A 72,089-nucleotide genomic window follows, 5' to 3' on the forward strand; every position below is an offset into this window, starting at 1 on the left:
GATGTTTTCCAACAACAACAACAAAGACTAGTCATGCTGGTTCTTTACCACTTAATTCATCTTTCCCTCTTGTTGCAATTCTCTCCCCACCTTTATATGTACTCTGTTCTGATATCGACATATTCTATACTATATTTGAGTAAAGGGTTTAGCAGTATTGTGGAGGCTCATACTTCAAGGAGCTTGGAGAAATGTTATTGAAGGAGAGATTTTCCCTTAGCTGAAGTAGCTGTCAGACATGATACAGCCAGTATTTAAGCAGGCTTGCCTTAATAAGCTAGAGAGTCAAATCTCCAATGGTACTAAGAAGTGCCGTTGAGGGAGAAAAAAAATAGTGCATTTTTAAATTGCCGCTACACAACAATTTTTTTTCAACACAAAGGAGACATGTGCTCCATAAAGTCTCCAAGTGGGTTTTACATTCTATATAAATTTGATGTAAATAATATTATAAGTTTTAGTTGGTATAGTGGTCTCAAATGTGGGGTGGGTAAGATTCACATTGGTTTCTGGAAAAGTGCTTTTTTTCCCCAAAGACATGCTAAAAAAATGAATCACCTTTTACCACCTTTTCATTTACTCTTCCAAGGAATACAATTTATAGCAGGGAAATCTTCCGAATGGTAAAAATTAAGATTGCATAATTAAGACCATAGAAATATTGAGGACAAAAAGGTTCTACTGCATTAAAGAAAAAGGCATGATACTTGGAAATTTTTTTCAGGCTGGACTTCACCAAAATTGCTGGGACAACATTGTTTTGGGTTGTGTCTCATTCAACCTATAACCAGGCACAAACAGCAAGGATTTAGCTGAGGAAAGTTAGAGGCATCTATGAGTCAACCAGTCATTTACAAATGGACACTCTCTGAATTATGTTTGAAATTATGTCTTTTGTGTTCATCTTTACCATTCAGGTAGTTGCTATTTCTAACCACATAAGTGAAAAAAAAAACAGAATAACAAAAGCCTTAATAAAAGCTAAGGAAGATTTCCCAGTATGTAGTTGAGGACTCATACTGTCTTGCAACAGTTTTGCATATTACTTTGTTTGACCTGATCATTTCTTTTTTTTCTTGGTGTATTAGTTTTTTAAAATATATGTATATTATTTTTGTTTATGTACAGTTGTCTCCAGTTTTCTGCAACAATTTTCCCCCTCCACCCCAACCACCTCAATCCTTTCCCCCTTTGACTTTGTCCATGGGTTTTTTATACATATTCCTTGATGACTCTTTCCATTCTTTCCCCAGTTATCCCCCTCCCTCCTCTCCTCTGGTTACTGTCAGTCTGTTATTTATTTCACTGTCTCTGGTTATATTTTGCTTTTTTCATTAGGTTCCACTTATAGGTGAGATCACATGGTATTTATCTTTTACTGCTTGGCTTATTTCACTTAGCATAATGCTCTCCAGTTCTACCCATGCTGTCCCAAAGGGTAGGATTTCCTTCTTTCTTTCTACTGCATAGTATTCCATTGTGTTAATGTACCACAGTTTTTTTGATTCACTCATTTACTGATGGGCACCTAAGTTGCTTCCAGCACTTGGTTATTGCAAATTGCACTGCTATGACATAATCATTTCTTTTAAGGCTGCTGTCATAATACATCAAGTAAAGTTCTTGTCTGAGGGAAGCAAATGGAACTAATACAGGTCTTTAGCCAAAGGTAGCTATTGTTGAAAACCATTTGCATCCAGAAACTAACAAAAGATTGTAAACTGATGCCATAATTTTTGTTTCTGCCTCCTACTACTTATTAAATAATTTTTGAAAGTTCTTTGAAGAGCTACTGCCATGCAGTGAGTTCTATTAATAGTTTGATGCTGCTTTGATGATATCATTATTATTATTTCCCTGACCTAGAACACTTTGTAGAAATTTCACTGGTAAGCCTTAAAGGAATCTGAGAAAGTTATAGGCAATCTCTAAATTATTGGAAGACTGGCTGTTCTTTTACCTTTACAAAGATGGTGGAATATTTAAGAAGCCTCTAATTGACATAAGGGACAATGTTGTCTCAACATAAACGTGTCTCCATTTGGTTTCCTCTTAATATTACTACCAAGGGTGAGTGGATTACAAAGAATTACTTGAGTTTGTAAAGAGATATTGGAGAGGGAAAAATTGAAGTAACATTATTAATATCAAGAGGTTTCAGATAAAAACTTGTAGCCAAAATAGTACATATCAAGGAAGCTGAATGAGTATAACTTTTGGCTTAAACAACTCCAGGAAATGGAATTAGAACCACATTGTTTCTACCACACATTGTACTAAAATACATTAAGAGCCTGATTAGAATTATTGAGCCTACGTAACATGATCCATAAACTGTGTTAAATCTCTGTTTGCAAGAACTTTGCATGATAAGTTTTCAATTAATCTTTATATTGTCTACAAACTAATTTGAAATAAAAACTTAAAAAAATAGATAAATCTTATTCCACCACCGATCACTGGAGGAATAGGCTACAGAAAACATGAGAATGGTAGCCACAGAGAATAAGTGAGAGGAAAGAATAGTTTACCTTCATACAATTGTGATTGCTTGAAATTTGTATAAGGCACTTCTGACATATTAGAGTAAGAATCTTTCATTTTCATACTTTTTAAAAAATGTTTTCCCAAAGAATCCCTTTATAATCCAAACTATTCTCCTAAGATTATTATTTTTTCATTCTTCACTCTCTGCTCATGATCAACAAGTTCTTTTTTGAGTATATTTTATTGATTATGTTATTGCAGTTTTTCCATTTTTTTCTCCCATTTATCCCCCCTGCCATCAAAGTTCCCCCCACCAGCATTCCCTCTCCTTAGTTCATGTCCATGGCTCATACATATAAGTTGTTGGGCTTCTCCATTTCCTATACTATTTTTAACCTCACTCTGTCTATTTTGTACCTACAAAATATGCTATTATGCTTCTTAGTCTTTGTACCTTACCCTCCATTCTCTCCTCCCTGTCTCCATTGATAACCCTCCACATGATCTTCATTTCTGTGATTCTGTTCTTATTCCAGCGGTTTGCTTAGTTTGTTTTTGCTTTTATTTTGGGTATCAGTTGCTGATAGTTTTTGTCATTACGCTGTTCCTATTTTTTTATCTTTCTTTCTTTCTTTCTTTCTTTCTTTCTTTCTTTCTTTCTTTCTTTCTTTTTTAGGTAAGTCCCTTTAACATTTCATACAATAAGGGCTTGGTGAGGATGAACTCTTTTAACTTGACCTTACCTGTGAAGCACTTTATCTGCCCTTCCATTCCAAATGATAGCTTTGCTGGATAGAGTAATCTTGGATGTAGGTCCTTGCTTTCCACAATGTTGAACACTTCTTTCCAGCCCCTTCTTGACTGTAAGGATTCTTTTGAAAAATCAGTAGACAGCCTTATGGGACCTCCTTCATAGGTAACTCTCTCCTTTTCTCTTGCTGCTTTTAAGATTCTCTCCTGCCCTAGGGTATGTGGCTCAGTGAATTGAGTGCCAGCCTGTGAACCAAAGGGTCACCAGTTCTATTCCCAGTCTAGGGCACATGCCTGCATTGCAGAGCAGGTCCCCAGTGAGGGACACTCAAGAGGCAACCACACATTGTGTTTCTTTCCCTCTCTTCACCTCTTTCTAAAAATAAAATCTTCAAAATGAGATTCTCTTCTTATCTTCAATCTTGGGTAATTTAATTATGATGTGTCATGGTGTGTTTCTCCTTGGATCCGATTTCTTTGGGACTCTCTAAGCTTCGTGGACATCCTAGAAGTCTATTTCCTTCACCAGATTGGGGAAGTTTTTCTTCACTATTTTTTCAAATAAGTTTTCAGTGTCTTACTCTTTTTCTTCTCATGGCACCCATATGAAACACATGTTGGAATGTTTAAAGGTGCCTGAGAGGTTCCTAAACCTCTCTTCATGTTTTCTTTCTTTTTTTTTTTGAATTATTGTTTCTTTATTCTATTTTGGTCAAATATTTATTTTTGTCCTTCTGTTCCAAATCATTGATTTTAGCCTTGGTTTCCTTTCCTTCACTATTGATTCCCTATATATTTTTCTTTACTTCATTTTGCATAGCCTTCACTTTTTCCTCTATCTTGTATCCATACTCAATCATTTCTGTGAGTATCTTGATTATCAGTGTTTTGAATTCTGCATCTGATAGGTTCGCTAACTCCTTGTTGCTTAGTTGTTGTTGTTTTTTTTTTTTCCTGGAGTTTTGATCTGTTCTTTCATATGGGCCACATTTCTTTGTCTCAGTGTACCTGTTACATTGTAAGGCGTGGAGCCTTAGGTATTCACCAGGGCAGGGCAACCAATGTCATTGTGTTGTGGAGATGTATGTGTGTGGGGGGGGGGTCAGAGAGGGAACAATGCTGCTTGCTTGGGTATTGCCCCTCTTTCAGTCACTTACGCTGCTACACACAAGTGAATTGGGCCCTTCTGGTACTGATTCTCAGGTTTTTGGGATTCTGTACATTCTAAGATGTCATGGGTCTCTCCAGTGAACTCTCCCATGAGGCTGGGGAATTCTCCCACTGCTGTAACCATCCCCCAAGTGTTTACAGCCAGAGGTTTTGAGCCTTAAGTTTCCTACTCTGGAACCCTGGGTTGCACAGCCTGTCTTGCTATCCAGTTGTGCCTCTCAGCTTATCCACACAAGATTGTAGGACCATCCAGTAGACCAGTTGCCTCCATGCTCACCTGGTTCATCTTGTTGACACATGTTCTCTCTACCCTGGCTGCCCATCTTCATTCCTCCTTGTTTTTGTCTTTCTTTTGGTTGTGCAAGGAAGCAAAGTATGTTTATCTATGCCTCCATCTTGGCTGAATGTGTGAGCAACAGGTTCTACCTATATATTTGTCCTTATGCTTTGCTAAAGGCTCAGAATTATCTTTCATAATTGGTGTATCTCAGAATGTATTACCTAAGATATAAAAACCTAATTTTAAACCAATGAAGTTTTGTAGCAACAACTATCATGGGGTTTGTGAAATAAACAATGACACCTACTAGAATGTGTGACTTAGAATTACACATATCTTAATTGTACTCAGGAGAAGAAACAATTTATTAACAAAAATGCAATGTCAAGTAAGGTGAAGGGATAAATACAACAAGATTAACAGACTACTTCAAATTACATATTAAGCAATAATAGTAACCAAAAATATATCAACACCCAATATTTATTTAACATTATGCAAAATAGAAGTTATACTTTCTGTCTGACCCAATCTGCTGATAAGGGATACCTGTGGAACTAAGAAGGGGTGTTACCCATAAATTATAGCCAGTAGTTAGTTAAATGAAAGATTGATGAAGCATGTGTGTCCTGACTAGCACTGGGGAAAAATTAGATGAATTAACCTTATGTCATTGTTCTAATTTATAATACTCAGCAAATAACCATACTGACATTTATAGGTCTGTTCTCATGGAGTTTTAGTTTTGGTACCAGATATTTGACAATTATATATGCATCATAAATGCCTTCACTCAGTTTGTGTGTTGTCCTTACATCTATTTCACTAGTCTATTTTAATGAAAGTAAGTTAGTAATCTTAATGTTGTGTAAATAATAAATATTTTATTTTGTGATTAATCCTTTTATATTTTGTTTTTACATTTTTAATAAAGAAATGCTTTACCTACACTAAAGTGATAGTCAATAAATTTTATACGGATAATGCTAAAGTTTTCTTTTACTATCACAACACTTAATTCATCTCTAGTTGTTTTATTAATATTTTTTGAAAGATAGGAGTTCAACTTTATTTGTTCTATATGGATAAATATATTTTCTATCTCTATTTATTGAATAATGCATTCTCTCATCACAGATCAACCCTGAAATCACTGACAAATGTGAAAATTTCCAATATGAATGATATACCTAATATTTAACCATCTGATTATAAGTAAATTGAAAACTTTGCCACAGTGGTGTAAAACTGGATTCACTTTCTGTAGATGAGATGCTTTCAATAAAAGAGAATATTTAAAAGTTCATTCAGGTGAAAAAGGAAAGGTTCTGTAAATAGTTTCTACCCCATCATTTACTGGGCAGGCCTGTGCTTCATAATGTAATATCAAGTGAAAAAGAAAAAGAGGAAAATTGTGACAACTATAATTGAGTAACAATAAAAATATAAAAAAATAAATGATCAAGACTGAATTATCTTTGTGTTTGTGCCACTAAACCACAGACCATCTATAAGCTATTTGGAAGAAGCTGAAAAATATATTTTATTTTGTTGAATGCTGTCAGATGGCCATGTCATGAAACCTTCTACAAAATTCACTGAACATGTTTTTTTTTATTCCCATGGGAATTAAAGAAAAAAAACTCTGAAGGGCCAAACTTTTTGGACTCCAATTGTCCATACTTTCTTATTGAAGTGACAAGGTATCTGACCACAGTGAACTTGAAACTTCAGAGGAAAAGCAAAACACTGCTGATACACTCAAGGAGACATAGGTATTTGACCTCAAAATGACTTTGAATTTAGCAGATATTATTTGAAGGATACATGCATTTCAGTTTGTAGAATGGTATCAAACTCATGTTATAAATGCTGGGCTATTTGTGGAAAGAAAATTATAATTTATGAAAGAGTCAGGAGTTTTAATGAATAAAAATCATGCTTCCAATTTCTGAAGCTAAGAAAAAAAAGTCAAGAGGGAGAAGAAAGGCCCTGGCTGGTGTGGCTCAGTGGATTGAGCACTGGCCTGTGAACCAAAGGGTCACCGTGTTGATTCCCAGATCAGAGCACACGCCTGGGTTACGGGCCATGTTCCCAGCTGGGGATGTGTATGGGGGTGTGCATTGATCCTTCATTCTTTCTCTCCCCCTCCCTTCTCCTCTGTCTAAAGGAGTAGATTTAATTATTTGTGGTGTAGCACAAATAATTAAAATATTTTTAAAAGAATATATTTAAAAATATTTTTAAATAATTAAAATATTTTTGAAATTTAATTATTTGTGGTGTAGCACAAATAATTAAAATATTTTTAAAAGAGGGAGATGAAAGATATGTATAGTATGTACTTACAATACATGATATATAATATGTTCATGTTTTTTAAAGATTTATTTATTTATTTTTCAGAGAGGGGAGGGAGGGAGAAAGAGAGAGGGAGAGAAACATCAATGTGCGGTTGCTGGGGACCATGGCCTGCAACCCAGGCATGTGCCCTGACTGGGAATTGAACCTGCGGCACTTTGGTTTGCAGCCTGCACTCAATCCACTGAGCTATGCCAGTCAGGGCATGTGTTTATGTTTTAATATACTAAAGCCACCTATAAATCAACCAAAAAAAGATAAAAAAAATCAATAGAAGAAGTCACAAAGTATACAAAAGGGCAATTCACAATGAAAAAATACAGTTGTGAAAATAAACACAAAAGAACCCTGGCTGAATGGGAAAGTTGCTTGTAGCATTGTCTGGTACACCAAAGGTTAAAAGTTTGATGTTTTGTCAGAGCACATACCTAGGTTGTGGGTTCAATCCCCAGATAGAGCACATACAGGAAACAACCAATTGATCTCTCTCACTCTCTTCCTCTTTCTCTGAAATCAATAAAACAGACCCTCTGCTGAGGATTTAAATAAATAAGTAAACACTAAAATATATTTAATGTAACTACTAAGAATTGAAGTTAAATATTTCAGAACATGAATAGTCAGCAAATTTGAGAAAGAAGAACAAAGCTGGAGGTACCACATTACCCATTATCAAATTATGCTACATAACTATAGTAATCAAAACAGCATGAGCCTGGCATAAAAAAGACACATGAACCAATGAAACAAAATAGAAAGCCCAGAAATAAATAAACGTGTACCTATATGGTCAACTACTATATGACAAAGGAGGTAATAATATAAATGGAGTAAAAACAGTCTATATCATAGAAGGTATTGGGAAAATTGAACAGATACATGCAAAAATTGAAACTAGGTCAAATCTTTATACCATATATAAGAATAAAGTCAAAATGGATTAAAGACTTAAATATATAATTTGAAAGCATATTTTTTAAACTTGTGGTAAGATCAGGTGCACTTTATTTTTTTTACTCTTTTTTATTGTTGTGCAAGTACAGTTGTCTCCATTTTCCCACCACCACTTCCCCTCACCCCACCTACCCCTGTCTCCCACCCTCAATCTTACCCTTCTTTGTCTTTGTCCATGGGTTCTTTATACATGTTTCTTGATGTCCCTTCCCATTATTTCCCCCATTGTCCCACTTCCCCTTCCCCTCTGGTTATTGTTGGTTTGTGCTTTATTTCAATGTATCTGGTTATGCTTTTCTTGCTTGTTTGTTTTGTTGATTAGGAGGACTTGAATAGACATTTCTCCAATGACGACATACAGAGGGTGCAGAAACATATGAAAGGATACTCAACATCACTGGTCATCAGAGAGATGAAAATTAAAACCACAATGAAATACCACTTCACTCAGGTCAGAATGGACATCATAACCAAATCAACAAATGACAAATGCTGGAGAGGATGTGGAGAAAAGGGTACCCTAGTACATTGTTGGTTGGAGGGCAGAGTGGTGGAGCAATTGTGTAAAATAGTATGGAATTTCCTCAAAAGCCTAAAAATGGAACTATATTTTGACCCAGCAATTCCACTGCTGGGATTTTACCCTAAGTATCCTGAAACACAAAGTCAAATGAAATTATGCACCCTAATATTCACAGCAGCAAAATTTACAATAGCCAAGTTCTGGAAATGACCTAAGTGCCTATCAGTAAATGATTGGTTCAAAAAAAGTGTGATACATTTACACAATGGAATACTACACAGCTGAAAGCATAAAATTTCTAAAACAAAACATAGTAATATCTCTGGCATTGCTCTTAGTTAATATTTTTGGATATGTCTCCTTGAGCAAGGGAGATAAAACTAAACACATGATATTAAAAGAATAAATACACAGAGGTGACTTTATCAAACTAGAAAGTTGTGTAAAATGTTTTATTTATTTATTTTTAGAGAGGGGGAGAAAGAGAAGGAGAGAAGCATCAATGTGTGGTTGACTCTTGAGCACCCCCTACTGGGGACCTGGCCCAAAATTCAGGCATGTGCTCTGGCTGGGAATTGAACAAGAAACCATTTGGTTCACAGTCTGACGCTTAATCCACTGAACCACACCAGCTAGGGCCAAACTAGAATGCTTTTTGCATCGTAAAGGAAAATATCAACAAAACAAAAAGGCATCCTACTGTATGGAAGAAGAAATTCACAAATGATACATCCAATAAGGGCTTAATATCTGAGATTTGTAAATAACTCATGAAACCCAACACCAAAAAAATTCAATTAAGAAATGGGCAGAGGAATTGAATAGCAAATTCTCCAAACAAGCATACAAATGGCCAAAATATGAAGAGGCTTAATGTCACTAATCAGAAATGCAAATTAAAACCACAATAAGTTATCATCTCATGCCTGTTAGAATGGCTGTTATCAAAGTAAATTGTGACACTATAAAATCCTACTGGAAGACATAGTCAGAAAAATTTCAGATATTCCACCTAGCAAGATTTTTAAATTTATTTTTGTTTTTTAAAAATTTTATTTATTTGTTTTATTTTATTTTTTAAATTTTTAATTGTTGCTCAGTTATGGTTTTCTGCCTTCCCCCCATCACTTCCCACCAACTCAACCTTCCCTGCCTCCCCCCCCCCGTTTCCACCCCCCTTGCTATTGTTCATATGTCCTTTATAATTGTTCCTGTAAACCCTTCACACTTTTCCCCCATTATCCCTTCCCCTCTTCCTTCTGATCACTGTCAGCCTGTTCTCAATTTCAATGTCTTTGGCTATACTTTGCTTGTTTGTTCGTTTTGTTGATTAGGTGTCTGTTAATGGTGAAATCTTGTTTATTCTTTCCTTTACATCACTTGCCCTAGGAAATATATCTAAAAAATCTGTCTTTCATTGCCTGGCTTATTTCACTGAGCATAATGCTCTCCAGTTCTACCCTATGCAACAGCATGAATGAGCCTGGAGGGCATTATACTAAGTGAAATAAGCCAGGCAATGAAAGACAGGTTTTTTAGATATATCCCCTAGGGCAAGTGATGTAAAGGAAAGAATAAATAAATGGGACTATATCAAACAAAAAAAAAAAAACGTTGTATGACTGTAAAAAATAAAACATCAGCAAAAGGAAAAGGGAACTGATTGTAAGGGAGAACATATTTGCCAATGATACCTAAGACAAGGGTTCAGTCTGAAAAATATATAAGGAACTCATACCATTCAATACCAGGAAGACAAACGATCCAATTTAAAAATGGGCAATGGATCTGAACAGATACTTCTCCAAGGAGGACATACAGAGGGCCCAGAGACATAGGAAAAGACACTCAACATCACTAGCCATCAGAGAGACACAAATTAAAATTACAATGAGATATCACCTCATATTTGTAAGAATGGCCATAATTAATGAATCAACAAACAACAAGTGCAGGGTAGGTTGTGGAGAGAAGGGGACCTCAGTGCACTGTTGGTGAGAATGCAGATTGGTGTAACGACTGTGGAAAACAGTATGGAATTTCCTTAAAAAAACTAAAAATGGAAATGCTTTTTGACTCAGGGATTCCACTGCTAAGAATGTACACTAAGTATTTTGAATCACCAATTTAAAAGAACTTATACAACCCTATGTTCATAGCAGTGCTATTTATAATAGCCAAGTCTTGGAAGCAGCCAAGTAGCCATCAGTAAATGAGTGAATCAAAAAACTATGGTACATATACACAATGGAATGCTACATAGCAGAAAGGAAGAAGGAGCTCCTACCCTTTGTGACTGCATGGATATAACTGGAGAATATTATTCTAAATGAAATAAGCCATTTAGTGAAAGAAAAATACCATATGATTTCACCTATGAGAGGAATCTAATGAACAAAATAAACAAACAAATTAGAACCATATGCATGGAAACATGGAACCAACCTAAAGTCCCAGAGGGGAGAGGGGAGGGGTATAATGGTGGAAAGCAGAAGGGAGACAAAGAGCAAGTATGAATATCCCATGAACATGGGCAACAGTGTGAGAATTGACTGGGGGAACAGGGGTTGGCCTGGGCAAAAGAGATCAAAGGGGGTAAATTGGGACAACTGTAATAGAATAATAATAAAATTATTTCAAAAATAAATAAATAATTTCAATAAAGTAGAGAAACAGCAAGTGCTGGAGAGGGTGCAGAGAAAGAGGAACCCTAGTTCACTGTTGGTGGGATTACAGACTGGTGCAACCACTATGGAAGACAGCACTGAGGTTCCTCAAAAAAATTGTGATAGAACTATTTTATGATCCAGCAAATCTACTTCTAGGGTTATATTCAACAAAATCCAAAACACTAATTTTAAAAAGGATATGTACAGCTATGTTCATTGCATCATTATTTACAATAGCCAAAATATGGAAACAACCCCAGTGCCTATTAATAGATAATTGGATAAAGAAATAGAATATTGCTTGACTATTGAAAAATGAAATCTTACCATTTGTGACAACATGGATTGAACTAGAGGGTATTGTGCTAAGTGAAATAAGTAAGGCAGAGAAAAACAAATATCATATGATTTTAATTATATGTGAAATCTAAAGAACAAAATATATGAAAATGGAAACAGAAACAGACATAATAACAGAGAAAATCTGAGTTTCAAGTTTGGTAGGGGTAGGGTAGAAGGGTAAAAAGTTGAAAGGAATAATAAGTTATAAAATAGTAACAGGGAAACACAGTACACCATAGGGAATATAGTGTGTATTATAATAACTATGTATGGTGCCATATGGGTATTAGAATTATCAGTGGGATCACTCTGATATTATACAATTGTCTAACCAGTGTCCTGTATATGCAGTATACTAGAAATAAATATAAAATTTAAAAACAACAAGAAAAATTCAGAACATGAAGTGCCATTTTCCCATGATGTTAGCTAAAATTAGGAAGGCTGACAAAATTTAGTGTAGCTGAGGGTGTGAAGAAATAGGAATTCTAATGAATCATTGTTAGGAGTATAAATTAGTATAAAATTTAAATAAGGCAGTTTCGGCAATACTTACAATGTGCATGCATTCTGACCCAGTAAACCTATTGAAGACAATTATCTGCTCCTTGGGGCTCTAACATTACTAAGTATCTTAAGAATGAGACACTAACTGTCCTTTTTCCTGGATTATCTTTCCAAGGATGTTTAAATAGTGGAAGGCAAAGATAATGTCTTCCACAAGTGCGGACAAACAGGTTTTCTAAAAACATTGGCAAATATAGTACCTTACTCCATAGCAAAGAACAGGCATGATCATTGTCCATTATAAAAAGTTCAGGTTCTCTAACCTCAGGGTTTCTCACCTGCAATGCAACTCTCTGTATTATCTGGCACTTTTGAGTCACTGTGAGAACTGAGACTTGGGATAGTGGCACACACATGTGTGAACACACATAAATGCTGATACTCTGGCTACTGTTAATGTTGTAAATGGAAAACTGTTCTCTGTTGCTAATCCAGGAGTCTCATGTTTTCTACTGCCATCCATGAACCTGGGATAGACTAACATATTTGTTTTGCAAATAATGTAAAAATCTCTCCCCCTTCACTCTTATTGATAGACATTACATTGAATATTTATCCTAATACTGTATAATACTGTATAATACTAGCACAGGAATGAAAATGTATTTGAATAAACATATTCATGGCAGGAATCTTTATATTGCTGAAAAATGAAAGCAACCTAAATGCTCATGGAAAGAAAGCTCATTAAATCGTTATATGCTATAAATGAAATAGTATGAAGACATAAAAATGAATACATAACCCTATAGATATTTAAAACAAAAGCTATCCATGACATTGTTAAGTATAAAATCAGGTTATATAACACTATAGTATATTTCATATTTGTTAGTATATATATATATATATATATATATATATATATATATACACACACACACACACACACACACACACACAGGTATGAGCAATATGTTACCAAAAGTTAATTCTGAATAATAGGATTTGAAAGGACTTTACTTTTTTCTGCTTATTTATACTTTTTTCGCTTTTATAAAATGATCATGTGTTATCTGGGTAAAAAATTGTTCATGCTAAAGATATCCTGCAGGTGTCTTCAAGAATTCATATCTCAGGAAGTATCTGAGTTATCACACATCTGATCCATTAGTGGAGCTCATTTAAAAGAGGAACTGATTGAGGTGAAAGCAAACTATATCCATCACCTAGACATAATATCTGTTAAATTTTGGAGAGGAGTCTGTAATTGCATAAATATTTCTAAAATTTCTGGTTATGTGGTCAAACTCTGGGCTATGTTTTGGTCCATCTGGTTATATGAAAGCATATTTTTCCTTATCGAACTTCTGAAGTTACTATTAAAACCTTCAGTGATGGAAAGAAGTTAGTACTAAAAGTAAATTCACCCTCTGTTCCAGAATAAGTCCACTCTTCATAATACTATTCTTGTTGACTTGTAACTATGAACTTTGTATGAATACAGATTTTTAACATAATTTTGAACTGATTTTGTATCAGTTCTGCTAAAGTTCACATTTTAAAGTATAGAAGGCTATACTATACCATGTTCATTATATGTAGAATATGTAGATGTGCCATTTCTCCCCCATTCAAAATCCCAAAATTCTCTTAAATAGTAACTATTTAAACACATTGTACTCTGTCATTACCAAAATCCTTAGTTTTTCATATCTAAAATGCTATTTCATGCATCCTTATTTATTTGTTTTCCTTTTAAAAATTAATTTATTGTTGGTACTACTTATTTATTCTTATGTTGTTAAAAAAGTGTCTAAAGTGTTAATGTTTATAATTCAGTTCAGCATCATCCCTTCCAAGAAACTTCCCAAATCACAGGCTGTGATCTTCCTTCTTCTCTGATCCCATAATATCCATCATATATTTCTGTTCATTTGTTCAAAATTTATTGAGAATTTACCATGTGTGAGACAAGGTGCTAGATAATCAGGATATGAGTGAGCAACATTATGTCTGACTCCTGTCTAAATGGAGCTTACAGTTCATTTTGTCAGTTACCACATTAAATGAAACCCACCATTTTGTGTTTCTACACTCTCTAAATGTAAGTTCCTTAATACTAAGGCTTATGTACATTTGAATTATTACTTTTAGTGCCCAAAAATGTCCTGAAATATAATAGACACACAATGAATATTTATTGAGTTGAACATTTTTATCACATCAAATTTAAAAATAATTTTTCCAGTGGAGACAACTGTACTTGAACAATAATAAAAAAATAAAAATTATGTTTTTCCAAATTTTTACTGCCATGACCTTGTCCTTTTCTAATATATGTATATTTGCTTTCTGCTACTGGTCTTTATATCACAAGTATAAAATAACATATCCCATTGAGATGGTTGGAGTGTGGGAGATGTTAGAGGAAAAGAAAGTATAACTCAGATAGATAAAGAGGTTGTGCCAAAATAATTTCCAAGATATTTTTCTATTTACTCTGCTTGCATTCTCACCACATTAACTCCCTCCTGTCTTGTATTCTCAAATTATGTCTTCTCTCACATAGCTGAGTCTAAGAAAATGGAGTGTGTGCATGATGGTGGGGGAGAGAAAGAGAGAGATCTCTCTAAATTTTGATGCAGATGAGCCTCACATATGAGTGAACATTAGGTATTATTCATAATGTACCTGAGATGCAGAGAGTGATGCATGCACCCAAATGGTTGGATAAAATTCGGTCAATGTTATAATAAATTTAGCATTTCTACTTCACTTTTGTTGCCCTTAAAACTCAGTTTTAATGCATCAAACTTTCTTTTTAGGTCCCAAGCTACTGACTTTCACATTATCACACATAAGCACACGTGGACTCTTGGAATAGTACAAAATATTTTATCTAGTAGCATCATGTGCAGTAAAAAGCAAGCAAGTAATGAATAGTTTTCACTACATGTTACAGTGGCTAAAACACAAATTTCTGACTTGACCTACTTGCTAACAATTATCTGGATACAGTTGTTCAGATAATTTAAGAAAAAATAGCCTAAGTGTATCTTTATTTAACCCCTCTATCCACTACCCATTTCTTGCCCCTTGATGGTTCTCTCAAAAGTTCTTCTCTCCCTCTTCTCCCTCTCCTCTCCCTACACTCACAGATGCACACAGAGACACAAACTTTCATAGTCTACAAAAATTTGTCCAGGCAAGATGATAGTGTGGCTTTTTTAATTGCCTTCACCAGCTTATTATTTAGATAATGAGAAAAAAAAAACAAATCTTGTTGATTTTAAAATATAGTTATTGCCCATTATACTTTAGTGTTAATCATGTTTTTACTTTTCTCTTGTGCTTAAAGGGAAAACAATTCATATTCCAAAATGTAGCTACCTACAAGGTTATCTTTGCCAAGACAGGTAAATATCTTTAAATTCTATTTTTGCACTAATTAGTTCTTATAGAAAATACAGGTGACTTAGTCTCTATAATGGGAATAAAGTAATTTTTATATGTCCTATAGCTATGCATTTTAAAGGTCTAAATAAAAATAAAATACCCATAACTAAATTGTATTTGAATCTTACAATTATTAGAACTTTAATCAAATCACTTGACTGTTTTTTTCTCTTTGTCGATATTGTAAAAGCCCTTTTTAAGAAATATTTCAGACTGTTTTCCAGTAATATAAAGAAAAGATGAATCAGGTACTTGTCTTCTGGAAGTTGTACAACTATCCATGTGTATGTTTTGTTTTTATTTCATACAAAAATAACTCATTTTCCATGAATATACTACTTAAATGCGGGTAAATTTGCTATTTTAAGATTGTCATCAATTCTGAGAAAAAGTAGCACATGTTACCTTCCTCGTTCTATTAGAATTTAATTTCATTCAAGGTCCTTTCTCTCCTGAATTTGGCACTGGAGTTCTAAATGAATGCTATCAAAAGCACTATTAAGTAGGATTGTATCCAGTTCACCAAGGTTCATGCTAGGTACCATTTTAGAGATCTTCTACATTGAAAATGCACTTCTTCAGTTACAATTCCCAGATAAAATAAAATGACCTAGAATGCATGGTCTAGTGGGCTTACTCCTGATAATACAGTGTTAAATGATCAAATCCATCCTTACAGCAAAGTAGATCTGATAAAAAAATTAATACATCATACAGAAGAAAGAAGTAAATGAAAACAAAAGACCAAGGACCTAGTAAAATGTGATCTCTCAAACATTTCACAATCTACAGAACTGCATTACCCCCTTCCTGTTGATGGGTGTAATTATGTGGGGACTTGTTGAATTTATCTTTTTTTCCTATCTGCATCTGCACTGTCTTCACCAATATATTACAAGGTATATTTATTCAAGCTGACCCTTTGCTACCTTGAGGGCTTTCAGCTTTCTGAAGTATTGTTCTAACTACTGGTTTTAAATGAATTTTGAGTTCTTCACCAGTTATAGGTAGGCTCTGAGTGGATTCATATTCTGGTTTTTAAATGATATTTCTATTGATAAATTAATTTCAGCAATTCGATGTAAATGTTATGAATCATTATTATTTTTTAATCTTCACCTTAGGGGCATTTTTTTCCATTGCTTTTAGAGAGAGAAAGGAAGGAAGAAAGAGCAGGAGAGAGAGAGAAACATTATTGTGAGAATGAAACCTTGATTGGTTGCCTCTCACATGCACCCTGACTGGGTATCAAACCCACAACCTAGGTATGTTCTCCAACCAGGAATCGAACCCACAACCTTTTGGCGAATGTGATGACACTCCAACCAATCAAGCCACACTGGCTAGGGGTGAATCTTTATGAAAAAAAAAAGAAAGTAGCACAAATTAATTGTAGAAAATAAAATCTGAAAGAAAAAAAATAACAAACATAAAATTATTAAAATACCAATATGAAGACATAAATGCAGTTGATATTTTTTTCTATATAACTATGGGTGTATAAATACCAACATTATTTAAATTATGTTTCATAGTTTGCTTTACTTAAAACTAATTTATGTATATTTCTAAATCATTGCATATGATCTTTGGAGGGAGAAGACTGGCCTGGCTGGGCACAGTGATGATCTGCATGTTAATACAGCTGATGCCAGGCAGTAAAGAAAAATCCTCAGAAAATGATTATTTAGCTCCAACACTGCAATGCATAGCTGCAGGGACTTGAATGGAAAAGAACAACCATCTTTCTAACAAAGGCCAGTTTACTGAAATTGACTTGGGATGACTCTGTACCAAGTTTGCACAATGCAGCAAAATCCAAATTGCTTTTGAGAGGCATGCACTTACTCTTGGTAAAATTGATCTTAAAACTCCCCTTTTAATGCTGCCAATATCCCATTGTTTGGATGCATCATAATTTATTTAAACAATTCCTAATCTTTGGATACTTAAGCTGATTCCAAATTTTTGCTATTAAAATAAGGTTGCAGGAACCTACTTTTTAAAATTATTTTATTATTGTTCAATTATAGTTGTCTGAATTTTCTCTCCTCCTCCTCCCGTCCCCTCCAAACACACCTCCTTCCCTTGCTTCCATCCTCTCCCTTGGTTTTGTCAATGTGTCCTTTATAGTAGTTCCTGAAAATCCTTCTCCCCTCTGTTCCCCCCTTCTCCCCTCTGGCTATTGTTAGATTGTTCTTAATTTCAATACCTCTGATTATATTTTGTTTGCTTTTTTTCTTTTGTTGATTATGTTCCAGTTGAAGGTGAGATCATATGGCATTTGTTCCTCACCACCTGGCTTGTTTCACTTAGCATAATGCTCTCCAGTTCCATTCATGTTGTCAGGAAGGGTAGGGGCTGCTTCTTTCTCTCTGCTGCATACAATTCCATTGTGTAAATATACCATAGTTTTTGGACCCACTCACTTACTGATGGGCTCTTAGGCTGTGTCCAGCACTTGGTTATTGTAAATTGTGCTGCTATGAACATTGGGGTGCATAGTGAACCTCCTTTTAAATGTGTCATTCTTTATATCACTGATTATTTCTTCACAATAATGTCCAATCTGTGAATTTACTAGGTCATAGTATATGATGTTGTTTAAGACACTTCACATATATTGCCATGTTTTCCTCAAGATGTTTGATGATTTATACTTTATTATCAATGTATGTGTCAATTTCACAATATTCTTTCCAGAACTAACTACATATTAAAAATCACTTTGTAGTTTAATAGGAGAAAAACTGTATGTTGTTATTTAACAGGATTTTGGATTATTTGGAGGGTAAATATTTTTCATAGATTAATTTAAATGTTTATAAGTTGTCTGTTTATGCAGCTTCTAAATTTTCTTCTAAAATGTCTGATGTTTTCTAATTGACATGCATATGGTATTCATATAATAAAGATATTAACATTTTTCTGTTCTTTAATTATTTAATTATTTCCCCCAAGTTCCCATTTTTATTTTGTCATTCATTATCTTTCTAAGTTGTGTTTAGTCATATCTACCAATTGTTAAATTTTTTCTTACATGGTTTTTGCTATAGAAATCATCCTTAGAAAGTCCTTAACAAAATAATTGTATAATATTCATCTACAAAATTTCATTATTTAGCATATATATGTAAATATATATATATGTATATACACAGACACACAAGCATACATTTATAAATGAGATTAGACCATAGTGTGTTTGTGATAAGGGTTATATTTGCCAAAGTTATGTATCAGAAATATGCTTGCAGTTAAAATAAACTTGAGTTTATATTGCAAAAAAAATTACTTTATTATTTGTGTACTTACTGTTTAGGTACAGTTGTTTCCATTTTCACCCTACTGCCCCCCATGCCCCACCCATTCCTGCCTCCCACCCTGGAACCTATCTCCTTTGGCTTTGTCCATGTGTCCTTTATACATGCTCCTTGATGGCCCTTTCTCTATTATCTCTCTCTACCCTCCTCTCTGGTAACTGTCAGTTTGTTCTTTATTTCATTGTCTCTGGTGGTTGTATTTTGCTTGCTTGTTTGTTTTGTTGATTAAGTTCCACTTACAGGTGAGATAAAAAAAAACTGTGACGAATTTACACAGTGGAATACTATGCAGCAGAAAGAAAAAATGAGCTCCTCCTCTTTGCAGCAGCATGGATGGAACCAGAAAAACATGCTAAGTGAAATAATCCAGGCAGTGAAGGAGAAATACCATATTTTTAAGTTGTAGTTAGTTTTATTTTTTTTATCCCCCCATACCTTCCTTTTCTTCCACCCACTGCCCTCCCTCCCTCCAATCACCACCCTCTTGTCCATGTTCATGAGTTCTTTCTCTCTTTTATTTTATTTTTCTTCAATTCCTCCACCCCCCAGGCCATAAAATAAACTGTTAAGTAATATAAATTTAAAAAGTTGGAAATTTATAGTTCCTTGAATGTTTAAAGCAAATCAGCCATAAAAAACATGTGGTCAAGAGATATTTTTCAGGTAATTGCTTTACTTTTCATTTCCAACTTTCTTTTGTTATAGTTATTTGTCAATTTTGAGCTTTCTATTTTGAAATCAATTTTAACAATTTACATTTTATTATAGAAATAGGCCCATTTCATTCAGATGATCAAATTTATTAGTATGGGTCTTGACATAGTGTTGATCTTATTTATTAAAACATAATTGAAAGAGAGCTCTGCCTGCTGTGGTTCAGTGGATTGAGTGCCAGCCTGTGAAACAAAGGGTCACTGGTTAGAATTCCAGTCAGGGCACATGTCTTTGTTGTGGGCAAGGTCCCCAGTAATGGACATAAGAGGCAACCACAAATTGATGTTTCTCTCCTTCTCTTCTCCTCTCTATAAATATAAATAAGTAAAATAATTTAAAAATAAAATAAAATAATGGAGAGAGAGAGTTTTGTCTCATTTTATTAGTCTTTTCCTAGACTACTGAGAGATTTTGAGGTAGATGATGTAAAAGAAGGACAGTGGAAGAGGATAGTTTGAAGTGAATGAGCTAAGTGCTTTTATAAGTTAGATCGACATGAAAGACTATGAAGTAAAAATGGTTTTAAAATTATTCATTTTGATAACTACTGCACTTGGGAGGGGAAAACCTTTGAGTGTTGTCTTTATTAAACTAGATTTCAACAGGCTATTTGCAATAAGGTACTTTATGGAAATTTATATAAATTATTATCAATTGGTTGGATTATTAATTGTATTCTTATGGCCAAAGAGCAATGCTTACCATAACCAAGGTCCTCAATAGAAAAAGAATGTAATTGATGGTATAATTTTTTTAACATTAATGCTATTGAAAATAATGACATCTTTTGATAAAATACCTTATCTTAACAACTAACTTGCATTGAGTATCACATTTTTAAAAATATGAAATACACGCAAAATAACACTGAAAAACTGTAAAATGAGCTTAATTTCTTAGTAATCCAGGACCAAAATATTAATCATTAACCTGTTATTATTTTTTGAATTTTTTATTGTTGTTAAAGTACAGTTGTCTCCATTTTCCCCATACCACTCCCCCCACCCCAGCCATCCCCACTTCCCACCCTTGATCCTACCCCTTTTGGCTTTGTCCTTTACATTTTCCTGACAACCCTTCCTCTTTTACCCCCCCAATCTCCTCCCACATCCCCTCTGGTTATTGTAAGTTTGTTCTTAATTTCAATGTCTCTGGTTATACTTTACTTGTTTGTTTGTTTTTCTGATTAGTTTCCACCTACAGGTAAGATCATATGGTACTTGTCTTTCACTGCCTGACTTATTTCACTTAGCATAATGGCCTCCAGATTCATTCATGCTGTCTCAAAGGGTAGGATTACCTTCTTTCCACTGTGTAGTATAACATTGTGTAAATGTACGACATTAATTTTTGGCCCACTCATTCACTGATGGGCATTTAGGTTGCTTCCAGAACTTGGCTATTGTAAACTGTGCCACTATGAACATTGGGTGAATAGGTTCTTTTGAATTGGTATTTCAGGATCCTTAGTGTGTAATCCCAACAGTGGCATTGCTGGGTCTAAAGGAAGTTCCATTTTTAGTTTTCTGATGAAATTCTATAGTGTTTTCCACAGTGGCTGCACCAGTCTTCATTCCCACCAACAGTGTAGTAGGGTTCACTTTTCTCCACAACCTCTCCAACACTTGTTTATTGATTTGTTTATGATGGTCATTCTTACTGGTGTGAAGTGTATCTCATTGTGGTTTTCATTTGCATTTCTCAGATGGATAGTGATGCTGAGCATCTTTTCATATGTCTCTGACCCTCTTTATCTCCTACTTGGAGAAGTGCCTGTTTAAGTCCTTCACCCATTTTTTTTAATTGGGTTTCTTGTCTTCCTGGAGTGGAGTCGTGTGAGTTCTTTATATATTTTGGAGATCAAACTCTTGTCCAAATCTTCCAAATCTAATGTTTGCTTACACTGATTCTGAACTGGTATTTCCCATCTCTAAGGAATCTAAAATCCAACTACATTTAGAAGGTCAAGCATTTGCAAGAATCTATGGAACTGCCCTACTCTAGGCCAAGAATGGTATATAGAAACCCATCCACTAAGCAAATATTTGCCAAGCACCCATGATATTCCAGACATTATACTAGCACTGCAAACAAAAGAGATAAACAGCCATTCCTGGCATGGTTCAATTGGTTGGAGTGTCCTCCTGTAACTGAAAGGTTGCTGGTTCAATTCCCAGTCAAGGCACATACTTAGAGTGTGGGTTCCATTCCTGGTGTTGGCATGTACAATCCCCAGTCAGGATGCCTACAGGAAGCAACCCAGTCAAGGCAACCATTTGTGCTTCTCTCGCATCACCATTTCTTATTCTACCTTCCTTTCTCCTTTCCTATCTCTGTGAAAGCAATGAAAAACACATCCTCAGGTAAGGATAAAAGAAGAAGACAAAGAAATCAGCTAAACAGAGAAGATCCCCAATCTTCTGAAACTCATACTCTTTAAAAAAGTTTTTTTAAATGTATTTTTAGACAGAAGGTCAGGGAAGGAGAAAGAGAGAGAGAGAAACATCAGTGTATGGTTGCCACTCAAGCATCCCCTACTGTAGACCTGGGCCACAACCCAGGCATGTGCCCTAGACTGGGAATCAAACCAGTGACCCTTTGGTTTGTGGAGGCTGGTGTTCAATCCACTGAGCCACAGAAGCCAGGGCTGAAATTTACATTCTGATTTAACAACAACAACAAAAAACAGAAAATGTTTATTTTGATTATTTTTTTTCTGAGAAGGGCTTTCTAGAACATCAGTTTAAAGATGTAGAGAATGATAATATGATCAGCCAGAATTTTTTTAAAAAGGACAGTTTCAAAGATCTGAGACAGTTTGAACAAAGGCTTCTTTTTGGAAAAGTAAGTAAGAGGAGCAAGTATAAAGTAAGCTTGTTTCATCACAGAAGAACAATGAAATAAGTTGAAATATAGTATAAGAAATAAGAAAAATATGCATACACTTGAAACTAATGTAGTAAGATATGTAAAGTGTAACTGAAAAATGAAAACAATTTTAAAAATAAAAATAAACTTCTAGTAAAAATAAATGAAGTAAGTGCTCACTTTGGCAGCACATATACTAAACTTGGAGCCATACAGAGAAGATTAGCATGGTCCCCATGCCAAGATGACATGCAAATTCATGAAGAATTCCACATTTTTGATAATGGGACAGAAGATGAAGGGTCATAAAGGAACATGTATAAATGATCTATGAAAAAAACAAAGGGGGTAGGATTAAGGGTGGGAGGTGCAGGTTGGTGTGGTGGGGAGATCATTGGGAGGAAAATGGAGACAACTGTACTTGAACAACCATAAAAACATAAAGGGAATAAAGTAATAAAAACATGCACCAATTTCCTAAAACTAATTCATGTTATAGAATTAAACCTGGCCATATATATAATTAAATGATAAGTTTGGAGTTTAACCAGTAACCAGTTGGGGGTCATTTAATAATTTTATTTATAGTAATTATTGAGCCCCTGTTTTGTGCCAGTCATTATACTAGGGATACAAACAAAACATACTAATTCCCTGTTCCCTATCCTGGAATAAAAATGAAGTGTATTGGGCATAACAATGGAAGTACAGGGGTCTATAAGGGTACATATTAGAGATTTCAACTAGTTTTAAGGGTAAGGGAGGCAAACCTTTTTAAGAAAGTAATATTTTATTTGAGGTTTGAAGAATGTGTTAGGAAGGTAAGGAGACTGGGGAAAGACTGTTTCAAGATGATGGAATAACATATGTGAAGGCCTAAACTAAGAGAAACAGCATGGCACACTTCAGGAATGGTTAAGAAAATAAAAGTACTGGAGGAGGTAAGGAAAAAAGAGACATTTTTAATGGAGTACAGAATTATGAGAGTAACATGAAGTGTTGATTTAGATACCTTTTCCCCTGTTAATGAGTTTTAGATAATGTGATTGGAATACATCCATAGCTACCTCTCTTATATTACACTTCAGTGTCCTTGATCCTGATTCCCAACCCTTGATATCAATATACATTAACCTATTCTAAACTTAGAAATTGAGGGGGAATTCAAGTTATTGTCAAAATGTATTAATTCATCAACAAATTCAAGAATGTCTACTCTAACACAGGCACTCTTCTAAGTATTAAAGATATAGTTGAGAATAAGACAACAAGGCCCCACTTTCACTGGACTTATATTATAGTGAGAAGAGACAGACATTGAAAACAAGATAATTATAGGTGGACATAAATTCTATGAAAAAGAACTAATATGATAAAGAGTGATTGTCAGCAATGGGTAGGATTTAATAAGCCTAAGAGTGCCATTAGACTGAGTAATCAAGGAAGGCCTCTCTATAATGACAATATTTGAGTTGTGGGCTGGGTAAAAAGAAGCACATTATCCAAAGTCAGAATACATAATATTCTCGGCAACAAGAAAAGGCCCCTAGGAGAGAATGCATTTTGTGTGTCTGAGGGGCAGAAAAGTCAAATTGGCTGGGGTTTAGTGAGCAAAGGGTAAAAGTATAGGAGGAGATGAGGTTGGAAAGGTATGCAGGGACCAGATCTTCTAAGGTTCATTTTAAGTATAGGTGGTCCTGTTTTAAGTATGATGCAAAGCCAGAACAGCTCAATTCTTCTTTTTTAATTTTTTAAGTTACAGTTGATGTTCAATATTATTTCATATTACTTTCAGGGGTAAAAATAGTGGTTAGAACTATCCTTAAATTTCCAGTCTACATCTATCTAAAAATTGTCATCCACTCTTACCTGGAAGTTTTTGTATTAATAGAAATACAAGGAAGCATTAATAGGAAGCATAAGTCTGAGTATCTACATCCAACAAAACCAAGGTCTCTAGGAACAACAAAGAGACCAATAATAGCCAGTTTGAGGTCAATTTAAAATAATGACATGTGTACTTGGGTCTGGAATGAGCTTATGCTGACTTCGTGTAAATTCACAGAGCTATTAGAGAGCAACTGCACATACACGTAATCCACACATTTGGATCCATGTTTTGAAGGGCTCAACAGACTCCATTTCAGGTAGTCCTTTAGATACAGGGTTGTCTAACCTGTGGTTCGTGAGCCACATGCAGTTCAGAATGGCTGTGGATGTGGCCCAACACAAAAATCATAAATTTACTTAAAACATTAAGAGTTTTATTTGTGTGATTATGTGTCACAATCTATTTAATGTGTGGCCCAAGACAACTCTTCTTCCATTGTAGTGCAGATGCCATAAGGTTATACACCCCTGCTATAATAATCATCAGCAAAGTCATAAGGGCATTTGATTGTCTAACAAATGATGTAATTTCACAATGGTCAGGAATCACTCTTTAAATTGTTTTCAGAATTTTGGTTACAGAGTTTTAACTGCTCAACTTCTGGCCTTTAGAAAGAGAGGATTGTTTATATGCAGCATTATGCAGCATAGCAAAGTAAAATAATACTAAAAATAATCATTACATAAAAACTTACCATATTTTTTGGACTATAAGATGCATTTCCCCCTCTCCAAATTTGGGAGGAAAATGGGGGTGAGTCTTATAATCCTAATGTAGCTTACCTGGCTCACTGGTGGTGGGGGGGGGCGGCAGCCTATTTATTTATGTTATTAAATATTTTACCACGTTTTTTCCTTCATTTTTTTTCCTATTTCCTTCCACTAAAATCTAGGCGTGTCTTATGGTCTGGTGCATCTTACAGTCCCCAAAATTCAGTACTTTACTTCTGATGCAAGGAAACAAATCTTCCCCTTTAGAGAAAATTATTTTGTGACAATGAGCGTATGTAGTAAATAATTTTCTTTTTTTTTTAATTTTAACATTTTAATACAGACCAGCATGTCTAGTGCATTTCAACTCCTTCACTGCCAAAGAGAGGGAAGGGACTGCTTCAGTTTCTTGGCCTTCTCTTTGTCTGTGATGACCAAGGTATAAAGATATTTGCTTCATCAGACTTTAAACTTCACACTGTCTTATTTTTTTCTTGATCTTACAGATTTGGTGTCCTTGCCTGGTTCTGCACAGGAAGTCCTTGATTTCTTCAATTTTGTGAAGTGTGGCTAAAAGGTACAGAGTAAATAATATCCTTTTCTGAGAATAATAATAGATTAACTAAACCAATGCAAAATAGGCAAAAAATCAGAAATTCCTGCAATTGGAATTGTCCTTGCTCTCACTTTCTTCAGAAAGTTAACTTCTGTTTAGCCAGTCATTTAAATTTGTCTGTTCTTACTTGTCTTGATCCTTTCTCTTAAAAATTATTCTTCCTGTGACCATCAAACCTTTGCATTTTGTCAGTCTAAATTAGTGTATTGTTAATACTTCCTCTGAAAGATGGCATAAAAGAAGACCGCTACTAAATATATGACAGGAGTTATATAAATCGGGGATAGTGATAGTATTCTCTAACACAACTAAGTTTCATCCATTACCTGGTTACTGGTTAGCAAGCACTTTCCAAACACGTCATTTGGTAGGCTTTGGGACTGTTTAAACCAGAGATTATTAGTTTTGCTGATAATATGTGCACATATTGAGTGCTCAACAAACATTTGAGTGTGTCATCACAAGCATGCCTGATCAAATAATTAAGCAAGTGAGGTTTACCAGTGTTAACTTGTCCAAATTTTCACAATTACTAAGCAGTGGAGCTATAATTTGAGCTCAAGTCTAATTCCAAAACACATGCTATCTCTATCACTACTTGTTAAATAAATGAAGAAATGAATGAAAAATAATTCAATAAAAGAAGTCTTCCATTAGAAATAAAGCATTTTCTTAGATAATGTTCAGGGCTATATTGGCTAAACTTAACCATTTAATTTATCATGAAATATATAACTACAAGTCTTGAATTATAAAAAGTTATTGTTTATAACTAGATTTCTGTCAAAAATTAATGTATATGTTTCTCATTTTTATATCCTATCATTGTTCAATAATTATTTAATTTCAGAAGAACAAAAGATGTGCCAAAAAGGTACTAAGAAATCAGAAAATATTTTTAAAATATGCCTTCAGCCACTAATACAAAAGATAGGGAAACTTTTTCCCTTAATTTTACATTTCAAATTATGCAGACATTTCTCAAATATATACTTGTAATGCACATCTTTGAATATAATGTATTTAATTAGACTGGCAATTGAAACTTTGCAAGTTTAATTAGCTCTGAGTGTCTTTAAATACATGTTTTTATGTTCTGTCAGGAGTTCAAGGAATTTGGGGTAAATAAGAGAGAAGATATGATCATAAAGACAGTAACACAAAACAAGCTTATCTGGTGGGGTTTGGATAGGGTTTCATTAGAGCTAATGTCCTTCACAGCAGGAGTCTGTCCAGGAGCAAAGGTGAAGGAGTCTCTACTCAGAAGGAGGAGAAGAAAACTATTTGAAGGAGAAGGGGATAAGAGAGATGGCTTAGATATCTAGGTGATGTCATTCCAGAGCAAGGCTGGCAATCTCTGTCTGGGGGCTCCAAAGGGCCATAGCAGCTTGGGGTCTTATAAGAATAAAGCTTTATCTTATCAATGACCAGCTAATATGGGGTGAGGTTTCACAGCATATGTAAAGCAGGGAGGCCATAAATGGCTGAAAATATGCTTTGAGGGTCTATTTTTAAAGTAATTAGATATGTACAAATTGAGTTTAGTGCCAGCAGGCTTTTGAGTTCTTTATCTCCATGTCTCCTGTTCTATTTTACTCACTTGTTTGTTTTGTTGATTATATTCCAGTTATAGGTGAGATCATATGGTACTTGTCTTTCACCACCTGGCTTATTTCATTTAGCATAAAGCTATCAAGTTCCATCCATGCTGTTCTGAAGGGCAGGAGATCCTTCTTTCTTTCTGTTGCATAGTTTTCCATTGTGTAAATGCACCAAAGATTTTTTTATACACTCATTTGTTGATGGGCCCTTAGTCTGTTTCCAGCACTTGCCTATTGCAAATAATGCTGCTATGAACATTGATGTGCATAAGGTCTTCTGAATTGGTGTTTCAGAATACTGAGGGTATAATCCCAGCAGAGGAATTGCCAAGTCAAAAGGTAGTTCCATTTTTAGCTTTCTGTGGAAATTCCATACTGTTTTCCACAGTTGCTGCACCAGTCTGCATTCCCACCAACATTGCACTAGGGTTCCCTTTTCTCCACATCCTCTCCAACACTTGTTTGTTGATTTGTTTACGATAGCCATTCTGACCAATGTGAAGTGGTAACTCATTGTGGTGTTATTTTGCATCTTTCTGATGGCTAGTGATGCTGAGCATTTTATTAAATTGAATTGTTTATCTTCCTGCAGTGGAGTCATGTAAGTTCTTTTTTATATTTTGGAGATCAAATTCTTGTTCAAGAAATCATTGATAAATATATTTCCCCCTACAGATGGTTCACTTTTCATTTTGCTAATATCTTCATTAGCCATCTAGAAGTGTTGGTTTGTTTTTTTTTATGAAGTTCCATTTGTTTATCGTTTCCTTAATACGCCTTCTTCTAGGGATAGAGCAGTAAAAATTTTGCTGGGTGGAATATATGAAAATTTCTTTCCTATGTTCTCCTCTAGGACTTTTATGGTGTCATGACTTATTTTTAAGTATTTTATCCATTTTGAGTTTATTTTTGTGTATGGTGTAAGCTATTGGAGGAATTTCATTTTTTTTTTTTGCATGTAACTGGCAAGGTCTCCCAGCACCAGTTTTTGAAGATATTTTTACTCCATTTTGTGCCCCTGTCTCTTTTGTCAAATATTAATTGACCATAGAGACATGGGTTTCTTTCTGGACCCTCTATTATGTTCCATTTTTCTATGTGGTTTTTCTTATGCCATTACAAGACTGTTTTTTTTTCTACGTATGTATCTCTTTTAAAATTTTATTTTAAAAATATTTTCCATAATGTATTATTTTTTTAAAATTTTATTTATTTAATTTTTAGACAGAGAGGAAGGGAAGTAGAGAGCAAGAGAAACATCAATGTGTGGTTGCCTCTCAAACACTCCCTACTGGGGACCTGGTTGGCAACCCAGGCATGTGCCCTGATTGGGAACTGAACCAGTGACCCATTGGTATGCAGGCCTGAGCTGAATCCACTGACCTACATGAGCCAGGGCTGATTTTTTAAATTGTTGTTCAACTTCAGTTACTCCATTTTGCCCCCACCACTCTCCTTCACCTCACCCACCTAAACTCCCTCACTCAATCCTACCCACCCTTTGGCTTTGTCCATGAGTCCTTTGTACATGTACCTTAATGATCCAAGAGGCCTTGTAATATAGTTTGATGTCAGATATTGTGATCCCTCCTACCGGTTCTTTTTTTTTTTTCTCAGAATTGTTGAGGATAGTCGGGGTCATTTATGGTTCCATATACATTTTCAAAATATTTGTTCTATATCTGTAAAATATGTCATTGGTATTCCAATAGGGATTGTGTTGAATCTATAAATTACTTTTGATAATATGGACATTTTAATGATGTTAATTCTTCCAATCCATGAATACGGTATATGCTTCCATTTATTTGAGTCTTCCTTAATTTCTTCAGAGTTGTGTAGTTTTCTGACTATAGTTCTTTTACTTCCTTGGCTGGGTTTATTCCTAGGTACTTTATTTTTCTTGTTGGTATAGCAAATGGGAATTTTTCCCTAATTTTTGCTTCTGATGTTTTATTGTTGGTATATGAAAATGCCTTTATTTCTGAATATTGACTTTGTGTCCCTCTGTTTTGTTAAATTCACTTACTAAGTAGAGTATTTTTTTTTTTTTGGTGGAGCCTGCAGGGTTTTCTATGTACACTATCATGTATTTTGCAAACAATGATAGTTTTGCTTCCCCCTTTCCAATTTGGATGCTTTTTATTTCTTGTTCTTGTTAGATCACTGTGGCTAGAAATTCCAATAGTATTTTGAAGTGGTAAAAACAGACACCCTTCTCTTGTTCCTGATCTTAGTGGGAAAGCTTTTCATTTTTACCCATTGAATAAGATGTTGGCTGTATGTTTTTCATTTATGGCCTTTATTATGCTGAGGTATGCCCCTTTTATTCCCATAGACTGTCTTTATCTTGTTTGAGGATTAGGATGATGATGGCTTCATCAAGAGAGTCTGGGAGTCTTCTACCTTCTTGTGTTTTTTGGAGTAGTTTCAGAAGTATAGGGGTTAGCTCTTCCGTAAATGTTTTGTAAAATTCTCATGTGAAACCATCCAGTCCAGAGCTTTTGTGTGCCAAGAGTTGTTTGTTTGTTTTTTTAATTACTGCTTCAATTTCACTAGCTGTTATGGTCTGTTTGGACTTTATTGTTTTTCTTGATGCAGTTTTTGAAGACTATGTTTCTAGAAATTTGTCCATGTCATCAGGTTTTCAAGTTTCTTAGCATATGGTTGTGCATAGTAATTTCCTACAATCCTTTGTGTTTCTGTGGTATCAGCTTTAATTTTGCCTCTTTCATTTCTGATTTTATTTACTTGGGTTCTCTTTCTTTTTTCTTGATGAGTCTTTTTAAAGCCTTGTCAATTCTGTTTATCTTTTCAAAGAATCAGCTTCTGAATTTATAAATCCTTTGTATTGTTCCTTTATTCTCTATGTCATTTAATTCTGCTTTGATCTCGATTATTGCCTTCCTTCCACTTGTACTACACTTTGTTTCTTGTTGTTACTCCAGTTTTTGTACATGTAGAGTTAGATTGTTTATTTGAAATGTTTCTATCTTTTTTAGGTAGGCATGTATAGCAATGAACTTCCCTCTCAGGACTGCCTTTGTTCTATCCCATAAGTTTTGAACTGTTGTGTATTCATTTTCATTTATTTTCAGAAACTTTTTGATTTCTTCCTTGATCTCATCATCAACCCATTCATTATTAATTGTATGCTATACAATCGTCATGATTTTGAGTGTTTTTTTTTTTTCCTTGAGGTCAGTTTGTAGTTTCAGGCCTTGTGGTCTGAGAAAAAGCTTGATATGATTTCTATTTCCTTGAATTTGTTGAGGCATGTTTTGTGTCTTATCATGTGGTCTATCTTTGAAAATGTTCCATGTGCATTTAGAAAGAATGTATATTTTGTTTCTTTGGGGTGAAAGTTTTTACATATGTCCATTAAGTGTATTTGATGTAGTGTGTCTTTCAGTGCCACAGTATCCTTGTGTATATTCTATTTGAAAGATCTAACCATTGTTGACAGTGGGGTGTTAAAATCCCTTAGTATAAGTGTATTGCTGTCTACGGCTTTCTTGAAATCTTCCAATATTTTCCTTATATATTTTTTGTGCTCCTATATTGGGTGCATATGTGTTTACAATGGTTATGTTTTTTTTTCCCCTTTTTTTTCCCTTCCTTCAAGGAGAGGATGGGCAGAGGTCTGTGTTCTCAGATAGATGCCTTGCTACAACCTGCCAATATGAGGATGTGTCCACCTGACTTGGGTGCTCAGAAGGCTGGTGTGTTCAGAGAGTCTTAAAGAAGCTGCCTAGCTCTGTCCTAGCTCCTTCTGATGGAATTTTAAAAATCCTCTCCTCTAAGCTGCACTTGGATCCGTGCAATGTCTGGGAGCTCACTTCCTCTTGATCCAGCCTGGCCTAGTCAGCTTCCTATTAGAAACTTGTGGTTGATCACTCAGAATAGCCAGTGCCCACATGTCACTGTGCTGAGCTGCACTTTTCTTGTGCATCTTTACCACCCAAATCCCTACCCTCAGACCACCACTACTAGTGACAAAGAAAGCTCTTCCTGGTCTGTGGCAGTGCAACTAATTAGAGGCATCGTGGTGAGTTGTCATGTGGACACATGTATTCTATGCAGAGGACCTCCTTGTGTTTTCAGTCTCATCCTTCCAAGTTTTGGGGTGTTCTAGGAAAGATATTCCATAATTGTAGGGCTAGCAGTTGTTTGCTGTTTCTCTTCCCTCAACTGGAAAAATTAAAAATTAAACATTGATGATCCTATGTGGATCCCACCCCTAAATACAGGTAGGGGCAAAAGTAGGTTTACTGTTGTTTGTATGAAAAATAATACAGTAATTCATAAATAATAATGCAAGAATTAACTCTGTATTTTGTGTACTCACAGCTGTAAGCCTACTTGTGCTCCACCCTGAACATACAGAAAGACTGATTATGCATGACCCCAGCATCTACCCTGTGGAGGAAGTAGTAATAAGCTTCCTGCCCTTGCCTCCTGCTCACCTTCATTCATTCTTGGGATGGTGGTTGGGGTGGGGAATCCTGTCCCACAGGGGATGTGGCTCCTAGAAGCAAACACTGTATTTTTCTTTATCCTCCTTTCCGCCTCCCCCCATCTTTGGAACAAACACCCACATTTTATTTTCCAGAAGTTTCTTCCAGGCAAGTGTGTTTGCTTATGTTTTCTTCATTGATTCTTCATCTGAGTATTATGAAGTATCCCTCTGTGTCTCTGTTTATGACCTTTGTTTTGAAGTATAATCTGAGTGATATAAGTATTGTTACACCAACTTTTTTTCCTGTCTATTTGCTTGGAATATCTTTTTACAACCTTTCATTTTCAGTTTATGTTGGCTTTTTTTTCTGAGATGGGTCTCTTGTAGGCAGCATATGTGTGGGTCATGTTTTCTTATCTATTCAGCTACCTTATGTCTTTTGATTGGAGCATTTGATCCATTAAATTAAGGTTATTATTGATAGGTACTTCTTCATTGTAATTTTTCCCTTTGAATTTGTGTTCTTTTCTCTCCCTTTTTCTTCATCTTCTTAAAGCAATCCTTCCAGCATATCTTGCAAAGATGATATGGTGCAGATGTATTCTCTTAGCCTTTTGTCTGGGAAATTCCTTATTTCACCTTCCATTTGAACATGAAACTTGCTCGGCAGAGTAGTCATTCTTGCAGGTTTTGTTTTTCATTGCTTGCCATATTTCTTGACATTCCCCCTTGCTTGCAGTGTTTCTGTTGTCAAGTCAGCTGCTAGCCTTTTTGGAGCTACCTGGTATTCCACTATATTTCTCTTTCTGCTTTTAAGGTTCTCTCATTGCCTTTAAAATTTTGCATTTTATTTTTATCACAAATAGCCCTTTTTATTTATGACCATTAAATGAATTTTAAACAGATTCTTGGATTGGGGGCTTGTATCCACCAGATCTTTGAACTTCATTTGCTGTCTCATCCCCAGAAGCTTTTATAGAACCACTACCTTCACCATGAAGCTCCATGAGTTTTCCCAGTTCAAACTTGGGCTTCTTCTGCACTTTGACTTTTCTAACAAAGACATCATGAAGCAGATAAATAGATTGACAAGTTTTTTATATGTCTTTTCTAATGCTATATGGAGTCAATTTCTTGTCCATTTCTTTCAAATCATTTGCCTGTGCCTCTTGAGTCATGATTTCTATCATCTTCTTCCATATTTGGAGGACCTGATGATGCTGAGCATAAGAAGTCTTCTGAATCTGATTGTTGTGGATTTTTTTAATAAACCCAACACAGAATAGATGAAGGAAATATCCATCAGTAGTCTTGACATCAACATGAGCTCCAATCATGGTCTGACATTTTTTGACCATAGAGCACGTTTTGTCATGAGTAAGATCTATGCCTTGAAATTAGTCAGTAGGATTTGACCTGAACGTCCTCAGTAATTAGCTTGAATTTTCTAAATGTAACTTCATCATTCTGCAGATCAGTTGGGCTCACTTCAAATACATGACCCTTCAAATGCATGACCATTGTGATTTTTATTCCTTGAGTTCTCATGACTATTGTTTTTTCAATATTTCTTATATTGAACATAGCTGGTGCTTTCACATCATACCAATATTTCTTAGAAAATGGATCAACCGCTTTCTTTGCTCCCTTTTTGCCGCCCTTCTCAAGGTGCTTGTTCTTGTCCACTTCCATGGTGCTGCTCAGAGAGCCAAAAGGGTAAAATTTGGCATTTTAATTAAGATTTATCTTGAAGTAGTATAATAAATGGAGAGAACAAAATTTAAAACATAAATAAAACATGAAAGTGTGATGGGAACAATGGGATAAGAAAAGAAAAGTGTATACTATGAGGTTTGAAGTAAAATTGGAAAGGTATTGGACCAATGGGAGAAAAATTGCAGTAAAATCATGTCAGGGTTGATAGCAATGACAGATGAATGAAGTTTAATAAAGTTGGAATGGGAATAGAAGTATTGTACAAAAATGAAAAGTGAATATAAGATGTCTAACATAAAGAAACAAATGATTTTGGTAGTGTGGGGGAAGCAAACTAATTAGAGTAAGGAGTAAAGCCAAGGTTGAGAGAGGAGAAAAAACTTTCCTCACTTGACAGATAACGATCAGGGCAAGGGTGAAATGGAGTAAGACAGGAGGAGAGTTTTCTATGTGACTTAAAGTACAAACAAATATTGAACAAGTCGGAGTTTTGTTGGAGAAATAATGCAATGAATGTGGTATTTTGTCCACCTTGCCACTGTTTATCAAAGGTGGAAAAGAAATAAGACTCTTATAACAGGGGGAAAATAATATGAGCCAACTTAAGAAAAAAAATGCACTTATGTGAGGTTAAGTGGAGGAGAAATAGTGAGAGTAAGGGATAGAAACTTGTTCAACTACTTGAGGAAATAAAGTTAACTCTAACAGTAATAAAGCTCAGGAAGATGGCTAAATGGATTTAGACCAGAAAATGGTACTGTGTGGGATTTGGGATAACAATATGATAAGAAATATATAATCTGAATAAAAATAATACAAGTAAAAGACCAAGAGTAGTTAGTTATTTGAAATGAGGGTGAAGTGAAAGAAGAAAAATTAAAATGCAATATGAAAGGGAAAATAACAAAACAAAAGAAAACAACACCTCCTAAAGAAATGAAAAGAAGAAAGAGAATCAAAAAAACATGAAAGTTCTCATGAAGAACAAGGTGATATTTGTCTCAGAGCTTGATGTTTACCTTTTGACTTCTTTCTGGATCTATCTATGGTTTTGTCTTAGTACCAGGTCTTGCTCTCTTACTCTTCAAAAAGAAAAAAAAAAAAAAAAAAGCCTCCTGCTGTTGTAATCCTAGCCAGCCAGTTTTGCAGATCTTTCCAGCTCCTTCATGAGATGGATGGGTTGGGCTCTATTTTTCCTTTCCAGTGGTTCAGCTAGGAAGTGGGCTCAGTCTGGGCTAAAATAATCATTGGTGCCCAGTTTCCAACTCATGCACTCAGAGCACTGTGCAGCCCGCATTGTAGACTCTGCACAATTGGGCTGGACTGGCAATGATAGACCACCTTGCACCCCTTTGATCAGTCTGTGAGGTGCACTGGGTGGGGGCAAATTGCACTCACAATCCTCCCTCCTTGATGACAAGACAGCTACATGTGAGAGGTCCTTGCCCAGTGAACTGTAGTTTCCCTTTTGCAAAAAGTCACTTTGGGCATCACTGCTGCTCCCAGCCACTGCCTGGCTTTCCAAACACTGTACCTCTCTGGCAAGCCCAAAATCTATCTCAGACATGGCCTGTCATGGCTCACCTCTTCTCCCTGCTCCACATGCCACCAGTATCCACCCCCCCCCACTAACTGTCTGGCACTGTCCACAAGGGGAGAAAAAAATGGGATAACTGTAATAGCATAATCAATAAAAAATGCTTTAAAAATAAAAAATAAAAAGCTTGATGTCTCTAATTAGTTAAAAACAAGTTTTTTAAAACTAAGTGCTGACACATTGCTTTCAAATATAAACACAAATAAATTGACAATAAGATACTCATAACCATATTATCAACACATAGAAAAGAACCAAATAAATAACTAGAATTTTTAGCCAAATGATTTTATAAAAGGAATTCACACAAGTTACTGATTTTCAAACCAAAATTATGTTGGGAACCGCCCTGACTGGTATCAGAAGCTGAAACCCCCACCTAGGCTAAGGCTAAGGGAATGCCCTTGGAACCGTAAGCCAGCAAGGAGACAAAAGCTTATCTCCCTGTCAGGAGTGCTGCTTCTGCTGTTTTATTCATAACTGAACCCCAAAAAGCTTGGTCAGTTACCAAAGACGGGTAAGATTCCCCACAGGGGGAACGACCTAAGACAGGCATGATCACTTTGGGAGGCCCCCCAAAAGAAGGACTTTGGGGGCTGCAGCAAAAGGGGGTGATGGACCCTCGCTCCTCGGCTTTGACATAGCCTGAGTTCTCATTGTCTGGGAGAAAATCTCCTTATTTCCTTAGTTCCCTTGCTCCACCTAAGCCTGAAACAATGACAGGGTGGTGCAGCTCTGTGCTGAAAAAGGCGGATTCCCTGGGTGATCAGGCCTAAGAAAGAACAAGTAAATTACTGTGAAACCTTCTTTGTTTAGAATGCTCTCAGTTGAATGAGAGGGGTCCAAGGAGGAAGTTAGTTTGTTCCTCAAAGTCTTACAGCTCTTTGACCCCGACTCAATAGACCAGCAGAGTTCCTTGTTTTCTATAGTTCCTTACTTCCCCCTGATAAGTACTGTACTTTACCTGAATTATTATGCAAAATGAGCCCAATAAAAGCAGGTATGGATGGTAAATCGGCGTGCTCCCCACTAGGGGGGTGGCCATTTCGTCCCTACTTCCCCACAGAAACTAGTCTGTCTCTGTGCATGTGTTTTTTCTCATGTGTTTTTCAGCGAGCCATCCGCAGCGCTCCGTGGTCACTGCTGGCCGGTGACCCATGCATCAAAATTCAATAGCTTTTTGTGATTTAGTTAATGTATTCTACTTCTTTTCCTTATTTCTTTGGATATTATATTAGGCCTGAAAATTTCATTCACAATTATATCATTACAATGAAAATTTGATATTAGAAGATACAAAGTTAAAATATAAGTTTTCAATGCTACTACATTATACTTTTTTACCATTTTGTTATTTTTGTTCAAGTAATCTGCATTTTCTCTTCACCACTTTCCCCTACCCCAGCCATTTCACCTTTCCATCCTTGACTCTACCCCTCTTTGGTTTTGCCTATGTGTCCTTTATAGTTGTTCCTGAAAACCCTTACCCCTTTTCCTCCATTATCCCCTCCCACCTCCCCTCTGGTTACTGTCAGTTTGTTCATAATTTCAATGTCTCCGGTTATATTTTCTTGCTTGTTTGCTTAATTCATTAGGTTCTACTTATAGGTGATATATGGTATTTGTATTTCACTGCCTGGAATATTTCACTTAGCATAATGCTGTCCATTTTCATCCATGCTGTCACAATGGGTAAGGGCTCCTACTTTCTTTCTGCTGACTAATATCCCATCATGTAAATGTACCAGAGGTTCTAATCCATTCATCTATTTATAGGGCACTTAGGTTGCTTCCAGCACTTGGCTACTATAAATTGTGCTGTTATGAACATTGGGATTCATAGGTTCTTTTGGATTGGTGTTAAAGGGTTCTTAGGGTCTAATCCCACCAGTGGAATTGCCAGGTCAAAACACAGGTCCATTTTTAGTTTTCTGAGGAAATTCCATACTGTTTTCCACAGTGGCTGCACCAGTCTGCATTCCAACCAATAGTGCACTAGGGTTCCCTTTTCTCCATATCCTCTCCAACACTTGTTTGTTGATTTGTTTATGATAGCTCACTACTGTGAAGTGGTATCTCATTGTGGTTTTAATTTGCATCTCTCTGATAGCTAGCAATACTGACCTTCTTTTCATAAGTCTCTGGGCCCTCTGTATGTCCTCTTTGGAGAAGTGTATGTTCAAGTCCATTGCTCATTTTTTAATTGGTTTGCTTGTCTTCCTGGATGTGGAATCATGTGATCTCTTTATATAGTTTGGACATTAAACCCTTGTCTGAAGTATCATTGGCAAATATGTTTTCATATACGGTCGACTCTCTTTTCAATTTAATGCAGTTTATTTTAAATGTTCAGAGCTTTTTATGTTGATGAGATGCCATTGGGTTATTCTATCCTTTATGTCCTTGCTCTAGGGGACATATTGGTGAAAATATTGCTGAATGGAATATCTGAGATTTTCCTTCCCATGTTCCCCTTCAGGACATTTATGGTGTCATGACTTATATCCCAGTCTTTTATCAATCTTGAGTTTATTTTTGTGTATGGTGTAAGTTGGTGATTGAGTTTCATTTTTTCCCCATGTAGCTATCCAGCTCTCCCAACACCATTTGTTGAACAGGATATTTTTACTTCATTTTATGCTTCTGCCTCCTTTGTCAAATATTAATTGACATAGAGAGTTGGGTTTATTTCTGGGCTCTGTAATCTATTCCATTGGTCTGTCTGTTCTTATGCCGGTACCAGGCTGTTTTGACTACAGGGGCCTTGTAATGCAGTTTGATATCAGGTAATGTGATCCATCCTACTGTGCTTTTCTTTATCAAAATTGCTGCAGCTATTTGGAGTCATTTATGCTTCCATATAAATTTTTGAAATGTTTGTTTTATATCTGTGAAATACATAATTGGTACTTTAATAAGGAATGCATTCACTCAAAAAGTGCTTTGAGTAATATGGGCATTTTGATTCTGACAATTCTTCCAATCCATGAACATGGTGCATGCTTCCATTTGTTTGTATCTTCCTTAACTACTTTCTTTAGTATTGTCTAGTTTTCTGAATAGAGGTCTTTTACCTACTTGGTTGGGTTTATTCCTAGGTACTTTATTTTTCTTATTGCTCTATCAAATGGGATTTCTTTCCTGATTTCTGTTTCTGATAATTCATTGTTGGTATACAAATATGCCTTTGATTTCTGAATATTGACTTTCTATCCTGCTGCTTTGCCAAATTCATTCATTAGGTCAAGTAGATTTTTTGTGGAGTCTATAGTATTTTCTAAGTACAATATCATGTCATCTGCAATCAATGCCAATTTTGTTTCCTCTTTTCCAGTTTGGATACCTTTTACTTCTTTTTCATGTCTGATTGCTGTAGCTAGTACTTCCAAAACTGTGTTGAATAGAAGTGGTGAAAATGGACAACCTTGTCTTGCTCCTGATCTTAGTGGGAAAGATTTAAGTTTTTGCCCATTGAGTATGATGTTGGCTGTAGGTCTCTCATATATGGCCTTTATTATGTTGAGGAATGTTCCCTCTATTCCCACTTTGCTGAGTGTTGTCATAAATGGGTGCTGTACCTTACCAAATGCTTTTTCTGCATCTATTGATATGATCATGTGATTTTTGTTTTTTTCTATTTTTATGTGATGTATTAAGTTTATTGATTTCTGAATATTGTGCCATCTTTGCATCCCTGGGATGCATCCCACTTGATCATGGTGTATGACCTTTTTAATGTATTGCTGGATGTAGTTTGGCTGTATTTTCTTAAAGGTTTTAATGTCTTTGTTCATCAATGATATTGGCCTGAAAATTTCTTTCTTTGTTGTATCTTTATCTGGTTTTGGGATTAGGGTGATGCTGCCTTTATAAAAAGAGTTTGGGAGTTGTCCATTTCCTTGGGTATTTTGAAATAATCTGTGAAAGATATGGGTTACCTCTTCCTTAAATGTTTTGTAAAATTCTCCTGTGAAACTTTCCAGTGCAAGTCTTCTTTTTGTGCTGGCAGATGTTTTATTACTACTTTGATTTTGTCAGCTGGTATTTGCCTGTTCAGGCTTTCTGCTTCTTCTTCATTCAGTTTTGGAACATTATATTTTTCTAGAAATTTGTCTATTTCACCTAGGTTTTCAAATTTCTTGTGAAATGTCTTACTTCTTCATAGTAATTTCTTGTGATCCTTTGTACTTCTGTGGTATCAGTTTTAATCTCTTTCACTTCTGTTTGTTTTTATTTGGGTCTTCTTTTTTTTTTTTTCTCAGTGAGTCTGCTTAAAGACTTGTAGATTTTGTCTATTCAGAGAACCAGCTCTTGAATTTATTGATCCTTAGAATTGTTCTTTTAGTCTCTATGTCATTTAATTCTGCTCTGATTGTGGTTATTTCCTTCCTTCAACATGCTACGTGCTGTATTTGTTGTTGTTCCTCCAACTTGTTATTCAATCTTCATGAATTTGAGAGTTTTTGAGTTTTTTCCTTGAGGTTGGTTTCTAGTTTCAGTCCCTTGTGGTCAAAGAACACACTTGGTATGATTTCAATTTTGTTGAATTTGTTGAGGCTTGTTTTGTGTACTATCATGTGTCTATATTTGAAAATATTCCATGTGCATTTGAAATGAATGTGTGTTTTGCTTTTTGGGGATGAAAGGTTATATAAATATATATATATGAAGTCCATTTGATATAGGACATTGTACATTGATATCATTGTTGGTATTTTGTTTGGAAGATCTTTTCATTTTTGATAGTGTTGGTATTAAAATCCCTACTATAATTGTGTTTCTGTCAACATCTTTCTTGAAGTTTTCTAAGGCTTTTCTTATATATTTGGGGGAAATATATTTCCTTATATATTTTTTCTTTATATTCCTATGTTGGTTGCATATATATTTACAATATTTATATCTTTTTGATGGATTCTTCCCTTGAGTATTATGAAATGTCCTTTGAGGTCTCTTTTTATGGCCCTTATTTTGAAGTTTATTTTGTCTGATATGAGCATTACCACCCCAACATTTTTTTCTCTCTATTTGCTTTGGATAATTTTTCCATCCCTTCACTTTCAGTATGTGTAGGTCTTTTGTTCTGAGGTGGTTCTCTTGTAGGCAGCATATGTGGGGTTCATGCTATTCTATGTCTTTTTATTGGAGCATTTAATCCATTTAAATTTCAGGTTATTATTGATAGCTACTTTTTCAATGCCATTTCCTTTCCGCCATTCCTGTGTCTCTCTCTTTCACTCTTTTTCTTTCTTTTTTTTTAAAGCAGTCCCTTCATCATATATTATAGTGCTGGTTTGGTGGAGGTGTATTCTTTGAGATTTCTTTCATCTGTAAACTCCTTATTTGGCCTTCCATTTTAATTGAGAGTCTTGTTTGGTAAATTAGCTTTGGTTGGAGGCCTTCGCTTTTTATTACTTCGAACATTTCTTGACATTCCCTTCTGGCTGTTTGTGTTTCTCTTCAGAATCAGCTGCTAGTCTTATCAGACCTCCCCTGTATGTTACTTCATTTCTCCCTTACTGCCTTTAAGATTCTCTCTTTTTTGGAATTTTAACATTTTAATTATTATGTGTCTTGAAGTGGACCTCCTTGGGATACCCTTCCCTTTCTGTATTTATGTGACTTTTTCTCTCATAAAATTAGGAAAGTTTTCCATCATTACTTTTTCAAACAGGTTTCTTTTTATCTTTTGCTCTTCCTCTTCTACTTCTGCTATCCTTAATATATGGATATTATTATGTTCCATGTTGTGCTGCATTTCCTATAACACCTCTTCTTTCTTTCTGAGTCTTTTTTCCATTTTTCTCGCTAATTCTGGGAGTTTTTCTCTACCTTTTCCTCTAGCTCTCTGTTTTGATCCTCTGCTTCATTGAGCCTACTTTTGATTCCTTCTACTGTGTTCTTTATTTTTGACTTTTCATGTTTTTTAATTGCTTTATTGTTGTTCAATTACAGTTGTCTGCATTTTCTCCTCAACACTCCTCTCCCACCCCAGCTAAACCCACCTTCTTCCCTTGCTTACACTCTCCCCTTGGTTTTGTCCATGTGTCCTTTATAGTAGTTGCTAAACACCCTTCTCCCCTCAGTCCCCTTCCCCTTCCCCCCTGGCTATTGTTAGATTGTTCTTAATTTCAATGTCTCTGGTTATATTTTGTCTGCTTTTTTTCTTTTGTCAATTATATTCCAGTTAAAGGTGAGATCATATGGTATTTGTCCCTCCCCCACCTGGCTTATTTCATTTAGCATAATGTTCTCCAGTTCCACCTATGCAGTCGCAAAGCATAGAATTCCATTGTGTAAATATACCATACTTTTTGATCCACTCATTTACTGATGGGTGCTTAGGTTGCTTCCAGCACTTGGCTATTGTGAATCATTCTGCTATGAACATTGGGGTGCATAGGTTCTTTTGGATTGGTGTTCAGGGCTCTTAGGGTATAATTCCAACAGTAGCATTGCTGGGTCAAAAGGCAGTTCATTTTATTTTCCTGAGGAAATTCCATGCTGTGTTCTTCAACTAAGAAATTGAATTCTTCATTTCCTCTGGGCTCTTGTTGATAGCTTCTATTTCCTTTTTCATGTTGACACTGTTTGCAGTGAATTCACCATAGTTTCCTTGTAGTAGTTGGTAATTCTCAGTGAGCTCATTGAGCTTCCTTATAACCATTGCTTTGAACTCAATATCTGATAGTTGACTTGCCTCTATTTCATTTATCATTCTTTTTTAAGCTTCCTCCTTTCCTTTCATTTGGGGTTTCGTTCTTTTTGTTCCAGTTGCTTGTGAGACTCTTCTTGTGAGTCTGTCCTTCTTAAATTGACTTGTTCTGAAACCCTCAGTTTGTGGTGTGAACTTCTCTGGTAGGAGAGCTGTGAGATTCAGTTGTGCAGTCTCCTTGATCTCTTGAGCTTTCCCTGAAATGGCCCTTTATGCCATTTATGTTGGCTCTCTGGATGTATTTGGGTTTTGATTGATTGTTGGGTCTTTCTTTGGTTAGTCCTTCCCTCTAGCCAGTTGAATGAGGGTCACTCCACCCACCACATCTTATATACTGTTGTGCAGGTGTTGTTAGAAGAAAACCACAAAGCCCAGGGAATAAAGCCACATCTGCAAAAATAGCTCTGCCCTCAATCTCAGTATCAACAGCAAATGAACCAGCATTAATAAGGGTATGAAGAGATTCAGACTATTATAAGAAAGAAGAGCAATAAAGTGTAGTATAAATTCTAGTGATTTAACATGCACAAACTTGCTGGACAAGAAATGAATGTTAAAAGGTATGGAGGAGGGAAAATCTCACTAATCATGGAGAAGACCACAGTGGATTTCATCTCAGTAGCCTGTAGTATTTACCACTTTTTTTTTTTTTTTGTAGATCTGCCTCTGGTGGTGTCAGATGTTGACCCCGTCTGACCTTAGGCAGTTTGCTTTGAGACTGCCAAAGATCTGCAGTCTATATTTGTCTCCTTCAGTTTTTAATCTAGTCACTTTACACTCAGCAGTCAGGTTTAAGCCCCATAGGGTGGGGCAGAATTCCTCCTGGTGTTGGAGCTATTATTTCCCCCGCAGGCTGCTGCTGCTTAAGGGGGAGTGGTCCACCTGGGCAGGATGGTGCTGTACAATGGGTGACAATTCAGCACCAGGATCCCGGTGGCTTCTCTCAGTTCTCTTCCTCAAGCCTCCATCCCCAGTCTCTCCACAAGTGTCTCTAGTCCACCCTGCCCCACTCTTTTGCCAGAGGTCTATGCCTGTGGCTGTCTCATGTGTCTGGTATCTCTACAATCAGTAGTCAGGCTTAAGAACCACAGAGACAGGGCAGAACCTCTCTTGGAGGGGGCTTTTATTTCTCTTCAGGATGGTGCTGCTCAGAGGGGAGTGGACTGCCTCAGTATAATGGCTGCCACTGTTTGGGGGATGACTCAGCACCTGGTTCCCTGTGGCCACTCTCCCCACTCTCTCCCCGTAGTTTCTGTCCCCAGTCTCTCCTCAGGTATCTACAGCCCACTCTGCTCCATCCTTTGCTGGAAACTTGGGTGAGTGACAGGAAATGAAAATTTGTGTGTTGGCCCTTTAAACAGCTCTTTGTTTCTGTTTTTGGCACAAAATAACCCTGCAACTTTTTACTGCTGGTTGTTATCTGTGTACATTTTGGGCTCTGGTGTTTTAGGCTGAGGATTCCAGTTTAGGGTTTAGATCTCATTCTTCTCGGGGGGATCCAACCGGCTTCTTAATTATCTCTCCAGCACTGCTGCCTGTGGGCCTCCAGTCAGCGCTCTTGAGGCTCCGCTGAACTCTTGACCAGATAGGTTGTGCCAAAGCTGGTTTTATCGTCTATCTGAGGTTATATGGGTTCTCTCTTGCTTTTCAGTTGTTTGTTCTGGGCAATTTCTACACAATTTAGTTGTAATTCCAGATTGGTCCTGGGAGATGGTTAGTGTGCCTTCCACTCACTCCTTCATCATCTTGCCCACCCATTATACTTTAATCACTTATTTTCTTAAAGGATTTCATATAACAAAATTATTTTCTTTCCCTTTTTAAGTACATTTTTTATTATCTTATTGCAGTTCTCCCATTTTTTCCTCTCCTTTCTCCCTGTCCACCCTGCACACTGTCTCCCTCCAACATTCCTTCCCCCTTTAGTTCATGTCCATGGGTTGTTCATGTAAGTTTTTTGGTTTCAAAACTTTTCCTGTACTACTCCATTTCCTGTACTACTCTTCACCTCCCCTGTTTACTTTGTACCAACCATTTATGTTTCTTATTCCCTGTACCTTTTCACCCATTTTCCCCCATCCCCTCCCCATTTATAACCCTTAATGTGATCTCCATTTCTGTAATTCACTTCCTATTCAAGTTGTTTGATATTTTTTTTTTTCTTTTTAGGTTCAGTTGTTTAAAGTTATGAGTTTGTTGTCATTTTACTGTTCATAGTCTTGATCTTTTTCTCAGATAAATCCCTTTAATATTTCATATAATAAAGTTTTGGTGACAATGAACTGCTTTAACTTGATCTTATCTGGGAAGCACTTGATCTGACCTTCCATTCTAAATGATAGCTTTGCTGGATGGAGTAATATTGGATGTAGGTCCTTGCCTTTTGTGATTTTGAATACTTCTTTCTATCACCTTCTTGTCTGCAAGGTTTCTTTGGAGAAATTAGCTGACAGTCTTATGGGAACTCCTTTGTAGGTTACTGTCCCCCTTTCTCTTAAAGCTTTTAGGATTTTTTTTTTTATCTTTAATCTCAGGTAACTTGATGATGATCTGCCTTGTTGTGTTCCTCCTGGGGTCCAGCTTCTTTGGGACTCTCTGGGCTTTCTGGTCTTCATGGAAGTCTATTTCCTTCACCAGATTAGGGAAGTTTTTCTTCATTATTTTTTCAAATAAGTTTTCAATTTTTTGCTCTTCCTCGTATCCTTTTGGCACCCTTATGATTCAGATGTTGGAACATTTAAAGTTGTCCAGGAGGTTCCTAAGCCTCTCCTCAATTTTTTGAATTCTTATTTCTTCTTTCTGTTCTGTTTAAATGTTTATTTTTTCCTCCTGTTCCAAATCTTTGATTGAGTCCTGGTTTCCTTTTCCTCACTGTTGGTTCCTTGTATATTTTTCTTTATTTCACTTTGCATACCCTTCACTTCGTTCTTTAATTTGTGAGCATACTCGATCATTTCTGTGAGCATCCTAATTACCAGTGTTTTGAACTCTGCTTTTGATAAGTTGGTAACTCCTCACTGCTTAGTTCTTTTTCTGGAGTTTTCTTTTTTTCCATTTCAACTATATTTCTTGTTGTACTATTCAACTATTGTCTTGTTGTACTGTTGCACTGTAAGAGGCAGAGCCTTAGGTATTGGTCAGTGTGGGGCAACCCATTTCACTGCATTGTGGCCCTGTATGGGGGGGTCAGAGAGGGAACAATGCAGTCTTCTTGGCTCTTGCTCCACTTTTAGTCACTTCCTCCACTATCTGCAAGTAAATTAAGCCTTTTGAAGTACTGCTTTCATGCTGATCTGGGTGGATGGGCTTGTGTATGTTCTAGGACCCTTTGGGGCCCTCCAGCAGACTCTCTTGTGAGACTGGCAGTTTCCCCTGCTTCTGAAACTCCCACAGTTTTTATATCCAGAGGTTTTGAATCTTTCTTTTCTCACTGCGGAACCCAGGGTTTCATGGTCTATCTCACTTCCCAGTCATTCTTCCCAGTTTATTTACATGTGAATGGTGGACAGCCAATCTTCTGCCCCCTGCCTCATCTGCCTGGTCTGGTTGCCACTGCCTTGCTTCACATCCTCTCTATCATGGCTGCCCATCCCCATAGCTCCTACCAGTCTGGATGAGTGTTTCTTCTTTAAGTCCTTGGTTGTGAGACCTCCATATAGTTCAATTTTCTGGAAGTTCTTTGTGTGTGTGTGTGTGTGTGTGTGTGTGGTGTTGTTTGTTTTTAAATTGGTTGTTATCCTCCTTTTGGTTTTGCAATATAGTGAAGAATAGCTGCCTATGCCTTCATCTTCTATTTTCTCATTATTTAATGATAATAACACTTTCAGCTTAAATAGCAACCTCTATTCCACTTCAGTCTTCATCTAGACTGTACTATTGCATGTTACTTCCTTGTTTCCCTAATTGGGTTCCTCCTAATTCTCTAATGTTCTTTATTATTACACTTTAATAACTAAAATGATGCTTTATTGGCCTTGCTACCCATCTTGGATCCATATTCAAATTCCTTGAAACAATTCCTTGATCCACCTGACTCCCTTGACTTTGCATTATACCTACCATCCTAAATAAATTCCAACCCTGATTTAATTGAACCAAATATTTTCTTAAATTATTCCTAATGTCTGCAAGTTGCTTCTAGAAAGACACATCAACATTCTGATTGCATAGACTAAATATCCATTATATCAAATTTCAAATGGGTCCCCACTTTCAGTTGTTTATTTCCATTTCAAAATAATTATCTTCCTGTTGCACTGCAGCAACTATATCCAAACATATATGTTCTGTTCAATCACTGCAACGCTTTCCAAATTTTGTGAAATTTCTAAAATGAGTAGTTTACACTAACTTACTTTTTTTGCCCTCAACTTATTTCATTCTGAGTTTAACATCTCTCCAGCTATAAAAACTTAAAGGCATTATAAAAGACCAGGTTCAATGACTTTCTTCCAATTCTCATCTTAATCACAATGAATTATCTGTATAATTCCATATACTTAACAGCCTAATCTTTCTTAATGTGTTTTCTTTTTTTTAATGTGTAAAGTTTCTCTATTTTATTTCTTTTTTATCTTTTTTATTTTATTTTAATCATTGTTCAAATACAGTTTTCTCCTCTTTACTCCCAGTCCAGCCCCCCCCCCGGCCCTCCCCACTTCCCTCCCATTACCACCCTCCCCCTAGTTTTTGACTATGTGTCCTTTAAGTTTGTTCTCGTGAACCCTTCCCAATGTCCCCTGAAATTCCCTCTACTCTCCCCTGTGGTCACTGTCAGCCTGTCCTCTATTTCGGTGTCTTTGGTTATATTTTGCTTGCTTCTTTATTTTGTTGTTTAGGTTCCTGTTAAAGGTGAGATCATAAGGTACTTGTCTTTCACTGCCTGGCTTGTTTCACTTAGCATAATGTTTTCCAGCTCCATCCACGCTGTTGCAAAAGGTAGGAGCTCCTTCTTTCTTTCTGTTGCATAGAATTCCATTGAGTAAATGTACCATCATTTTTTGATCCATTCATTTACTGATAGGCATCTTGGTTGCTTCCAGCATCTAGCTATTGTAAATTGTGCTGCTATGAACATTGGGATGCACAGGTTCTTCTGGATTGGTGTTTTAGTGTTCTTAGGATAGAGTTCCAGCAGTGGAATTGCTGGGTCAAAAGGCAGATCCATTTTGAGTTTTCTAAGGAAGTTCCATACTGCTTTCCATAGTGGTTGTAGCAGTCTGCAGTCCCACCAGCAGTGCACTAGGGATACTGTTTCACCACAACCTCCCCAAAACTTGTTGTTTGTTGCTTTGTTTATGATGGCCATTCTGACTGGTGTGAAGTGCTATATCCTTGTGGTTTTAATTTGCATCTTTTTGATAGCTAGTGATATTGAACATCTTTTCATGTGTCTTTGGATTTTCTGTATGTCCTCCTTGGAGAAGTGTCTGTTCAAGTCCTTTGCCCACATTTTAATCGGTTTACTTGTCTTCTTAGACTGCAGTCGTGTAAGTTCTTTATATATTTTGGAGATTAAACCCTTGTTTGAGATATCATTGGCAAATATGTTTTCCCATACAGTTGGTTCTCTTTTAATTTTGATACTGTTTTGTTTAGCTGTGCAGAAGTTTTTAATTTTGATGAAGTCCCATTTGTTTATTCTTTCCTTTATGTCCCTTGCTCTAGGGGACATGTCAGTAAACAGTTTCTTTGTGAAATATCTGAGAATTTCCTACCTACCTTCTCCTCTAGGACTTTAATGGTGTCACGTTTTATATTTAAGTCTTTTATCCACCTTGAATTTATTATTGTATATGATGTACGTTGGTGTTCAAGTTTCATTTTTTTGCACGTGGCTGTCCAGTTCTCCCAACACCATTTGTTGAAGAGGCTATTTTTACTCCATTTTATGTTTCTGCCTCCTTTGTCAAATATTAATTGACCATAGAGACTTGGGTTTCTTTATGGGCTCTCTGTTCTGTTCCATTGGTCTATGTGCGTGTTTTTATGCCAGTACCGGGCTGTTTTGATTACAGTGGCCTTGTAGTATAGTTTGCTGTCGGGTATTGTGATCCCTCCTACTTTACTCTTCTTTCTAAAAATTGCAGCAGCTATTCGGGGTCATTTATGATTCCCTATATATTTTTGAAGTGTTTGTTCTATGTCTGTGAAAATTGCCTTTGGTACTTTAATAGGAATTGCATTGAATGTGTAAACTGCTTTGGGTAGTATGGACATTTTGATGATATTAATTCTTGCAATCCATGAACACGGTATATGTTTCCATTTGTTTGTGTCTTCCTTGATTTCTTTCCTGAGTGTTATGTAGTTTACTGAATACAGGTCTTTTACCTCTTTGGTTAGGTTTATTCCTAGATATGTTATTTTTCTTTTTGCTATTTCAAATGGGATTTTTTCTTTGATCTCTGCTTCTGTTGTTTCATCGTTGGTGTACAGAAATGCCTTTCATTTCTGGATATTGACTTTCTATCCTGCTGTTTTGCCAAATTCATTTATTAGGTCAAGCAATTTTTTGGTGGAGTCTATAGGATTTTCTATGTATGCTATCATGTCATCTGCAAACAGTGACATTTTTGTTCCCTCCTTTTCAGTTTGGATGCCTTTTATTTCTTTTTCTTGTCTGACCACTGTGGCTAAAACTTCCAGTACTACATTGAACAGAAGTGGTGAAAGTGGACAGCCTTGTCTTGTTCCTGATCTTCATGGAAAATATTTTAATTTTTGCCCATTGAGAATGATGTTGGCTGTAGGTCTCTCATATATGGCCTTTATTATGTTGAGGAATGCTCCCTCTATTCCCACTTTGCCGAGTGTTTTTATCATGAATGGGTGCTGTACATTATCAAATGCTTTTTCTGCTTCTATTGATATGATCATGTGGTTTTTGTCTTTTCGTTTGTTTATGTGATGTATTACATTTACTGATTTGCGAATATTGAACCATCCTTGCATCCCTGGAATGAATCCCACTTGGTCATGGTGTATGATCTTTTTAATGTATTGTTGGATGCGGTTTGCCAGTATTTTGTTCAGGATTTTACCGGCAATGTTCATCAGTGAAATTGGTCTGAAGTTTTCTTTCTTTGTTGTGTATTTATCTGGGTTTGGAATTAGGATGATGTTGGCCTCATAAAAAGAGGTTGGGAGACTCCCATTTTTTTAAATTTTTTGGAATAGTCTGTGAAGGATAGGGGTTCCCTCTTCCTTAAATGCTTTGTAGAATTGTCCTGTAAAACCATGTGGTCCAGGGCTTTTGTGTGTTGGGAGTTTTTTGATTACTGCTTCAATTTCTTTTGTTGTTATTGGTCTGTTCAGGCTTTCTGCTTCTTTTTCATTTAGTTGTGGAAGATTATATTTTTCTAGAAACTTTTCCATTTCATCTAGATTTTCAAATTTCTTGGCATACAGTTCTCTGTAGCAATTTCTTACAATCCTTTGTATTTCTGTGGTATCTGTTGTAATCTCTCCTCTTTCATTTCTGATTTTGTTTATTTGGGTCTTCTCTCTTTTTTTCTTGATGAGTCTGCTTAAAGACTTGTCGAATTTATTTATCTTTTCAAAGAACAAGCTTTTGGATTCATTGATCCATAGAATTGTGCTTTTAGTCTCTATGTCATTTAATTATGCTCTGATTTTTGTTATTTCCTTCCTTCTGTTTTCTCTGGGCTGTCTTTGTTGTTGTTCCTCGAGTTCTTGTAGACGTAGGGTAAGGTTGTTTGTTTGCAATGTTTCTAATTTTTTTAGGTGGGCCTGTATCGCTATGAACTTGCCTCTCAGGACTGCCTTGGCTGTGTCCCATAAGTTTTGGGTTGTTGTGAGTTCGTTTTCATTTGTTTCCAGAAACCTTTTTATTTCTTCCCTAATATTATTATTTACCCATTCATTGTTTAATAGTTTGCTATTTAATCTCCATGATTTTGAGTGTTTTTGGTCTTTTTCCTTGGGGTTGGTTTCTAGCTTCAGTCACTTGTGGTCCAAGAAAATGCTTGGTATGATTTCAATGTTCTTGAAATTCTTGAGGCTTGTTTTGTGTCCTATCATGTGGTCTATCATTGAAAATGTTCTGTGTACATTTGAAAATAATATATATTCATCTTCTTTTGGATGGAGGGCTTTGTATATATTAGTAAAATCCATTTTATCCAGGGTATTGTTCAATGCCACAATATCTTTGTTGATATTTTGTTTGGAATATCTGTCCATTTTGAATAGTGGGGTGTTAGAATCTCCCATTATAGTTGTGTTGCTGTCCATATCTTTCTTGAAGTCCTCTAAGATTTTCTTTATGTGTTTGGGTGCTCCTATGTTAGGTGCATATATATTTACAATATTTATGTCTTCTTGGTGGATTCATCCCTTGAGTATTATGAAGTGACCTTTTGGGTCTCTCTTTATGGACCTTTTTTGGAAGTCTATTTTGTCTGATATGAGCATTGCTACCCCGGCTCTTTCTTTTCCTGTCCATTTGCTTGGAAGATTTGTTTCCAGCCCTTCACTTTCAGTCTGTGTAGGTCTTTTATCCTGAGGTGGGTCTCTTGTAGACAGCATATATGTGGGTCATTTTTTTTCTTATCCATTCACCTATTCTATGTCTTTTGATTGGAGCATTTAATCCATTTACGTTTAAGGTTGTTATTGATAGGTACTTATTCATTGTCTTTTATGTACGTGTGTTCCTCTCTCTTTATCTCTCTCTCTTTTCCTTCCCTTCCTTAAAGCAGTCCCTTTAGAATCTCTTGCAGAGCTGACTTGGTGGAGGTGTATTCTTTTAGACTTCTTTTGTCTGGGAAGCTTCTTATTTGGCCTTCTATCTTGATCGAGAGCCTTGCTGGGTAATGTAGCCTTGGTTGCAGACCTCTGGTTCTCATTTCTTGGAATATTTCTTGCCATTCTCTTCTGCTTGGAGTGTTTCCATTGAGAAGTCAGCTGTTAGCCTTATTGGGGCTCCCTTGTATGTTACTTTCTTTTTCTCCCTTGCTGCCTTTAAGATTCTCTCTTTGTCTTGAAATTTTGCCATTTTAATGATGATGTGTCTTGAGGCGAGCCTGTTTCGGTTCCTCTTGATTGGGACTCTCTGTGTTTCCTGGATTTGTGTGACTTTTTCTCTCTTCAAATTAGGGAAGTTTTCCTTCATTACTTTTTTGACTAGGTTTTTGATCCCTTGTTCTTCTTCTTCTCCTTCTGGTATCCCTATTATACGGATATTGTTACGTTTCATATTGTCTTGCATTTCTCTTAATCCCTCTTCATTCTTTCTGAGCCTTTTTTTCCTTTTCTTGCTCTTTCTGGATGTTGTTTTCTACTTTGTCCTCTAGCTCACTAATCGGATCTTCTGCTTCATTGATCCTGCTTTTCATTCCTTCTACGGTGTTCTTCAGTTCAGAGATCATGTTCTTTATTTCCTGTTGGCCTTTGTTGAGAGTTTCTATTTCCTTTTTCAGGTTTATATAGTTTGCAGTGAAATTGATGTAGTTTCCCTCTAATTTCTGATAGCTCATTGTGAGTGCATTGAACTTCCTGATAATCATTGTTTTGAACTCACTATCTGATAGTTGAGTTGCCTCTATTTCATTTAGCACTTTTCCTGAGGCTTCCTCATTTCCCTTCAATTGGGATTGTTTCTTTGTTTTCTCATTGTTCGTGGGTTTCTTCTTGTTAGCCTCTGTTTCTTAAATTGATCTGTTCTGGTTCCCTGCGATTATGGTGTGAACTTTTGTGGTAGAATACTTGTGGGATTCAGTGGTGCAATCTCATTCATGTATCCTGGTGTTCACAGCTTCCCCCTACTCTTTTTTTGTGATCAATTGGAGGAGTAAGGCGAAATGGTTTAAGACGGCAAGACAGTGTAGTATGATATTTTCATTAGCAGCCAGTAGGGAAGAGATGGGTTATCCTTTGGCTCCTTATGGTGTTAGCCGTGATCCTCCACCCCACTATCCACTTTTTAGAAAGGATGGAAAGAGGGTAAGACTCTTATTGGGGATGAGAGGATTGATAGTTGGATCTAGAAAGCTGTGAGGCTGTGGGAGGTCAGATTCTAAGGTAGGGTTGGATTAAAGATTAGTATATAGGAGTAGTGTGTAAAACTATAGAGACAACCGCCACAATAGTATAATTCAGGAAATTGCAAAGTGGGCTGAGATCAGGTAGGGGTATTGAGTAGTATTTACAATTGTATGGACCAGGTCTTATTAACAGTAAGAGTAAAGTGACAGTCTTGTGGCAGAATGGATGAGATCTAGATGACAAGATTAAAGAGTATAGAACCTTGAGATGTGTATTAATTGAACACAGATGAAGGATAGTAAATTATCAACACACTGTGACTGAGATACCAGGGGGAACCTATCAAATGGCAGTATAACCAGCCAAGCAAAGAAGATTATACAGAAAGAAAAAGAATACCAAAATAGTATTAAAATAAAAAATCTCGGAAAGGTGAGAAAAAGATAATACAAATTTACAGTAACGTGCAAGATATAAAAAAAGGGAAAGAAAAGCAGAAGATGGAGTGCAGGAGAGATGAATTTGGATTGGAAAGAATATTATTAGGATGAATGGAAGAGAAACATAAGGAATTGTGAGATATAAAAAATAGTAAGAATTGAAAAATAAAATGTCACTTAAAACACAAGATAAAATCAATCATCCAACAGCCACAAAAACCAAACCAAACCAAACCAAAAAAAAAAAAAAAAAAAAAAAAAACCAAAGAAAACAAAACCCTCTTGTTGGTTTCTAACTGGCCAGACCAGTTTTTCTGCTCTTGCTGGCTTCAGCTGGCTGAGGGACCTTTGAAATGCTTCTCTCTCTTCCCAGCCAGATCTCAGCAAGTCTCTCAGGAACCCTGGGTGCTCTGGAGCACACTCGCTCGCTCTCCAGAGCTCACTGCCATGTTCTTCCAGACTCCGGGGTCCCTGCAGTGTTCCAGCTCTATGATCTCAGGAGGCACCCGCAACATTTTGGGATTCACTGCACCCTCCCTGGGAATCATAAAAGGGTGTGCCCCTCCACCAAACTTTTGAGATTCGGGCTTTAGGAACACCCTAACCCCCGAGACCCTTCCAGGTTCACAGCGAGAGAGTCAGGATTCCCAATGGGGCACTCATTTCCACAGATCAGAACTTCAGGCTCCCGAGACCTGAAAGTGCCTGAGTCCTTCCGAGCTCCGGGTTTTCCACCAATCCGTGCTCCCACTGGGCTAGGGGAGCCGGTGCTCTTCTATGCTGCCCCTGGTCATTCTGGCTGGAGGCCCTCACTTCTCCCAGGTCTCTGGTTGGGTGTTCGTAGTCCCTGGGCAATCCCCTCCCAGTTCAACTGGCCAATCTGTGCCTTCAAGCAACAAGCTCTCCCCTGAAGTTGCTAAACCCCCGTATCCAGGGGAGGGAGAAGTGACTCCCCTCTCCTGGGAGCCCCAAGGCAGACCTGGGAGCACCAGGCCTGTGGACTGCACACCCCTAGTCCCCGTGCTGATCCCTAGGTCTCTGTTGTCCTGAAGCAGTCTCCTTACCGTCTGGTTTTTCAATGATTGCAATAATTTTTGATGTCCTGCTTTCAAAAGTGATTCTGTAACCTAGTCCACTTGCTCCTCTTCTCCACCGAACCACGAGTTTCCCTCCTCTTCACAGAAGCTGAGAAACACGCTGCCTAGAGCAAAGTCACCATCTTCCCCGATCTCCTGTTGTGTCTCTTAATGTGTTTTCTAATGATTTGTATATTGTTCTTATCATTCTCTTTTCTTTTACTATTTTCACTTTGAATATTCTTCTATCTTCTTCCAATATTTTTATTCTACACATTTCACATTTAAGTCATCATCCAGTGTTCTGTTCCTGACCTTTTTTATGACCATTCTATTTTGTCAATTGTTTCCATTCTCATAAATTCAACAATAAATTTTGCAAGCCATAATTCCTTTCCAAAGTGCAGTAACAAATTTATATCTATCCAATTAGTACTTGTTAATGCCCAGAGGCATCTAAAACCTAACATACATAAACCACATCACCTCATCAAATCTCTAACCTTTCTTTTCCTTCTATATTTTATTTTTTCAAAATGTCTTTATTATTGTTCAATTACAGTTGTCTGCATTTCCCCCCACCACTCTTACCCAACCCAGCCAAGCCCATCTCCCTCCCTTCCTTCCATCCTCCCCTTGGTTTTGTCCATGTGTCCTTTATAGTAGTTAATGAAAACCCGTCTCCCTACTGTCCTTTCACCCCTCCCCTCTGGCTATTGTTAGATTGTTCTTGATTTCCATGTCTCTGGTTATATTTTGTGTGCCTTTTTCTTTTCTTGATTATGTTTCAGTTAAAGGTGAGGACATATAGTATTTGTCTTTCACCACCTGGCTTATTTCACTTAGCATGATGTTCTGTAGATCCATCCATGGATGGATCTCTGTCACAAAGAGTATAAGCTCCTTCTTTCTCTTTGTTGTGTAGAATTCCATTATAAATATACCATAGTTTTTTGATACACCCATTTACTGATGGACACTTAGGTTGCTTCCAGCACTCGGCTATTCTAAATTGTGCTACTATGAACATTGGGGTTCACAGGTTGTTTTGAATTGATGTTTCAGAGCTCTTACTGTATAATCCCAGCAGTGGAATTGATGGGTCAAAAGGCAGGTCCATTTTTAGTTCTCTGAGGAAATTCCATACTGTTTTCCACAGTGGCTACACCAGTCTGAAATCCCACCAACAGTGCACTAGGGTTTCCTTTTATGCACATCCTCTCCAACACTTGTTTTCTTATTTGTTTATGATGGCCATTCTGACTGGTGTGAGGTGGTATCTCATTGTGGTTTTAATTCCCATCTCTATGATGGCCAGTGATGCTGAGTATCTTTTCATATGTCTCTGGACCCTCTGTATGTCCTCCTTGGAGAAGTGTCTGTTCAAGTCTTTTGCCGATTTTCTAATTGGATTTTTTTCTTCCTTTAGTGGAGTCATGAGTTTTTATGTATTTTGGAGATCAAACCCTTGTCTGAGGTATCATTGGACAATATGTTTTTTCATATAGTTGGTTCTTTTTTCATTTTAATGCAATTTTCTTTACTCATGAAGAAGTTTTGTTTTTTTTTTAATTTGATGAGGTCCCATTTGTTTATTCTTTTCTTCATGTCCCTTGCTTTAGGGGGCATATCAGTGAAGATGTTGCTGCAAGGAATGTCTGAGATTTTCCTGCCAATGTTTTCCTCTAGGACTTTTATGGTGCCACTACTTATATTTAAGCCTTTTTTCCATCTTGCATGTATTTTTGTGTATGGTGTAAGCTGGTGATCAAGTTTCATTTTTTTTTTTGCCTGTAGCTGTCCAGATCTCCCAGCACCATTTATTGAAGGTTATTTTAGCTACATTTTATGCTTCCTCCCCCTTTGTCAAATATTAATTGATCAAAGAGACTTGGGTTTATGTCCGGGCTTTCTGTTCTGTTCCATTGGTCTATGTGTCTGTTTTTTTATGCCAGTTCCAGGCTGTTTTGATTACAGTGCCCTTGTAATACAGTTTGATATCAGGTATTGTGATCCTTCCTCCTTTGTTCTTCTTTCTTAAAATTGCTGCAGTTATTTGGGATTGTTTATGGTTCCACAAAAATTTCTGAAATGTTTTTTTTTTCTCTATCTGTGAAATATGTCATTGGTTCTTTAATAAGTATTGCATTGAATCTGTAGATTTCTTTGGGTATTATGGTTATTTGGATGATGTCAGTTGTTCCAATCCATGAGCATTGTAAATGCTTCATTTTTTTCTTTTTTCTGGGTTTCTTCCTTAATTTCTTTCTTCAGTGTTGTATAGTTTTCTGAGTACAGGTATTTTACTTCCTTGGTTAGGTTTATTCCTAGGTACTTTTTTATTCAGATGACCACATAGCTTTCTACAAAATCTTCTAGTTATACAGATTTTATTCCACTTCCTGTGATAGCAGAAACAAGCAGTATGTGATTATAGGTGAGTGAAACCACTTTCATTACCAAAGAAATTATTTCAAACAATTATAAGGTTGTGTCGGAGCATCATTCTCTCTACCTTAGGATGCAATACATGCACATGTTCTCTCTCACACATTTGTTAATATCGTCATACTACCTTTTCATTATTAACCCTCAGCTCTCTCCAAATAAGTAGTTCAAGCGTTCTTGCCCACACAGCACTCTCATCCTATACCTTCTTTTCTAATCATCAGTCTAAATTAAAAAGTGTTATTGTTCAATATTACACTCAGATTTCTTCAGAGTCAGTATTTTTAAATGTGACTTTTACCTCATAGCAACAAACCATGCACTTTATCATATAGTAGGTATTTTAATGTTGTATTAATTGCTGAATGTAGAAGACAGTTAATATCTTATAACAGCTTATACTACCCACATAGCCTTTAAATTTGAAAAAAATTCTTAAACGCTAACCCAATGGAATTGCTAAAAAGTCATATTATATATTTTGGCAAAGGGAGCTATGAGCAAAGAATCTTTAATGTCCATAAAACACATCCAGCATAAAGTTCACCTTAAACTGGGTGAGTATTGCTGACAGGAAAAAATGCTAAGTACGGGGAGACAAAACATTAGGGCACCATTTCTCTGGCTAAACTCTGGCTGAGATCCAAGTTGAGTAATACAGAAACAGCCAATAGTGGATGGAGGAGACCTTTAAAATGCAAAAGATTTATTGGGATTTTTGTCATGGTTTGAAAAACATATGTAAGGAGGAAGGGGAAATTTAACTTGGTGATGGAAAAAAGCAAACTGTGTGGGAAAATATCACTATTTCATAAGTAATGTCTTCCTATGTGAATTTCCATTTTTAGTCAACACAATGCTGCATTTTGCATGTAACAATGTACTTGAAATCAGTCATTTAAGTAAGGGAAATTGGACAATGACACTAGTTTGCCTCCCTCAGTAGATTACTACAAGGCACTAAATTACCAAGACTGAAATTGTATCTCTTTCACAATCAAATGAAACTACCATAGATCTAGTGCCAAAGACTATTCTTAAATTAGACTTTTTCAATCCATTTAAATCATTGGAGTTATTCCTTATTGTTATTCAAGTGTTATTAATTTTCCTAAGAAATATTCAAATCTTCATAAAGATGAAATATAGTTAATAATTCTGAAGACAAAATAAAACTTTTAGCACAATGTGCTTAATAAAGACACAGATTTATATTACATAATTCACATTAAGCGTGATAGAATAAAGACATACATAAAAACCAAAGAGACTGAAAAAAAAAGACACAACTTTTAATGAAAGTGAACTTAATGGCATATAACAAAATTCCTAGAAGTGAAATTCCCCAATTACAATTTTCACAGGCCAAACTAGCTAGCTTTCTCAAAGAAAATGACACAGACTTATGAAGAACATATGTCTTGAATTCTTCTGGAATTTTCTCATTTAAAGTAATCTAAGGAAATAATTCTGTCTGTTAAAAAAGAACAGGCTGTGGATCCAGATATATCTTGGCTTAAATTCTGGCTTTACTATCTGTACATATCAGGCATATGAAATTGAACGAGTTAGAAGACCTTTGAAAGTCTCAATTTCATTATCTGTAAAATAAGTATAATAATACCTTTTGCACCCTGGCTGGTGTAGCTCAGTGGATTGAGCTTGGGCTGGGAACCAAAGTGTCCCAGGTTCGATTCCCAGCCAGGGTACATTCCTGGGTTGCAGGCCATAACCCCCAGCAACTGCACATTGATGTTTCTCTTTCTCTCTATCTCCCTCTCTAAAAATAAATAAATAAATAAAATCTTAAAAAAATACTTTTACACAGGCTGTTGTGGCAATAAATGAAGTATTAGTAGGAAAGCATTTATCATATAGTAGTCACCCAATAAATAATCATTATTATAATTTTCCAAGCTGTATTCCTCTTTTTTTTTTCCATAGGTGTGATAACTGACACAGGAAATTTATCTAAAATTTATTCCCATTTTATAAAAGTATATTGTACAACTTTAAGAGTAAACTATAGATTTGGAAAATGCTCATTAAACTTACACTTATGAGGTCTGTCCAGATGGTATCCAGTCATGCAATGTGAAAAGTGGAGACATTTATTGAAGAAGACACAAGACACAAGAAACTTTGTACACAGGACAATGATGCCTCCGTCCCCTTCAAAAATAGGCACCTTTACCCTCACACAGTTCTCCCAATCACCATCAGCTACCCCATTGTAGTTTCCTGAATCTCATTGACAGTCAAAAATCTCTTCACTTTCAAATGTGATTTTAGTTTTGGAAAATGCCAGAAGTCACAGGACACAAAATATGGGCTGTGGCAGGGGAAGTCATCTGGGTGATTTGATGTTTTGCCAAAAAATCTCTGCATGAGACATGATGCATGAGCGGGCACATTGTTGTGATGAAACTACCAATCACCATTTGCCCATAGCTGTGGCCTTCTGAATCATCAAAATAGTTTCTGTAGAGGATGTTCGAGCTTAACACAAAAGCTGATGCAGATTTGTTGTTCTACTTGATCAGTCATTTTGAATGTGACAGCCACAAAGTATACATGTTCACTCAATGACATCTACTGTACTCACTGACTAGTACAAAGAAGTCATTGTTGTTCACACATATGCATTCCAGCCCACTCTCCTTGGCTACCAGGCTACATTGATGGTGAATAAATAATTCTTGTTTTATTAACAATGGTTTAACTTTTTCTGGACAGACCTCATATATATGAAGTTTGCTACAATTGTTAAGACTTAAATGTAATCTTATGAAAAGATGCCCAGCACCAGTAGCCAGCAGAGAGAGGCAAATTAAAACCACAATGAGATTCTTCTTCACACTGTTGAGAGTGGTCATCATAAACAAAGCAACAAACTGCAAGTGTTGGAGTAAAAGGAACCCTAGTGCACTGTCGGTGGGAATGCAGACTGGTGCAGCCACTGTGGAAAACAGTATGAAATTTCCTCAAAATACTAAAAATGGAACTGCCTTTTGACCTGGCAATTCCACTGCTAGGATTATATCCAAAGAACCCTGAAACACTAATTCATAATAGCCTATGCACTACAATGTTCATAACAGCACAATTTACAATAGCTGAGCACTGGAAACAACCTAAGTATCCATCAGTGAATGAATGGATCAAAAAACTATGGTACATTTCAACAATGGAATACTATGCAGGAGAAAGAAAAAAGGAGCTCCTTCCCTTTGCAACAGCATGGATGGATCTGGAGAGCATCATGCTAAGTGAAATAATCCAGGAGGTGAAAGACAAACACCATATGATCCCACCTGTAAGTGGAACCTAATCAACAAAACAGACAAGCAAACAAAATATAACAAGAGACATTGAAATAAAGAGTAATCTGATAGTAACCAGAGGGGAGGTGGGAAGAGAGAATTGGGGGGAGGGAAAAGTGTTTTCAGGAACAACTATAAAGGACTTATGAACAAAACAAGGAGGGGTGGAATCATGGTAGGGAGGTGGGGATGACTTGGGTGGCGGGATTCCTGGGGGGTAAATGCAGACAACTGTACTTGAATAACAATAAAACAATTAAAAATAAACAAATAAATAACTTGAATGTAATCTTTCACAATAACTCTCTTTGGGTTTCTACTCAAATCTTAGTTGATATCTTTGTGTAAAATATTACCAACACCACACTGACCTGCTTCTTCTTAATATCCTTATCAATTTTTTTCTATAATACTTCAAACCTGACACAACATATATGTAATTTTTGTTTGTTGCCTGTTTCTCTTATTAATTCTATGCTAGGATGTACTTTACCCATTTTCTTTACTCCCTTATCTCCAGTTCCTAAAATAGTTCTCAATCATTTTTTATTTGTTGAATGAATTAATTTAATACACAATCAGAAAATGTTATTTTTCTTATCTTCCTTTTATTCTGGGTCAGAAATTTTAGCTTTTGAGATTATTTGAAATTACCTGATCAGAGGCTAATGAAAATGTTATTTATGAACATGTGAATAAACTGGTCAGTTCATTGAAATCACTAATCAGTTAAATTAAATAACTGTTCCATTCATTAAATTCAATTTCATAGTTCCATGCCTATTTTCATGGTGTGTTCAACATTTGCCCCAAGATGATCTGATCATTGTTGTGGATAAGTAACCTCTATGTGGTTGCCATTGGCCTTTTTTCTAAATGAAAGGGGTTTTTGCAACTATTCTGTTTCTTGTCTACAATTGTATACTGGGTGAGTGTGAGGGCAGATATTTTGTCTTTTAGTTTTTATAGGTGAGAAAAGCACAATGAACTTGTTTCTTAGTTCACAGGTGACCAGAACATAATGAATTAGATATGGACATATTTTTTTTTATAATCATACATTTAGTTTTTACTTTTAATCTTATTTTCCAATTACAGTGGAAATTAAATATTATTATTATTATTTCCAGGTGTACAGTGTAGTTGTTAGACAACTTCATTGTTCACAAAGTGATTTCACCAATAACTCAGTTACGCATCTGGCATTATACACAGTTATTATAATATTAGTGATGTACTCTATTCTCTATGATGTACTTCATATCCCTGTGACTATGGGAGGAGGGTTGGTGGACTGGGTGAAAAAGGTGAGTGGATTAAGTTAGACCTGATATTTAAAAGGTATGTCACCAGATATTTTGAACATTAAGATGAAGACAATAACTAGAAGAGACATTGGGTCTTCTCTCTTAGGAAGGAGTGAATTTTGTTCTGTGTTTGGAAAGAAGGATGAGCAATGTTATCTGGATACTCAATAAGACAGAGTTTATTAGAGGCAACTATTTATTTCCCTATGCAATACACACTTTTTAAAGTAAATAATGAACTTTTTAGCTGAACTAAATATTACATCCCAAAGTTACTTATAGCTATGGGTCACAGTTATGTGCAATACCACATAAGCAGATATATCATGTAGCAACTTTCAGAATTCTAACACTATTGACAATTTTGACTTGTCTACTTCAAATCTCCCTTCATCCTCCTATCTGGAATACAGATGTCACAATCTCAAAACATAAAGGTAAGGACCATGTACTCAATATGACAGAGTAGTAGATTGGAAGGAACTAGTGTCTCAAAAGTGTGTCCTGGACTAAAGATGCCATTCCAGTTCTGTGTTGCTTATAAACTGAGAGAGAAGTAATCTATCTTTAAATTAGCTGTACTAGGGGTATTTTTACCATGGGAATAGGCAAACATTATAAATCAGAATTTGGGGGGACAGTGCTTTTAAAACATTTACCAGGACACCATTGGCTGTAGTCCAAATAAGCTCATTAATAGCAAAGCCTCCTCACATAGCTAACAGTTGTAAAGCATAATGTGGGAGAGAGATCAATGGAAATGGTAAGAAGAGGGGTGATTCAGAAGAATATGGCTTCTCTAAATCTCAACTTTCCTTCCCAGAGCAAGCTATCCTAGCTCAGTAGAGGATGCTTACATTGAGTTTCACTGAATCTCATTATATTTTGAAACTCTGCTCCCTCAAATCTCTATCACCAGATGTCCTATCCCAGAAAATGACGTGGTTATTCTTAAACTTTTTCTCATCTATTTTTTTACCCTTAGGGTGGAAAAGTATATCATTTGTTATGATTACCATTTACCTTTATAGTATTATCTGTTCAACTTTCATTGTTGAACCAGATGAAATGCATTAGTTCTTAATTTTCTAATTGAGCAGTTGTACAACATATTTATGCTTGCAAAGGGTTCCCAAACCACTGTTCTGATTATTTTTAACAAAAATTGGGGGGGGTTAGTGGCATTATCATGCTATTTCAGAGGATCAATCTCCAGAAAATTCAAAAGTTTATTTAATTCATGCACTAATCTTGGAGCTTATAGTAGCTCATAGAATCTAATTTGTCTTTATAGACTATTAGTGTCCCTTTTATACTTATGTGCACCTCCCTGAAGCAAGCTCTTATGATGAAAATTCTTGTCCTCAGGTCTTACACATATATACAGTGATAGAGACATTTAGGGAAATGAGAGTAATCATTAACCATAATAATAGCAGCACTTTCAATGTATTAAATGCCTACTATGTATTGATGCACCTTTCAAGGTAATGTCATAAGGTAATTTTCCCAGAGACCCAACTAGGTATAAATAATTATGCCTGTTTTTCAGATTAGAAAACTGAGGCCCACAAAATTTAACTTACCAAAGTAAGCTACAAAGCACAATAAACAGCAATTTTAAGTTATAATTTAAGTTATCTGAAATTAAATTTTATAGTTAATATAAAATGTACTTGTCCATAGACCTGTATATACATGACCTCATTCACTACTCATTGTAGTACATGAGGCTTTTACTATACTCCTCTTTAAAGTGGTGAAAACAAGATCCAAGAGATTAAGTCAATTGCATCAGCTAGAATTCAAACCAAGATAGTAATCTGATTTCAAAACCAGGGTCCTTATCACTTTAACACCTACAGATCTGGTAAATAATCAGCTTTTTACTTGTTTCATTTCTCTCTACCATGCAGACTGCTTAATGATTATATTTCCTTTTTCTCTCTCTTTTTTGTCTTACTCTTTCTTACTTCTCTCCAGGTTTGGGTATTGCTTTTGCACTATTTCTGTTAGCAGCATTGATTTACTGGTCACATATGGTACTCAGCTCCTCTGAATATAACATGTTGATAAAACAAGTTGAAAAACAGACTACATATGTTTCAGGGACTTAAAGGAATAGTGAGAGCACATTATTAGTATTGGCACCCTTGAGAAAGAGATTCACTCAGTCTTTGTTTAGACAACAGTAGGAAATGAATGAAGTATCATCCTAACCGATAAGCTCAGCATTAACATCGCTGCACAGACCAGATAGCTCTAACCTATTTATGTCATTTCCAAAAATTTAATAATGAACATTTACTAAATACTACTATAATGTTAAATAGAAGAGTTATTAAAATTATAAGAACATTCATTATATTGACATTTATTAGACAATGTTTCAAGTACTATAGTGAACATATCTGATGCAGGACCTGCCTCATGAAGGTGAACATAAGAGAAAGAACAAATCCAGTAAATACAAATTAAATAAAGCTATTAAAATTACAATAAGTGTCATAAAAAAACCAACAAGGGTCCAATATAAAGAATGGCTGAAAGGAATGGGAAACACTACATTAGATGGTCAGGGAAGAGCTTTCTAAGGAATATTTAAGCACATATTCTACATGTAAGGGGCTCATATATTAATTTTCTACATCACACACATTGTAAACAATAATGATATTTTCTTAGAAGCTTAATATGTTAACAACTAGAAACTGTACTGAACAGATGACCATGAAAACAACTACATTCATTAAGTGATACATAGTAATAATATTTAAGATATATAATGAATGTATATTTTTCACTTTTGAATTGAGAATGATTAAACCAGAATAATCATTAATTAAGCCATGATGTTACATATATTTCAGAAACATCAAGATATTATAAATTTGAGGAAAATGATGCAATTATAATGTGTGTGTGTGTGTGTGTGTGTGTGTGTGTGGTGTTCATCTGGAAACATATTTTCAATTAATTTCAACAAAGTGCAAGTTAACCCATTTTTCTTTAGTGTTACCCAGGAGACTCTCTTCAAATGTAATATAAAGTTGAAAGATAATTCAAGTTCAACCAAATTTTAGTTGTTTTTTAAATGCTAAAAGCTTATTTTATTTCTGTAAGCTTTTTATAAAATTTTGAAAAAGATTATAATGATACCTAACCCTAACAACAAACTTGTTTGCAGATTTGAGGATAGTAATTTTCTAATTGCTTGTTTTCTGGAAGTTAGAATTGGACTTTGGATTTCTCAGTCATCTTTTTTTTTTCTATAATGAAATATAGTCATGGCACTTACTATTAGAAATATCTTATAGGAATGGAGTTCAGTGGATATTTCCATTAGGAAAGAGTGATTGGGAACACTGTTGATACTCTTCATTTTACACACATTTTTTTACACAGGCATTTCAATGAGTAGACTATGAATCTATGCAATTTTGGGTTGGGAGGACAAGTCTGGCCTACTCAAATGTAAGGCTGCTGTGCCATATACATAAAAGCAGGAACAGAGTAATAATTGAACAGTTAATAAAAATCGTAATAAAACAATATCTTAAAATACATAATTAAAAGAAGTTAACCACAAAAAGTATAACTGTGTATTAAATATTTGCATGTATATTCCAAATGGTAACAAAAACAACTCCACAAAAAATAATAAACATAAGAGATAAAAAAGAATATATAACCTTTAGATTTCTTAGGTCCATGAATACAGTCATTTGGTAATATGATAGAGTTCAGATAATTGCGGGATATTCTTACTCAAGAAATTATACATGTCTGCTGTGGGATCTTTTACTTCTAAATCATTCTGCCTTAAGATTAAAGGACCAAATTCAATGTCTCATAACCAAGGGGAAATATTCATAAGGAAACAGTATACAGCATTTTTTCTATGACAAATAAGGTGATTTGATTAGGTCACTTACTGAGGATAAAACAATTCAAAGGAAAAAAGGAGAAGCAATTGCCATAGGCTTACAAAATTTTGGCTAACAACCTAGAATTAAGTACACGTGTCTAGTTCGCTATCTATAAAGTAAAGCCGTTCAGTTTTCTAATGTCATATGATTTTCATGGAGCCATTAAACAATTTCAAAATATCAACTCTTGTATTCAGATCCTCCCAGTTAAAATTTTATGAGCCTTTGGAGATATATGTTGTTTAAAACAAACTGATGACTCAAGAAATTTCAGAACTTGAATGAAGTAAGAATGGCAAAATATGGTAGAAAAGTGAATGAAATTCACACTAACCTCCTCCCAGGACCAATCTGGAATTACAGCTAAATTGTGGAGAAATCACCCAGGACAAACAACTGAACAATCGTGAGAGAGAAATGTCTTTTTTTTTCATGTTAACATTTTATTTAAACCAGTACAAGCACCATGCTCAACAGAAGACTGTCCAAAGTAAACATTCAATGTGAACTAGCAGAGACTGAAACCACAGCTTAAGAAGTTGTGCCAGTTGTTACTTTTGTTAAACGATGACAGGGAACTGTTAAAATTCACAAGACTAAACCATTAACATTTCAAGCCTCCTTGAATGGGATTATATTGGACCATCTAAAAAATCAGTGGAAACTCCCCTGGCATGTTAGTGATCTCAAACATGTAATTCAAGTAAGTATATGTGTATAAACTACATTCCAAAAAAGCAAGAAAACACAGTTTCTATCACAGTCTTAATGTAGTTGTTTTAAATATTACAGGAACATGATTAGTGATTTGAAATATTGAAGGGCATAATAAGAAACAAGTTTCTCAAAAACATTTAATGAGGCCACCAGTGTTAAGTGGCCTAGAAGGTTTACATTCTTCCAGAAATACAAAATAAGATTTGTCCAGAAATGTTTGAGACACTTCTTCACATAAGTTTTAAAGGCTCAAATTCTGTAGATTCCAGTATCATCAGTCTATTGAACAAACAGGGACAGCAACCGTACTAAGAATATCTGAACTGATAAAATACGAGTTACTCTCCTCGTCCACGAAATATCAGCATTTAAACTATTTAAACTCTTATGAAAATATCTGTCCATCACTAGTCCACATTATGGATTAATGACACTGCTCGGGTTTTAAAGTAGTCCAAACATTTTTTTAAAGTATACCTTCATTACTATCTATATGGGTGGGGAATAAAGACAACCAAATTTAATTTGGCAATAAACTCCTCTAACTGGAAATTTTTAGTTAAAGTGACAGACCAGAATACAATTTATGGCTACATTTGACTCCTGAAAATAGGAGATAAAAAGGGAGAGAAAAGTGCCGACAGACATTTTGCTACAAAGATTATTCAGTAATGATAATTAAAAAATGTAGCAACACCCCTCTTAAACAAGAGTATGTTTAACTGCACTAGGCATTTAGTAAACTTTTTAGAAATAGACAATTTGAACACTTATTTCAGAAGTCAATTTAACAAAAACAGTCAGTCAACCAACTTTTTTCCCTAACACAATTGCTTCAAAACCAGAACAAATTGATTGCTATTCAAAACTCTTAATGTTTTGGAATTTCAGCAGAGCAACCTGAAAACAGTTTTCTTCACATCATTTTTGTTGCCACAAAAGCCATACTAAAAACATGCTGTGATTACTACCTGGTTCTGTTTTGACAACATTAGGTGCTATGCAGAACTTATGCAGGACCAACAATTTCAAAACTAACGCTTACTTAGAAGACCATGAAGGGAGGTTCTCAGGAAAAATACTGCTGCCAAAAAGGAAAGATTAAGATTTAAGGCTGAATGGGAATGGTTTACCAGAAAGTTAAAGAATGTGAAAACTGGAATTATGAAATCTAGAGTTACTATTTGACAGAAGGCAGAAAAAGAGATCAAATAAGAAATGTACTTGAAAAAAGAATGCAAAGCTTGGTTAGATGGAAGGGAAATCTACATACAAATCTGAGAATACTCAACTATGGGATTTGTAAACCTCCCTAGAAGACAGAGGGAGTAAAAAATGATTTTACCCCTTAACATCAAATCTACTGTCTTGCAAAACACGTTATTGATAAGCAGCAGACACACTTAAAAACAAAATAAAACCCCACCACGGTTTCTCAGTTCTTTGCCTCTGTTGGAGAACAAGGGCACTAATAGTTCTGTGTCTGGAGGTCAGTATTATCTGACATCATGGAGGAATTTCAAAACTAAAATGCACAAGACAAAAATAAGGAACCTCATTAAAAAATACATTCTTGCAGCACTAATTTCTCTTTGCTGAAAACCAGGTGAAATAAGTCTCATTCCCTTCATTTGAAACATTAAAAAACACTCTCAGATTGCATTAAATTCACTTGTATTACATTTACATTTCTGCAGAATTATAAGTGTTATTCTCCAATATCAAAATAGCTGTTTAAAGAATTCTTTAAATTCCTGGTGATGTTTTCTCTCTCTTGGGAAATTGGAATATAGAATCCTTCCACTCATTAACCAAAACAAATACCCACTCTAGCACTTCCTCATCTCCAATTAACTTCCTATTGCTTTCTGTTTCTACATTAGTGAAGCCAAACAGTGTTGGGAAGAGAAGGTGCTCTATTCAATATTGTGAAAATTCCAACTCTTTATGTCTCTGTTAAAGTTGGCACAAAAACCTCAAAAATATGCAAAGAATATATGAACAAAAATATGCCAACATAAAAAATGCCTTTGCTAGCTTTGAAGTGATTAAGATATTTTTTAATATAAGAATTCACACACCAAACTTGTTTAGTCTTTAGATCAAGACCTTTTGTCAAATTAATGTTAAGATTACTTATTTGTTTTTAAATACTATACATTAGAATCCTTGCTTTATGCCAATGGTGCCATCATCTAACAAGACAGATATTTAATTTAGAATATGTTCTGAAATCTAGGATATAAAATGCAATTTCTATTGATGTGTTAATGTTATTAACTGGTCAAGGTTTTAAAATAAGCAATTTTTCCCATGACACAAAACTAATCACAAATATGCCCAACGTTATAACTCTCAACTGCCATATATTCACCAATGCAAGCAGATAGTTGGAATTTTAAAAATATGAAGTTGATTTTTAATACAAATTTCAGATACACGCATTAGAAAATTGTTTTACTTGGACCCTTTACAAAAGTATTAATTTCACCAAATTTGGAATACTGGCAGTGTAAAAGTCTTAAACTAACTTTAAAACTAATAAATCAAAGGCACAGTATTAACACATTTAAAATAACTAATTTTCACAGGACAACATTAAGAGGTGCTTTATAAATAAGGTATTATTAACCTAGATTCAAAATTCTCTAGAAATGACATAACCAGGAATGAAGCCCTTGATTAGTTACAACCCATCGATTCCTAAGATGCTGTTTTCCATAGGAATAGTCAAAATTATCATAAAATCTAACTCCCAGACCTTAACAACACACAACTGATGAACAAAGTTTCTGGACTTGATTAAAAAGATACAGGGAACCATAGAAGGAACAGAATTGATGAAAAATGTACTTGCAATGCAGGTTACACTGTGGTAAATTATTATTCATGGCTCAAAACTGGGTCACTCAGGTCTTTTACCCCAAATTAATTTCAAATTTTTGACAACTGACAATACACTATTTTCATATATAAACTGCTAACATCCGGTATTTGTCAAAAGGAGGCAACTGTTGTCTATCATATACCCACTTTCCGATGGTATCTGCAAACAGTAATTCTGAACTGTAAGTTATAGAAATTAGTCACAGGAGTGCAAAAAGTCCCTGGAGAGAAGTAATTCACCTAACAATTACAAATATAGGGAAATATTTTACAAAATTTCATTACTATGAAGATGATTTCCTCTTTGTTCAAACTTTGAACAAATGAAAAATTTTTCTTTACTGCAGGAAACAAACTGTAAGTAACAGTGCATTTTTAGGCATAAATAAGTATTTATGTCTGGTTCCAGTATGGTCAGGTTAATACATAAATACTTTAGAAACACAGAACTTCACATTAGTGGAAAAATCGAAGTTTCTCATGTAACCATTCTTCAGTTAGGTCTTCAGTATTTCTTATTTCAAATACCTTGGTTTGCTCGGCTGTTTGGACTAGTTTATTCTTACTCCCAGCATACATTATCTGTTGTTTAGGCTTACATCCAACAGGACTAGAGAAAATAAAACACAGAGGATATGAAACTCTCCCATCATCATGTTGATATTTATAACTATACACAAAGAAGTGAGGTTGTCATTCAGGGAGTTTGTCTTTAAGTTCAACTGGTGAAATGCCCTCAAGCTCTTCATCCAGTACCACCAGGGGCTTATCCTTATCAATCTTCATTATAATGGCAGCATTGTTTGTTTCTTTGCTAAAACAAAACTTTCTCAGTTTTCCACTAAATCTTCAGCAACATCACAAACCACCAAAGACTCACTCATTTTCCTTCTGGCAGCCAGCAGCCTCTCGCCTTCCCTTGGGCCCCTTTAAGAATGGCACCTCAGCCGCCTCCCTTCCTTCCCTGGAGAGACAGAAATCTTATAACCTTGGACAAACAGAAGAATGTGATTTGGCACAACCTATCTGGTAAGGTGTGTGGTAGAAACTTGAGAGGCCTGTCTGGGCGCCACTGGTAGCAGTGCCATAGGGATAACTCAGTGGCCCATTGGATCCTGCAGAGAGGTGTGAAGTCTAAACCTAAGCTGGGATCACCAGCCTAGAACACCTGAGCAAAAAAAAAATGTACACAGATAACAACCAGGAAGTTCCAGGGCTGCTCTCTGCCAGAGACAGATAACTGGAGATTCCAAGACCCATTTAAAGGGACAATGCACAGATTTTTGTTTACAGCCACTTACTCTCAGCTCCAGTAAAGGAGGGGGAAGAGTGAGCTAGAGATGCCTGAGGAGAGACTGGGGATGGAAGCTCTGGAGAGGGAACTGAGAGAATAGATGCTGTGATCCCAGTGCTGAGTCATCCCCCATACCACAGCAGCCATTATGCTCAGGCAGACCATTTCCCTTTGAGCAGCAATAGCCTGAGAGGAAACAATAACCCCAACCCCAGGAGAGATTCTTCCCCTCCAAATGGTGCTTAAGTCCAACTGTGGAGTGCAGAGTGACTAGATTAACATCCTAAGCAGTAAGCCACAGACAGTAGTTCTCTGGAAGTCTTGAAAAGCTGCCTATGGTCAAGTGGGGTCAATATCTGACATCCCCAGAGGTGGAACCAGAAAGAAAAAAACAGTGCACATGCACAACAGCATACTAGATGTGGTGAGCAGAGTGACCCTCAGTCAATCAGCTGGAGGGAAGGACTCACCAAAGAAAGACCCAACAATAATCAGAACCCAATTACATCCAGAGAACCAACATAAACAGCAAAAATGGCATCTCAAGAGAATCAAGTTCAGGAGATCAAGGAAACTGCACCACTGAATCTCATAGGTCTCCTAAAATAGAAGCTCACACCACAAAGTCAGTGAATCAAAACAGATAAATTTAAGAAGCAGAAACAAGCAAGAAGACTCTCACAAAGAATGGAAAAACAAAGAAACATACCCAATGGAAAGGAAAGGAGGGATTCTAAGAAAGGGTACTAAATGAAATAGAGGCAAGTCAGCTATCAGATACTGAGTCCAAAACAATCATTATGGGGAAGATCAATAAGCTCAGTGAGAGTTACAAAAATCTACAAGGAAGCTACAGGGAACTTACTGCAAACTATATCAATATGAAGGAGGACATAGAAACTACCAATAAGAGCAAGGAAAAAAATGTAGGATACATTTCTGAAATGAAGAACACAATAGAAGGAATCAAAAGCATGCTGGATGAAGCAGAGTATCAAATCAGCAAGTTAATGACAAGGCGAAAAAAAAAAAAACTCCCAGAAAGAACAAGAAAAGGAAAAAAAAAAGACTCAAGAAGAATGATGAGAGGTAAAGGGTAATGCAGGAGAGCATAAGACATAATATATAGATATAATAGGGATACCAGAAGGAGAAGAAGAGGAACAAGGGATAGAAAACCTGTTTGAAAAAGTAATGATGGAATACTTCCCTAATTTTATGGGAGAAAAAATGTCACCCAAGTCCAGGAAGCATAGAGGGTCTGAATTAAGAGGAGCACAAAGAGGTCCACTCCAAGACGCATCATAATCAAAATGGCAAAATTCAAAGAAAAGAGAAAATCTTAAAAGCAGTAAGTCAGAAACAAGAATTAACATACAAAGGAGCTCCATTAAGGCTAGCAGCTGATTTCTCAACAGAAGCACTACAAGCCAGAAAGGAATGGCAAGAAATATTCCAAGAAATAAAGAGCAGGAGTTCCGACCAAGATGGAGGCATAGGTAGAAACACTTCCCTTCCTTGCACAGCCAACGGGAGTCTAACAACTGATCTAAAATCAATAAACTACAAAAGGCACCAGAAAGTCAAACTTCATGGAACTCTGACAACCAAGGAAGTAAAGACAAAAATCAACCAGAGCAACCAGACAGGTGAGGCATTGGACAATGTAGGCTGACTCAGGAAAACTGGTTTGAGTCAGGGGACTGGGCAGGTGGGGGTGGCTGTGGTGACTCACCAGACCCTGTGGGTTGGGATGGCTGAAGAAAAACTGAGAGTTGCTCCCTTAAAACTTATCAGGTGTTCCAAGATAAAGAAATATGACCCAAGTGAAAGACCAGAGCAAAACCTCAAAAAGAGAGCTAAATGATGAGGACATAGCCAACCTATCGATGCAGAGTTCAAAACACTGGTAATCAAGATGCTCACAGAACTGACTGAGCTCAGTCACAAAAGGAAGGAACAGATGAAGGTTACCCAAAGTGAAATAAAACAAAATATACAGGGAACCAACAGTGAAGGGAAGGAAACCAGGACTCAAATCAATGATCTGAACATATGTAAGAAATAAACATCCAACAAGAACAAAATGAAGAAACAAGAATTAAAAAAAGTGAGGATAGTCTTAGGAACCTCTGGGACAACTTTAAACATCCCAATATATGAATCATAGGGGTGCCAAAAGGACAAGGGCAAACACAAGAAATTTAAAACTTGTTTGAACAAATAATGAAGGAAAAGTTTTCCAATCTGGTGAAGGAAATAGACTTCCAGGAAGTCCAGGAAGCCCAGAGAGTCCCAAAGAATTTGGACCCAAAGAGGAACCCATCAAGGCACATCATAATTAAGTTACCCAATATTAAAGATAAAGAGAGACTCTTAAAAGCAACAAGAGGAAAGGAGAGAGTTATCTACAAAGGAGTGCACATAAGACCATTAGCTGATTTCTCAGAAGAAACCTTGCAGGCAAGAAGGAGCTGGAAAGAGGTATTCCAAGTCATGAAAGGCAAGGACCTACATTAAATATCACTCTATCCATCAAAGTTAACATTTACAATGAAAGGGCAGATAAAGTGCTTCCCAGACAAAGTCAAATTAGAGTTCATCATCACCAAGCCCTTATTATATGAAATGTTAAAGGGACTTATCTAAGAAATAGAAGAACATAGAAAAAAAACTATGAACAGTAAAATGAAAACAAACTCTCAACTATCAACAAATGAACCTAAAGAACAACCAAAAACTAAGAAAACAAATAGAACAGGAACAGAATCAGAGAAATGGACATCACATGGAGGGTTTTCAGTGGGGAGGGGAAGGGGAAGAATGGGGGAATGTACAGGGAATAACAAGCATAACTGTTAGGCATAAAATAGATGGGAGAGGTTAAGAATGTTATAGGAGTCCTTTCTGCCAGTGGATGCTGCTGAGTAAACATCATTGAAGTTCCCT

The 72,089-nt window shown here is 36.0% G+C and overlaps 1 non-coding gene and 3 pseudogenes across 1 annotated transcript; 1 reads left to right on the plus strand and 3 right to left on the minus strand.

Annotated features, from left to right (window-relative positions):
- The first annotated feature begins 22,579 nt into the window (after positions 1–22,579).
- Positions 22,580–22,686, plus strand: LOC114505813. Its single transcript, XR_003685283.1, has one exon. It is a non-coding gene; the product is annotated as a U6 spliceosomal RNA (small nuclear RNA).
- A 2,646-nt stretch (positions 22,687–25,332) lies between these two features.
- LOC114504842 lies at positions 25,333–31,701 on the minus strand (annotated as a pseudogene).
- Positions 31,702–32,580: 879 nt separating this feature from the next.
- Positions 32,581–33,376, minus strand: LOC114505193 (annotated as a pseudogene).
- A 33,704-nt stretch (positions 33,377–67,080) lies between these two features.
- LOC114504955 lies at positions 67,081–68,808 on the minus strand (annotated as a pseudogene).
- Positions 68,809–72,089: the final 3,281 nt, after the last annotated feature.

Source organism: Phyllostomus discolor, chromosome X, assembly GCF_004126475.2.
Source record: "Phyllostomus discolor isolate MPI-MPIP mPhyDis1 chromosome X, mPhyDis1.pri.v3, whole genome shotgun sequence".
NCBI lineage: Eukaryota > Metazoa > Chordata > Mammalia > Chiroptera > Phyllostomidae > Phyllostomus > Phyllostomus discolor.